The sequence below is a fragment of the Triturus cristatus genome, chromosome 2_1 (genome assembly GCF_964204655.1).
Source record: "Triturus cristatus chromosome 2_1, aTriCri1.1, whole genome shotgun sequence".
In the NCBI taxonomy this organism is placed as follows: domain Eukaryota; kingdom Metazoa; phylum Chordata; class Amphibia; order Caudata; family Salamandridae; genus Triturus; species Triturus cristatus.
In genome coordinates, this window is record NC_140581.1 from 816,718,034 (window position 1) to 816,790,122 (window position 72,089).

Consider the following 72,089-nt stretch of genomic DNA (forward strand, 5'->3'; position numbering starts at 1 on the left):
TGCAGAAAATTCACTCTATTTTTTTTTGCACTACAAAAAAATATATATTTTATTTTTTTAGTTTATTTTTCCTTCTTGTTGTTATTACTTTACACAATATTTGTTAAAGGATTGCCTGTAAGCAATGTCAATGCAGGCACATGGATAAAAAACGGGTGATACATCCTCACCCAAGATGGCCAATACATTCAACACACAGTTGATGGACAGGATGCAGAACAATGTCAGACATTCACCCCAGTACAGAGATATGGGCCTAAATCCATCTTTTTTTGCTCAACATGCCATTCCAGTTTGAACCCAGCCATATGCAAATCAGTCTTGACTCTGTGAATCTTGGGAACAGTCCAGCCCAAACAGCAAAGCCAGGTCCTCCATGGACTGGAAACAAGCATCCTAGAACTGGTTTCAGGGTTTCACCCCTCATCAGCCAGGATAGCTTGACTCCAGTGGAATGGAGAGCACAGGACCCACGTCTGGGCATACCCCGTCCATCTTGGGGTGACAAATGCAAAAAGAAAAGTTGGTGGACAAAATGCAGAACAATGTCATACATTCACCCCAGTACAGAGATCTGGGTCTAAATCCATCATTTTGTTGCTCACCATGCCATTCCAGTTTGAACCCAGCCATATGCAAATCAGTCTTGACCCTGTGCCTCATGGGAGCAGTCCAGTCCGAACTTCCAAGCCAGGTCTTCCCTGGACCGGAAACAAGCATCCTGGGACCGGTTTCAGGGCATTACCCTTCATCAGCCAGGGTAGGTTGAATCCAGTGGTGTAGTGAGCACAGACCCACGTCTGGGCAAACCCTTCCCACTTAGGGTGACATATGCAAAAGAAACAGTTGATGGATGGAATGCTGGACAATGCAAACATTCACCCCCAGTCACAAGGATCTGGATTACATCCATCATTCTCTTGCTCACCACACCACCCCAGTTTGGACCCAGCCATATGCAAATCAGTCTTGGCCCTGTGCCTCATGGGAACAGTCCAGCCCGAACTGCCAAGCCAGGTACTCCTGGACTGGAAACAAGCATCCTAGAACGGGTTTCGGGGTTTCACCCCTCATCAGCCAGGATAGCTTGACTCCAGTGGCATGGAGTGTTATGCCCAGACGTAGGACCCTTGCTCACTTTGTCACTGGATTCAAGCTAGCTTGGCTGAAGAGGGGTGATACCCTGAAACAGGTCCCAGGATGCTTGTTTCTGGTCCAGTTAAGACATGGCTTGGCAGTTTGGGCTGGACTGTTCCCATGAGGCACAGGGCCAAGACTGATTTGCATATAGCTGTGTCTGAACTGGGGTGGCGAAGTGAGCTAAAGAATGATGAGGGATTCAACCCAGATCTGTGTCTGGTGGTGAGTGTCTGAAAAGTTTCAGCGCTCCGTCCATCATCTCCTTGTTTTTGAGTTCTGCATCCAGTAAACAGCACAATGTCCAGGACAGCTGCATATGGACTATGTACCCAAAAATGTATGTAGTGTGGTATCTGTGGCCACACCAAATCCAGGGCCCCAGCCCAAAACAGACAGCAACAACAGACCCAGTGCTCCACAGCAACATGGACTCACCTGAACGAGTGATGGTCCAGATGGGAACACCGGCAGCCAGCCAATGCTCAACAGGGTAGTGACACCGCAGGACACCGAAAGGAAGTCCAGAGGTGGTGAGTGCTTGAACTCTACTTCATTCCACCCCATCTTGCAGCAACTGTCACCCTCTCAAATCACCGCTCCCTGCACCATTCGAAGTTCCAAGCAGAGAACTCACATTCAACATTCCATTCTAACACATTCATATCTCAAAAGGATTGAGTGGAGGATGTAACTATGGGCTACATCCTTTGGCTAGATGAATCTCTTCACACAAACCCTGATATTTTTATTGATCTGTGCTTGACAGCAGAAATGTACATTGACAGAGGATTGTCTAATACGTCTGTCAAACTCTAAATCCAACCCTTAGTTTCCCCAAAAAGTATTTTCTTGGTAAACATTTTGAAATCATTCTATATGATTGGAATCTGTTAAAAATAATTTTTTATTAATTTCAACTAAATTAATATTTTTTGGCATGCCAGTTGTATTCGTTTTGTATTCACTCTATGTTCCTGTTTTGTTGTTTTGTGCATGCTAATGCATCAAAAGGCAGGTTAATTTGACCTAGAGCTCTTAAATCCTCAAAAATGTTTATCAATTTTTTTTATATCGTGCCTATATATAGAGGATGCACAATGGGTAACAGTGTAATAATGTCCAATATTGCCTTTAATGGGTTCTGGTACTATCATAAACCATGAGGTCGAAGGCCATGATTTTGTGAATATAACCATAACAACAAGATAGCTATAAAGGTCCATGTTACACATTATCAGCTTCATATTTTTAAGATTATATTATATTAAATGTTTGTTTTATGGGACTTGGCTAGAAAAACTATTTACTCCGAACTGCACCTAGGACTGACCACTGATTGTATTTACAATGTTTAGTTTTTGTTGACCTTTCTTGAATAAATACTGGATAGAAAAACAAAATTGACAATGGTGAGGGACAGTGGATTAATGCAATTCTGTGATTGCAATGATTACCATGCAAAGTTGGATTTACATACAGTCACATAATTTGCATATGTCACCCCCCCAAAAAATTGTAGCTAAAATAAATAAAAGTCATACTGACAGAGATTGTGCAAAGTAATTTGCATTTTTTTGCACCATAATTTAAAAAGCCAAATTGTGTAATTTGGTCCTTAATGCTGCATAATCCCAACAATAGGAAAGCTCTGCAGAGAGGTTTGAGAGCTGTCATTACGATGACGAAATCCATATTTTACAGGCAACCGTGAGATATGTCACATTTTTCATGGTTCACTATAAAATATGGGGTTTCATACAACTGCATTATATGCAATTAAAGCATGTGTGTGTGTTTGTGTCTATGTGTAAGACACTGGACTATTAAGTTGTTGGGGTTGTAACCCACTTCAAAGAATAATCACAACTTCTAAAGTTACTAGTCAAACTTGTGTTTACCCTCCGATAGCTTGGTACCAAGCAGTCACACTTAATTTAGAGGCAATGTGTAAAGTATTTATGCAGCACTCACACAGTAATATTGTGAAAACAGAACACAAGATCAACCCCAAACAAATTTAGAAAAATAGATCCTATTTACATAAATATAATGACCGCACAATGACAATACTCCAATAATTAGAAGAATGTATTGTAGTTCCTATTTCCCTAATAGGCTCTGCACATTGGAATAATATACCCTATAGATTTAGCATAGGACTGAAGTCAGTATGCCCCTATCGAGTACATTAAACTTAATTAATTTGTACCAGCAAACTCAGAGGCCACTAGAAACTACTTGTGAACAAGAAGAGTAGTTTCTGGCAACTGCATAAACATGACAACTTTGTTTCCCTTTAGAATCGGAACAGTCTCAGAATCGTGGAAACAACAGATAACAGTTTCACTCAGCTAATCGTGCATGCTTAGTTTCTTCAGAGTTACACAGAAAGAATAGATGGGCGATTCAATAAAAGGATTTATTGAACAGTCTTGTTTCTCGTGTAAGAGATATGAGCTGGTACAATTGTAAGACAGTATGCAATTATATTATGTACAGCATAAGCAGTAGAAAGAAATAAAACTGCACTAGCATTATCTCTTAGTTATGACACATATATTCATATACATAAATAACATAAGCTAAAAATGTGAGTACTCATGAGATGCTTCTCAAACTAGTTCTACCCCAGTGTACCTAACGTAAGTGCAGTACAATGTAAGAAGTAGGGGCTCTATTCTATAGTATGGTATTCTATAGTATGGTATGACAAAGTCCCTCTAGGTCCTAGTCAGTTCCATACCTGGAGAATGAGAGAGGTGGGAATCTCTTTCCGGGTCTCGAACTCTAACACCCCGCAAAAGGGAGTCAGAACACTGGAAGCTGGATTCTCTGTGAGCAGGAATGACAACGTCTCTTGTCAGTGCATCAGGCTGGGACACGGGCTCCTCTAAAGTCGAGGTCTCCTCCCACTTGCTTGGGCAAGGGAAGGTATATTTATACCCGGTAGGTGCCTTGGAATGTTAGCATTGACGTAAAGTCGGGCAGAGGAAGACGTCAGGAATGAACCCTTAAGGAATAGCGGTTCATGCATAATAAATGAGTTCTTGGAGAAATCAATAATCCTGTGCTAGGGGAACTCCCAAGAGCTTATGGGTCTGGTTTCTAAGAACTTGTTGTGACGTTGGGGTGGACGGATGTAGGTGACTATGCCTGTATTTGGATAGCATGGTTAATGCCTAAATAAGGACTGGGATCTTCTGCCTATATAAGGGCAAAGCGAATTGTGCCTATATAAGGACATGTATCAGGAAAACCTATATATGGACACATAAAGCGGAATACAGCACCCACTCCACTTTCGAATGAACGATAATACTAAATGCTAAACATAAAATGCTAAACATTAAACTGAGTACCACATGTTGCTAAAATCATTTGTAAAAGCATACTAAAAGAAGTTTTAAAAAACTGTTGCTAAACATGTAATGCAAAGATACTGTATATTTTAAAGCAGTATTTCATTCTGAGCATATATCGGAAATAAATCCAATAGGAATGAACAGAAAAATATACATATGACGAAATGGTCGACAAGTATTCAAAACCATTTCATAACATGGTACTAAATGAAATTGTGGTAAATAAGGTGCCAATGTGTCCCTGAAAGTATTCAAAGAAGTCCGTTCTATTTGAATAGGTCTACTGTAAGCAGATTGATTTCCCATGTATTTTCAAATTTAGAAAAAAAGTAAATTTTAGGAAGAGTTCCAAGTTCTGTTCTGTTATGAAAATACGGAGGCCAAATTCATTGCTTTCCTGGTACACTGTGAGCCGAATCAAAGTCAGTGTATGGGTCTGGAGAAAACATGAAATCATCAACTCTAATAGACAAAAGATCGTCTACCGATGTCGGTGACAATTGGAACACATCTTTTAGAAGGTTAACTGCACAGAGATGTGAAGCATTGCCTTCAGCATGGGATGCCGCAGCAATTTTCGCGTCCGTTTTATCTGTGTGCCTGCTGATCCATCTCATACCTCAGCAGCAGGAGGAAGCGTCTGTGAGACCTCAACGAATGCCGTCATCAGGATTGGTAGCCTCTGGGGACAACACAGAGCATGGGCCGTTATCGGGTCCATCAGAGTATCGATATCCGTTGGCATGACTGATGGGAGTGTTAGATAGAAGTTTAGCACGCATTCTTCACCGCAAAGCAAGCAGCGTAGAACAGGTAATATACAATCTTGCCAGATTGGTCTAAATGACAGAAACCATGTTGTATTAAGTTCCTGTAGATGAGGTATGCCCAAAAGTTGCACTATGCGCTCACGGCACTTCCGTTCTCGGAGAGCTTTCTCCAAATTGCTGGGAGAGACGCCGGTGGAGAGGCTCGCCATAGCGTAGTAGTAGGAATAGTAACAGGATTCCTGCAACGAGTGCTAGAATTAATGGCAGACCACCAAACACCGAATACACAAAGTTTGGAATGATTCCGAGGACCGCCTGAAAAGGTGTTAACAGTCCTGAACATACGGTCTTAAATATATGTACAACCCTGCTCTTATCAGACATGTTTAAGATACGTCCCAACATTTCTACGAAATGTATAGGGCAGTTTATACGAATAAGACCCTGCATCTCAGCCGAAGTCCTTGCAATTTGTAGATCATAGGTTTCTTTGGCCGAGGTCAAAGGCACTGTTTGTTGCAAAAGCATGGCTTTCATTCTGCTTAAAGTATCAAAACGTATAAAAGAAACATTCAATGAAGGCCATAGAGGCGACTCCCTGACTGTGTCTATTTGGGGGAACAATACTTGCATACAACAAGTAACCCTGGAGCTAACCGTTACCAGATATGGGATTCCTGGCAACATGCCACATCAACTTTGATCATTCAACATTAGGTAACTCCTGTTAGAAAGTTGGCCAAACGCTGGATTAATCACAGCAGCTGGTGTACCCTGCAGGTGGCAGGACAAGTTTGCCACAGAACTATTACAAGCCCCGTGTAAAGAAATGTCCTGACATATGAGAGATCCGCTCAGTGCATTTTCACAGTGTGTACCTTAGAAACACTTCACGACCCCCACTCCAACATCTGTATTCATAAGGTAAAACCCAGGATGTCTTAATGTATTCTTTACCCAACCTTTCATATTTGCCTGCTTGCATTTGTTTGAGGCAACACTGAAAATTAAAAGTAGTGACAGGCAGAGTTATTTTGCCATGGATAAGCCATTCTGTAGCTGCTTTTTCTGCTACCGTAAATGGTAATTTTTCCAGTTTTCCAATGCTCAGCACTGTTTACTTTGCTGCCCTTTGTGCCAGTTCGATCTGTCTGTCAGTAAGATTGTATTCTGAAAACAGAGATGACGTTTTGATAAAACGCCAAGGCACATAGCCTGCACGCAAGGATTGCAGCGTCCAGCCTAATAACATAATAGAACATAACTGAGTTTGGCCTTGTTGTAACATGGCTAAATCTTGTTCCAGTATGTCAATAGCAGAGGATACAATGTTGTCCAGTGAATATATTCTGGATGATAAAGTTGTTAACCCATTGTCGACCACAGTGAGAGATTTCTCTAAGTTAATACGATCAAGCTCACGTATTCTTTCTGCGGCCTCTGCCTGTGAAACCTTCCATATTTCATTATAAGCAGCATAAATGCCGGCATATATGAAATGTTTTTGATGCGGTTTTCTTGGTCCTAATCAAGAAATCCCTAAGGTCTGCGTCTTCTTTAAGTAAAGATAAGTGTTGTTTCACATCCTCAAGTGTAGATTTTTGTAGCTAGTCGAGGCACAATTTTCCCACACTGTATGTTGTTACTACCCCCGGATGCTGTTGTTGAACATAACATGGGTCCCTCTAGGTTCTAGTCAGCTCCATACCTTGAGAATAAGAGAGGTGAGAATCTCTTTCCGGGTCTCGAACTCTAACACCCCGCGAAGGGAGTCAGAACACTGGAAGCTGGATTCTCTGCGAGCAGGGATGACAGCGTCTCTTGTCAGTGTGTCAGGCCGGGACATGGGCTCCTCTAAAGTCGACGTGTCCTTCCACTGCCTTGGGCAAGGGAAGGTATATTTATACCCGGTAGGTGCCTTGGAATGTTAGCATTGACGTAAAGTCGGGCAGAGGAAGACGTCAGAAATGAACCCTTAAGGAATAGTGGTTTATGCATGATAAATGAGTTCTTGGAGAAATCAATGATCCTGTGCTAAGGGTCTGGTTTCTAGGAACTCGTTGTGACATTGGGGTGGACGGATGTAGGTGACCATGTCTGTATTTGTATAGCATGGCTAATGCCTAAATAAGGACTTGGATCTTATGCCTATATAAGTGCAGAATACAACAAGAGGAGATATGAATGTTTGAAGTTTGAATTATAAATAGTGCCTAAAAAGCACAAAGTGCCCCCTGCGGTTATCTGGCCGTGCTAGACCAGATCAAAGTCAAATGTTAAGGCCCACCACAACGGAGTGTGAGTTGGCTACAGGGACCAGGTTTGTCCATTGGAAAGTTTACCTGCGGACCTTGAAATTTTTCTGGAGAAAAACAGGTTGTCAAAGACTCATCAACATGCAAGGCACAAGTTGAATTTTATGCAGGGCTCGACAACGTTGAGTTGCTGAAGAGCAGGGTTCTGGTATGGTCATCAAAAGAGGAAAATCCCCGAGCAGGCGAAGTACAGAGTCTGTGCCGAGGAAGTCCCTCAACGGGTTGCTGCTTAGTGTTGGCCCTGCTAAAGCTCTCTATTTTCAGACATAAACTTCAGATAAAGTCAGATCTCCTTCAGCAGGACAAAAAAGCAAGTTAAATCTGATCAGCGATTCGATGTCAATGGCCTCGACTCCATTGTAGTCCAGGTCTCCTGCCAGTTCTTGGGAGAAAACATTTGCAAAAACTTTTAAGTCCCATCTTTTACAGTTTCGACATGAGAAGTACACTCTAACACCAGTCAAGGGGCTATGACCTGGGTGGCACCATTAGGGTTTAGGATTCACTCCAAAGGAGACCAGCAGCAGGTTCCAGGGCAGGTCCAGTTGAAACTGGTTAGGTGAAAAGTTGCAGGAAAAGGCATCCAGAACCTTGTTTGACCCTGTAACTCAAACAGGAAGGCAGCTTGGAGTCACTTTTGGCATCCTGGATTTAAGGCAAGCAGGTCCAGTATTCCTTTCAAAAGGAAGAGTATTTTTGTTATCCTGATTATTTTGGTGTACTTTGATGAATCTTTATGAAGTTTTCCCAAAAAAAGTTCCACCCACCTCAGCTTCTTCCTAAAGTAATCCGTCAAGCAAGATTCAAAGAAAAGGAGGGTCCCTAAAGGCAATTTCCTTTGGGAATCTTAGAAAAGTGCTACAACCAAAATGGGTGAACCGAATCACACCAAATTTGGTAAAAGCGAGTACCACGAAAACATGTTTATTTTTATTTATTGTATTTTTTTTCTCTAGCTTTTGAGAAAATAAGGATAACATTCTATGATGTATTGACAGTTCGGCTTTAATTTAACACAAGCATTCTGATTCGGTGGGTAGGCCTGGGCGGTAAATTCCGTTCCGCTTGTGGAATTTGGGTAATTTTGCGTTCCGCGGAAAACGCGGAATTGCCAAAAATTCCGCGATTCGCTGCTTCACGGAATTGTTTGCTTGTTCGCGCTTTCAAAATGCGTGTTCGCAAGATATTTCTCCCCGAGCATGCAAATAGCGTTCGCGAACAGGAAGAAAAGCATTGTGAATGGGCAGAACAAGCAATTCCGCGTGTTCGTGGAATTTTTGCGTGCTTGCGGAGATGTTTTACCGTTTTGTGGAGCTTTGCGTAGCGCGACTACGCAAATTCCTCCCACCCCTAGCAGTGAGTAGCTTTTTTGGTTAGCTACAACAGGAACAGAAAGGTTGCCGCAGCCATCACAGAACAGAGTGACTTGATCCCTTGTCCTGAAACTATTAAAAGAAAAGACGTAAAAGGGGAGACTAAAATACCCTGACCCTTGTGTGGAAGTGTCCCACAAAGACCCCCCAGACTCAAAATGAAAAAGCAAAATAACTTAGATGGATGCCGCAAACCCACGGGACTCTCGCAGGAGTTCTGCAGGTGTCCTGAAGCTGTTCTGAGGGAGTTGTGTGGGAGTCCCAAGGAACCAAAAAAATGACTTAGGAAACAAAATGTGGGGTGGATGTCCATGGGGGTTTTCCACCCACAGGGAATTGACTGTCGGGCCAGGCCACAGAGCAGGCTCTGTGTCCAACCCCACACCACACCTGGGCATAGGCTGTGCACAGCAGTGGTTGGTTGCCTGTGGGAGAGTGGCCACTTGTCCTGACCGCAAGCCAGTCCGAGTACCCAAGCTCCCACCGTGCATGGCAAAGGCTGTACACAGCTGGGAGAGGGCCACCAGTGGGGTGGAGGGTGCAAGGCCCTGCACCCAACTCCATGCCATACACACATGCAGGACAGTTGCTGTGGGAGGATGCTGCCTGAAGGGGCTTAGGTATGATAATAACATCTTACTTTATGTTAAAATAAATCCTAGAAAGTCATTGAAAAACTAAGGTAAAAGTGACATTATAGTTAGGTAAAATTGTCATTTAAAATGTGACATTTTAAACAAAAAATCACTGATGTTCACCAGTTATACTTTACTGAGCTAGGTAGAACTTGTGTTCCTACCATTCCTGACCCCTAAAAACTCCTACACTACCCCTATATATAGCCATCACACACCTTACTACCCTTATACACTACAAATCACTAAAGCTTACAAACATATTGCAAATCTTTTTTATATTGAATAAAATGAAAACCATGAATCAATTGTTATTTACATATTTACAACACAAATTACATAATTATTCACATTATATAATTTCAAATTAATTAATTTACACAATTACTCAAATGTAAATATATTAATCTATTAATTAATAAGTACTTCTTTATTTGTTTTTACATTCAATAACATAATACTAAATTAGTTTTGCTTAACAATTTAATTTAAATTATATTAAAATTCAGAGTGCTACTTTAAGTGCCCTAACCTTTAACAATATATTGTCCTAATTCACAAAGGTAAATGTTTGTGTGAGTGTACACTTGCTGTAGTAACTTTACTACTTTTTAGTATTCACAAACTTACTTACTTAATTTACTAATAGAAGAATTACTAGTAGAAACATTACACTCAGTTTGTAAATACTAAAACAGTAGTATACCTATTACAAAGTATAAATGTGCCTTTGTGGATCAAGTCCTGTGGGTCTGATTCATATGGACTGATTCACAGAGGTAAACTTAGAATTCCTTGTTCGTTTACACTTGCTGTAGTAACTTTACTACTGTTTTAGTATTCACAAACAACAAGTTTATTCTTAGTACTAGTAATTTTACTAGTAGCAAAATTACACTTGTAATTTATGAATGCCAAAATGTAGTTTCTACAACAAGTGAAAAATTACACAAAAGTGCAAGTTTACTTTTGTGAATCAGGCCCACATGTGTTTGAGTTAAAGTCATTTTAGTGCAGACACAAGTATGAATACAGGTATTTAGCCCATTTTGACATGAGCATTATTAATATTTAATTGAAAATACAATAGCTTTTGTTACACTGAAGAAAAACAAAATTAAGATGTTCAATTACTAAAATGCAGTAATATTAAGTATCATGTTGTGTGGCACTCATAAATGTTAACAAATATGCTAATAATTGATGTACTTAAAATGATGCCTAAAGTTAATGAACAATGGTTTTGTTTGAGGAACATAAGAGAAACACCCCATTCAAAGATGGCTCCCAATGTTGCGCAGAGAAATGGCTTACGTCAATAAAATGGAATCATCCACGGAGGACAGACTTATAAATTCTTACTGTGAACAAGGCCATCATGGCCAAAATTTGCTGCCATATTGCAAGAGGTCATCATTACTGCAATCCTTGAAGTGTGCATTTCTATACTGCCTACGCAATGTGCTGTAAATACTGAATATTTGAAGTGTACTTTGCTATCATGAATGATGCGAGGAGATTTGCAAAAAATGACCCTGTGGCCAACCTCGGAACTACTGTACTCCCAGTGAGTGTCTGTGGTACCAGTACTGGCACCACAGTACTGAAAAGCAATTTCATAAAATTTAGAAGGGTCTGGATATAGCACAGATTATACGTCCAACTACTACTGTGCATGCTGTAGGAATCCATAGTAGGGATGGGCTGCCTTCAGTTGTTGGGCACCAGGTGAAACCAACGTTGTTCGTGGCTACAGGCCATGAGTAGCGAGGGGCTAGGTGCTTGCAGTGGCTTGGGTGCAGGCCATGCAGCCAACCTCCCACTGCACAAGGTCACAGGAGTTGGGTGCCTGGGTGTAGTTGGGTGCAGGCCATGCAACAAACTCCCTACTGTGCATAAGAGGGGCAGATGTTGTACGAGCGGGTTAGGCAAAGGGTCATCTTTGAATGTGACAAAATTAAAATACAGAAATTCACAAAAAAAACTATGATTAAAGTGCCATTATAATTAGATATGGTAATAAGATATTAGTTCACTTTATTAGCTCAGAAATTCACATAAAAACAAGAGTTAAAGTGATGTTATAGTCAGGTGTTGAAATGAGATAAGAATTAACATTTAAGCACTGACAAACCACTGAAAGTTGTCAGTTACACTTTACTGAACTAAGCATTGCCTACATCCCCATCTTTCACTGATTTTGACTGCTTGTGACCTCACATAGTACATCACTGATAACATGTAAATGATATGATTGATCTCAAATTCCGTCACTGATGACATCTCAAATTACGTCATTCTTAATAGTGGCATTCATTTTACTCCATAAACCTTCACAACATTTTAAAAAGGAATGCTGAAAGTAAAGGACTTATAGCCATCTACACCCTAGAGTTACTTTCTGCACATGTATGGGTGCATAGGATGAAAATAGTATAAGCCCCAGAGGCAAATTTGGTTGTGCATGTTTACAGTAATGTGGTGCACCGAATACAAATCAGTATCGTTTGGGGTGCAAGCAGTACTCCTTGTTAAACAAAGCTGAGTGCACCTGATGTGCCCAAGTTTCAATAGACAATAAATTATGCACTAGTGGATGTCTCAGCACATGCTCGTTTTATAGAATTGTAATACAGTGCTATGGACACATTCTGAGCCACAAGGACATTTATAAGGTGTGCATGTTTATTTCCAGAATTTTGCGGAAGTTCTTGAGGCATTGCTGATTGTTCATGGAAGGAGGTGAATTATTATTAGGTGTGTTGTTAGTTCAACACAAGTAATAAAGTAATAAAGTCACAAACCTGTTAGGTCTAGTGAAAGACTGCAGACTTAAAAGAGTTTATTTCTTAATTATTTAAAATCATTTCTTTAAAATTAATCCCCTTAATAGGCAGGTCCCAGGGAAGACTACTCGATATGTTCAGCTGGGTGTATGACCGCAGTTTATTTTTTACTGTAATACCGGCAGAATCACAACTCTGTGCCCCTCTTTTTAGCAGGGCCTAACTTTATGCGAGTGCCAAAGTGCAATCTCAGTTTAGACTCAGGGGTACTGGTGCCCTGTCCATTCGAGAAAGTGTTTGTAATGGTAATCCCGAGTCTGCAGTCATTAAACCTTCAAGTCGCAGGTCTTGCTGTGGCTGGGCAATGCCTTTTAATTGGTTACATTTCTAATAGCATTTGTACAGGAGGGGTGCTGCGGGTCAAACTTTAGTCCTCTCCTTGCTATAAAGTTATTTGTGCTACTGGACTGTCGTCCTTTTTATTCCGAGTCCATTGATGCTCGTAAAAACTTATTGGAACTTCAGACTAATTTCTCTTGGCTTTTTACTGGCAGGACGGGCTATATTGCTGCTGGTATCCTGCCATGCCTTTAGGGTTGCCGTGAGACTTTTCCTCTGCATCTTGCAGCATGTGCCTCGCTATCCTGAAAAATATCAAGACAGCGAGGTAATTGTGTGGAATCACCTTTCAAGCAGCAGATACATTGCGTCGTGGCATGTGCGGACATTTAGTACTCGCAGAGGGGGACGAAGCCAAAATCTCCTGTATGTCAGTAAGCGTTTGCAAATGCAGATTAGTATTAGTGTCTCTGCTTCCTCCTTGCACATTCCTGCTTTCCCTCTTCCTGTCTTCCATGTCAGCTACTTTAAATTGGATCAGGCCGAATCTTAATTTCATTAAACTTAATTTCATGACCTTGACTAAAGTTTGGTACAAATATATAGGAAGGGATCCCGGGTCATATAGTTTGATGGCCCAGCTACCATGGGCCCTTTCTTTCAATGCGTTCATTTCTTGTTTTAGGGATATTAGACTTGCTTGCTGTAGCAGGATTTTTGCTGCATGTTTTGCAGGCAGATAGATCTGCGGCCCATATTTCATCTGCTTCTAGATCTGTCAGCGAATTCAGCATATTCTGCCCCATTTATCATTGCCTATAAGATATGTTTTAATGAGCCAGAGAGGGCCTGCTTCGCTTTTATTCAGTATATTAGAAATCTTGCATTTAATTGTAGCCATTGGGACGTTAGATTAAATTCTAAGTGTACATGAGAATGGGTTGAGAAGTTTGGCACAGCAGTTTGTAAAGCGCATAGCTGTTCCAGTGAAGAGACGTCCCAGCGCTGAAGAGACGAGAAAGAAAAAAGCGAGATGAATAGGTTACTGGAACAGCCATGTATTTACTGCCTATCTAAACATCAAAAGATTAGAAGTCCTCCTTATAGCCGGAGGTACTGAGTTCCATAAGGTAGGAGCCAGCACTTTGAAGGAACGGCCACCAGTCTGCCTCTACAGAAACGCGACACATGCATCAAATTAAGGTCAGCAGAGCGCAGTGCACGGGAAGAAACATAGTGGTAACCCAAACTTTTAAGGGTAACCGGGCCAAAACCCGTCAGAACTTTATGAATAACACAAAGTGCTTTGAACCTGACTCTTTGCTCCACGGAAAGCCAGTGGAGTTGACACAGTACCCCTGACACCGGACTGTACTTAGGTAAAGCAAATAGAATGCGCGCTGCCGCATTCATAGTACGTTGAAGCCTATTTATCACAGACTTATTAGCCCCTAACAAGAGGTTGTTGCAATAGTCTAACCTAGACAGGATTGTGGCTTGAACAACTAGCTGGCGCATACGGGAGTCAAACAGACACAAAATAGATTTGAGTAAGCGCAGAATATCAAAACAGGTCCCTGGCACAGACTTAGCATGTTCCTCAAACGAGAGGGCAGTATCCAGCCTTACGCCGAGATTTTTCACAACGGTTTCGGGGAAGGGAGGATTGCCCATTGTAGGCGGCCACCAGTTGTTGCCCCACTGTTGTGCATCTCTGCCAAGTAGGAGAATCTCCGTTTTGGATGAATTTAGTTGGTGGCAAATATCCTCCATCCACCCAGCTATAGCTGCCAGATCCTCCTGAAATTTGGTCATGTCCTGATTGGAGTCTTTGGTACAGGAAAAAATTAGTTGCATATGGTCCGCATAGGATACCAACTGTATGTTACGTGTGTTGGCCAACAAGGCCAGCGGACGAACATAAATGTTAAATAAGGTTGGGCTCAAGGCTGACCCCTGTGGGACTCCATAACGCGCAGGGTGCATCAGAGAATGAAATGGAGGAGCGATAACCTGAAATTAGCTGTCACACAAAAAGGAAGAGAGCCAATCAAGGGCACTGCCTCCGATACCAATCTCATGCAGCCGAAGAAGCAAGATACTGTGTGATTCCGTATCAAAGGCAGCGCTGAGATCAAGCAGGATGACTGCAGTCAAGTTGCCCTCATCCATAGAGGCTCTTAGTTCTTCCGTTACAGCTAATAAAGCAGATTACATGCTATGTTTGGGACGGAACCCATTCTGGGAGGAATCTAGAGTAGAATTAGACTCCAAATACTGCATCAGTATAGTGTTCACATAAGATTCTGTAATTTTGGAGAAAAATGGCAGGAACGAAATTGGACGGTAGGTCTCTGGCCTGGAAGCATCAAGTGAGGGCTTCTTCAAGAGAGGGATAACCTTCGCATGCTTCCAGGTTTTAGGAACCTTGGCATTGGAGAGGCAGAGATTAATAAGATCCAGGCAGTCAGGAAGCAGGCAGTTCAGATGTTTTACTACAAGATCAGGCTTAATAGGGTCAGTGGGAGACCCGGATTTAATCTTTGTGATCAGAACCTTGAGATCATCTTAAGCAATGGAAGGGAGGGTATACAGAGAGTTAGCCCTCATACCTATGGACTTTGCTTCTGCTATCGCAGAGGCTTCACAGTTTCCGCGGAAAATATCATAGATGCCTGCTACTTTAGCAATAAAGTAGGTAGCCAGCTCCTCACACTGGTCATTAGAAGTGATGGAACTATCATTCGAAACTGGAGTTTTCACCATATCCTTTAGTAAGGAAAAGATAGTTTTCAAGGTGTTGTTGCTGGAATTGATGTTATCAGCAAAAAAAGCGCCCCGGGTTTTCCAGATCAATTTATGGTAAGCTTTCCTCGTGGCAATGTGTTCAGATTTGGCAATGGGGCAATAGGAACGTCTCCAGTGACATTCAAGCTTTTTGCAGGTCTTACTGGCCTTGGCAAGAGACCCATCAAACCACTCCTGAGAATGGCCTTTCTTAGGATGAGTCCATTTGGCTGGGATGCACCTATCTAATGCCTGATTAATCAAGTTTTCAAAGCCAGCATAGGCCGTATCGACATCCGAAGAGCGAATAGGCTGAGTCATGACCAGCATTTTATGGAAGGAGGGGTGGTCCAGTTTCTGCCATTTATATATGGCTCTAGGCTGATTCTGATTTTTAGAGCCAATATAGTGCAGTGAGAAGCCTATAAGGTGGTGGTCAGTCCAGACCATCAGACCCACCGTAGGAGTCTCAGCAAGGTGAATTTTGGTGAACACAGGCTCAAGTAAGTATCCTGCCCTGTGCGTAGGTCCACAGGCCAATTGATTTAATTGGCAGGCAGCCAAATAATTCAAAAAATTATAAATGTCAGGGTCCGTATTAGATTCTAGATGTAGGTTCAAGTCACCTACAATAGTAAAGATGGCAGACTGAGAGCCAGGCTATTCACTACTCTAATGAGCCCCTCTCTAAAGTTTTTGGGGGACCCTGGAGGGCGGTAGATCAATAGACCAGAGAATATAAAATTACTTGAGAGAGCAATTTTGAAAATGACATTTTCACAATCTTGGATGGGCGCAGGAGTCAGAGTGCAGGTATAGCAGTCTTTGTAAATTACAGAAATGCCCCCACCGTAGCCCACCTCTCTGTCTACATTCTTCATCAAAAAGCCCGGGGGCAAAGTCAGAGCAGTGATAGCAACAGAGTCTTTGGAGAGCCATGTTTCTGTAAGAAATATAAAATCCAGAGAGCTTTCCGATAGTAAATTGAAAATTTCTGCGTGGTATTTCACCAGCGACTGGCAGTTAATGCTGCTGACGTTGGCTTTAGTATTGGAAGTATTTGACTGGGTGTTAAACCTACGCTGGGGCTGAAAATTACATCGACAGCCCGGCCAAGGATCCTCAAAAGGAGACCAACAGTGAAGTTTGCACATAGGTTTTGCCCTGCACAGCACAAATAACTCCTCACGTGAGTAAGTTGTCCTATGGTGTGGCAAGTGAGCAAGGGTCCTGGCACCTGGCAGCATCCCGGTGCAGACGGGCACAGACGGGCTTGCCTTTGGCGTGACTTTGGCGCACCGGCGGTGTGCCCGCTACGCGCGTCCGCTGCACCTCATCGCTGAGGGGTGCATGAAGTACCTGGGTGCATGACAGGCTCTTCTCAGGTCCACCTCTGATTGGCTAAGCTGAACCAATCAGAGCGCGGCTCCACAGAACAAAAGTTCCCCCTTCCCGTGTTCAAATTAAAAAGTTAGCGCCCACAGAACGTGTTTGCCGGTAAAGACACAGCAATTTTACGTATTTAAAAGATAGCAGCAATTCAAGTGTTTAAAAAAATAGGGACAATTCAAGTGTTCAAAAGTGGGCAGCAATTCAAGTTATAAAAGCAGTAAAGTAACTCTCTCTTCCCCCCAGCCAGAACGGGTTGTGAAGTTTGGCAGGGCAGAGAGTTTCCTACAGCAGATTACTTGAATTGTGACAAGCCATTTGGCCAGTTTGCTTTGGAATATAATCGCCCAAAAAGTGATGGTGGGTAACAGTTTTCTAGCCAGTACCTTTAGGAGCACTTGTACGTATGGGCTCTGGACAGACTTTTATAATTCACGAAAAGCCCAGATTAAGGAGCTGGCGGCTGTCTGCTGAGTAATTATGTCTGCTGTGTGTCACTTCCGACTGGCCAGCTACACACCTTCATATTTGTAGGGGGACACCTTGTCGATTCTGTTTCTTTGACAGACCCATGCTCCACTCCTTGTTATCTTATGCTTGGTGATCACCACTTTGGTTTTTGTCATGTTGATCTACAGTTTGCTGTCTTCACAATATTTAGTCAGGGATTGCAAATAGTCTCTGGAGCCCAATGTGTGTCTGATCTAATAGCACAGTGTCTTCTGCATGCTACAGCAGCTGTATTTTATGTGTGGATATTTTGGGGGGGAATGCTTTTATTTCTTCTACATTGTCTTGCAGGTCAGATTAATACAAATTGACCAGCAGAGAAGCCAGTGGGCATCCTTGATTTAAGCCATTGTTGGTTTCCAGGTGGTCTAAGCAACACCGTCAACAGTCACTTTCACTTTTGCCCATGTATATAGGGATGTTATGGCATTAAGTAGGGGAGATGGAATGACCCGTTTATTCAGTTTGGCCCAGAGCTTGGAACACTTACAAAACAAGTAACAAAGGCAATTAATCAGAGAAATAAAGATGTGTTTTCTACCGGGATAGCTATCAAATGGGAAATACAGAGCAGGTTGTCCTTTCTTTGGCTGCTTTTCTGATACCATTTTGGCAAGGAGGGATCAGGTTTTTATCTGCAGTCCATTTTTCAAATTACCTGGTTAAGATTTTGTAAAGCATTTTCCTCTATATTTTAAGAGCAATCAGCCTGTAGCTCAGGGTTTGTACAATCTCCTTTTTGTGACTTGGATCTAAAAGTGAGCCTCTCTAGTTCTCCTGGATTTTTGCACCGAAAATAAAAGATTGAAAATAGGAGCTATTACCTCTCCCCATTTTTTGCGGTCACATTTGAATATTGCTGCTGGAAAACCGTTAGGGCCAGGTGCTCTGTTTGCGTGCATGGAGCCAATTACCTTTTCTACTTGATTTCTAGTTATTACTGTTTGCCCACTTTCCTCCTGTTAGAAATTTGATTTCTGGTTGGCAGAGGTATGCACCCTGTCCGAGCAGGAACCACAATCCTAATCATGGTAAGTCAGATACACACTATAAATTAACCTTTGCTCAGCCTCTGGCAGGTTGGCATAGAGCAGGCAGGCTTAACCTGAGAGGCAATGTGTGAAGTATTTGTGCAACACTTCAAACAGTAAACACGGAAAACACCACAAAAATATTCCATACCAGTTTAGAAAAATAGAGTATGATTTTATGAATAAAACAAGACAAAAATGACAAAAATCCAAAATGTACAAGTCGAGATATGAATTTGCAAAGGTTAAATGTATAAATACTGCTTAGAAGCATTAAGCGCCCATGCAGGATATCTGGTCATTCTGGACTGGGGCAAAGTCAAGAGTTGAGGATGACCTCGATGGCGCGTGGGCCAGATACAGGAGCTATGTAAGGCCCGATGACAAATTTACCTTGATTCTGGTTGCAACAGCAAGATGCAGAATGCAGCTGAGCAAGGCTTCCATGTCGATCCCGCAGTCGAGGTGATGTGTCGATTTTCTGCATGCCTAGGTGGCGATGCACTGAAGACAATGTACTGAGCCAAGAGGCATTGGTTCCATAGGTGAAGTGCCGGGTTTCTCCATGCAGTCGGAGGAATGCTTTGATTGTCCCACCCTGCAGTGTTGGCAATGCAATGGTTCTGATGCATCGGTTCTATATTGCAATACACTGGTTCTGAATGCATTGCACTGATCCTGTTCCCATTACAGCAACGATGCGTCGGTTTTGCCACATGCAGACAGAAGTGTCGGTTTGACTGGAGGAGGCATCTGGATCCACTTCCAGTGTATCAGGCACAGGAGCAGGTGGTGATACTTTAATACCCCTGAGTCTCAAAAACAGGAGGCAAGCCAACAAACCCTTGGAGATCTCTCTGGCTTCAAGCAGAGTCCAGTTCTTCCTTAGCTGAATCAGAGGGAAGCAGGACAGCATAGCAGAAAATCAGTTCTTTTAGAGCAGAAGTCCAGCAGAGTGACTGTTGTTGTAGCAGCACAGCAGTCCTTCTTCCTGGCAGAGTTTCTTTATAGGTCCAGAAGTGTCAGATCTGGTGGGGTCAGAGACCCTGTGCTTATACCCAAGTGGAGGTGACTTTAAAGGGGGGATTTGGAGTGCACAGATGTCCTCCCTACACAGCCCTGGATCCAGACTCATTACAGGGGGGTAATCAACCCTTTGTGTGGGAACAGGACATTGCCCGTTCAGATGTGTCAAGTCCTCCCTCCCATCCTACCCAGGATGTGCCATAATGATGCAGATGGGCACTTAATCACACCTACCTTTAGTTTGTGGCTGTCTAGAGAGAATGCACAAAATCCATCTGTCATCCACCCCAGACGTGTATTGGAGACCGGCTGGAGGCACACAGAGCTTTAAGAGCAGTGAATTGCCATCTCTCCAAAAGTGGCATTTTTAAAACAGTAATGCTAAATCCAACTTTTCCAGCAAAGAGGATTTAGCATTACCATTCCAATTATATTAAACATTACAGAGCCACACCTTCTCAATCAGGAATTATAGCTTAAAAGTGGGATAAGGAATTCCCAATGTTAAACCAAGAGAGGAGTGGGTCTCACAGTAGTAAAAATGAATTTAGGTGTTTTTCACTACCACAACTTCCAAAACTCAATAGTACATGTCCTACCTTTTATTTAGACAGTACCCTGCCCTATGGGCTACCTAGGACCTACCTTAGGGGTGACATATGTAATATAGGAGTTTAAGGCTTGGCACGGGGTTTCAAATCCAAGTCAACATGGATGTGTAAAATGCACACGCATGGAATTTACAGGCCCTGGACTCCAGTTGTGCACTCTGCTATGGTCTTATAGGAAAATTAAATATGCCTTGTGGGTATGAGCCAATGTTACCATTCTTAGAGGAGCGAGCACTTTCACTTTAGCACTAGTTAGCAGTGGTAAAGTGCTCAGAGTCCTAAAGCTAATAAAAATGGGATCAGAAAAAGAGGAGGAAGGCAAAAGGTTTAGGGTGACCCTTCAAAGAGGGATATTTTCCAACACCTCTTTACTAGCAATTGCAATCTGGAAGGTGGTTGGAGCTGGATCATAAAGAAGTTCTTTATAGGAGTTTCACATTGAGATGGTGAGATGTTTGCAACTTCTGCTTGAAGTGTGGTTCGTTCCATGCTATTTATCGATGCCCAGAACTTCCTCTGATTTTTGAGCTGATGATCTCATGTGCTTGTTCCCATTTAATTGGTTCTTCCTCCTGCACTTTTCCATGTAGTTGTATCCTCAGCTGTCTCTTCTTATCCCGTTGACTTTTTTTTAAAAGTGTTTGTTTTCCTCGTTGATCTGACATTGTTCTCTAAGGGCTTTCTTTGGAAGGACTTTATTTTGCCTATTTCCTTACTGAACTTCATTAGTTGAGCATTATTTTCCCTCACCTTCCTGTCACATTCTCTTTCTTGTGTAATGCAGCTTGCTTCAGCCTTTTTCAGGAGTGTGGCCCATACACTCCGTGGATCTTTGTAGTTTAATTCCCCTGCTTCATTTCTTTGGTGGTCCTCTAAACGTTTTTCCATTGGCTGTCTTAGCCCTTACTGGACCTTGGTGATCCATTCTGATCTCTTGCTTGATTCAAGCCCCTCCAGGCAGCCTATATGATGCTGCTTGATGTGGCGTGCACTCCACAGCTTCATCTCACATTTCAGCTTCTCGTGATCATTAGTTATTGAGGGGTTCACTTCAAAAGTGGTAGCATACTGGAAGTGGGCTATTGAAATACACATATAATTCAATGTTGCTAGCCTACTAGCCTACTAAGCGAAGAGTGTGTGGGAGCCACCGGCGAGTCTGTATTAGATTTACCATTTAGTAGACATAATCCTGGGTTGTTGAATGCCATCTTAAGTACTTTCTGCTGTATGTCTTCTCTTTTAAATTGAGCCTTGACCTCAGAGATAGTCCACCAAGTGAGAGGAACGACGATGGGCTCCAGGTTTGCTCCCTCTTACGCCAACCTGTTCATGGACTGGTTTGAGAGGGAGCATGCCTGGGGCAGGGGGGCCTCAAGATGGACAGATCTCGTCCTATTTTGGGCCCGGTTCATTGATGATATTTTAATGATTTGTAGAGGAACACAGTCAGAGTTAATGGAGTATTTTAAGTACTTGAATCATAATGATTTTAATGTAACATTCACCATCAATAACAATATTGACAGAATAGAACTCCTGGATGTGGAATTATTTGTGGATGGTGATGTTATCAGTAGTAAGCTGTTCAGAAAAAACACAGCCACTAATTCCATATTACGAGCTGATAGTTTTCATCCCTCAGCAGTAACAACAGGAATCCCTTAAGGGGAAATGATTCAAGTACGAAGAAATTGTAGCTTGGATAGTGATTTTAGAACTGAATTGGACAAGCTTCAAAACAGATTAAGAAATAGGGGGTACAGGACTAGGAATTTGGAAAAAACTAAAGAAAGGGTGCTCAAAGTAGACAGGGTATCGACATTGGTACAAATTGAGAAAATGGAATCTAAAAAACGGGTAACATTTGTTACGACTTACTGTCTACAGAAGGATAGGATCATAAAAGCATTAGGAAAAAATTGGGATCTGTTGAAGGGTGTGCCTGGCCTGTTGGACTTAATAGGAGATAGTCCAGTGGTAACTTATAAAAGAAGTTCGACCATTAAAGAAATGGTTTCTATGAATTATGTTCGACCACCAAGTCGGGTCAACTCCAATTGGTTTCCATCACCACCGAAGGGTTTTTATGTCTGTGGATCCTGTAACGTGTGTGTTTTGGGGATGAAAAAAACAAAAGAGTTTATGTATAACAATCAAAATCGGTACTATATCAATGAATTTATCAATTGCAATAGTACAGGTGTAACTTATGCCATTATTTGTGCCTGTAATAGAGTGCATATTGGCAGTACTAAGAGAAACTTGAAAACGAGGATCCAGGAGCACAGACAGGCAATCATTAATCAGGATATCAGATCACCACTGTATGCACACATTGAGGCACAACACATTACACAGAAAGAATTCAGATCTCATGGTATACAGAAGGTGGTTCCCGATATTAGAGTAGGTGATTGGGATCTGAGGATTAGACAGGCAGAAGCCAAATGGATCAGCAAATGTAGAGTGGTCTCTCAAGGCTTGAACACTGATACAGAATTACATTATTTTCTTTGATGGTCCAGGGGTTCAGTGATATATATGGATTAGGTGATGTAGAATATTGATGCAAGTGAGGTATTGAGTATCGTGGGACTTTATTTAGAACTGTCTTTCTTGGAATGTGTTAAATGAAATGTTCACCATTGTAAGGGTGTAATTATAATAATCACGAAAACTTTGAGGTTCAGAATATTTTTACAATGACTTAGAACTGAGATTTCTCAAGTTGGAAAATAAAAGTTGGATACCCTGGAATAGTGGGGCTGTATTGAGCAGCTGATTGCCTTGAACATTTCGATACTACACAGGGGACTATTGACCTTATGGAGAGCTGATGACATGATTATGGTACGGAGAATGAAGTATTGATTTTAGCCCCCAGATCATTTTCTAGAATGTGTATTTCATAGATTGACTTGTGATGTATTAAACCTGCCGGGCAGGAAGTTGGCTGATTAAGAGGATCGCTGTATATTGGTCTATTCATGAATAGATTGGGTATCAGATAGTCATCACACTATCGGGTGGGCGATGACTTTTTCTAACGTGCATGTTTCACGATGGCAGATCCCAGCAAAATCATGCATGGAAAGATTGGTAGTAGAATTTAGATGTTGCATTTCTGGTTCGCGGTATTTGATTGATTGGAGATTAGCTATGAGATGCGGTCTCAAGATTGAGCGGTGCAAGAAACATAGGACAGTCAGAGGGATTCTAATTGGAAATATTGGAGCAATGAGAGATTCTAGTGGTTTAGGAAATCCGAGGGAATAGGCCTGGATAAGTTGGGAGATGATTGCGGATTGGTGCAAAAATGGGTGTTGAAGTATTTCCGGTGACGGGGCATGATAATAGTTTGAGGAGGTTCGCACTGCCCTATAATAACCAACCGCGATAAAATCATAGCGAGAATGGTGTTTTCAATACACTTAATTAGGAAGGTAAATTTACTCTGCTTAGTTAATAATATTGAAAGGAAAAGGTTGAATTAAACTCGCACATCGACGGGATTGGATACGCATCCGTTTTAAAACACGGGCGGACCATAGTGAGAACTGTTAACAGTTTGGAGCTACGTTCTGTGGTAGGTGGAGGAAAGTTAAATGATAATACACGCGTGTCTGCAGGCTATTGATTGGTAGTGTAATCAATACGTCAGCAGCGGAAAGAGAAGAAAGTTTTAGATGAATGAGGTGAATCTCAGGAATTGAAGGATTGCGTATGAAGTCTTAGAATGCAGGGTTCTGATTGGTTACTTGGGAAGTTAAAAAACTAGCTTGGCGGGTTTTTGTGACCACTCCGGATTTATCAGGCTGGAGGTCAGACGCTTGCGGAGACGCGGGCTGCAATCACACAAGGTACGACTAATGTAGGGAATGAGTAGTTACTAAAACTTATGGGAGTTATAGCTCTTGCTAATATATGTTTTTATGGTTGGCGTAGGAATAGTGGAATTTTGAGAATCAGGATACACTGTGGGTCGGGAGGAATTACCAATTACGAGTTCCATTGAACAGGAGGAAGGAAGTTATTGGATATTCTGGAGTTGATTTAAAATAGGTATGGCCATGGAAGGGCAAATGAACTATTAGAAATATTGGAAATCGCTATGTTTGATAAGAATTTGTGTCTTTCTTGGTTGGTTCAGATACACAGAATCACAGAAAATCTGGGTGCTTTGAAGTAAATACAATAATAAGTTGGAGGGGTAGTGCTGAATACAGCTCTTTCAAGAGGTGAGCACAGGGGTACTCGGGTATTTTTGTTTTATATTTGTAAGGGATATAGGTATCAATCAAATTGATATTGTGATTTTTGGTATGATCATTGATACAGATACATTTTGAAGATGGAAAATCAGTAACCATCTGGACATGTTCCTATTTTCGGGATGAGATTAAGAAATTAGTAAAAAGGTGAGCATAAGGGGAGTTTAGCATGGATGCTGATAGTTGTGATGAGTAAAGGAGTAATACAATTGAGTGGGGCGTTATCAAGGTGACATTGATTTTTTGACAGAATTTTGGATCATTTGGTTGGTTTAGAACACCAGAAATTTGGTGAGGTGATCATATAAGGACCAAGCCGATTTATATTGACATAAGGTGTGATTTCTAACCTCCGTATCTTAGTCACACAAATTGGAAGGGGGGTGGGTACCACATCCTTCTGCTTAGAATGAATGTGATAGGCCTATCTGAACTATAAGAACCCAAGGGAAATCTTCTAAGCTGGATATATGATATTTTTGGCAATTGGCGATATCAGGTTATCAAATCTGTTCAAATAATAGATAAATGGAAGTTTTTCTGAATTTGATAAATATGAGAGTTTATTAGTAGTATTAAATAATGCAATTTTATTTTGTTATTTGTTCATATGTATAAATATGATTTTACAGTGTGACTTATAGCTGTGATATGTTCCACAAATGCTATATAGGCAGAGCAGGAGTATAAATCATCTGAATGACACCATCCGCACCAGCCCAATTAAATGTAATTAGTAAATGTATATTGTTTTGGATGCCAAAATTTGGACTTTGATTTCTGTACTGTTTACATTACAGCCCTGATGATGTCCCGGAAGGGGACGAAATGCGTTGGCTGTGAAAAGTATTAACTGTTTTTCAAGTTGGCTGACATTGATGATGTGACTGGATTCAAAATAAAGAAAAAAATTTGTCAACTGACACTTTGAGGATCATCTTTTTGGACTTTTATATACTGAATTGTGAAACACGTTTTGTAATTAGCAACGCTCCTTCTAGATTAGAGTGTCCTCAGAGATAGTCCATGTTTGATTGCTGAGATTCTGCCAAATGTTAGTGGGTTCTGGACATTAAGTAGGTGTTAAAGTCTCCTATTAACAGCCAAAGTCAGTGTGGGAGGATTTCAGATTTTTCAGCACTGAAAGTAGTGAATCTAATGTTTTCTCACATTTGGGCTTTTCTGAATGTTGATAAATGCTTCCTATGATCCAAGACAGGCCTCTATGTGGTATGGTACTGGTGGTCTTGGTTGCGCAGATGATGATGTAGTTACCCTTCCACTTTGTGGAAATGGATACTAGCGCCTCCAGCTCAATCTTCAGATAAATATAGATGCCCCCTGACCAGCTGTGACTGCTGCAGGTAAGAGTGGTGGGGTCAGGTGGGGGAGAATTTGAAGAGACGACCACAAGGGAAAATGAATTATTTATTTAATTTCCCCTCGTGGTTGTCGCTCGAAATCCCCCCCACCCAGCCCCACCGCTCTTACCTGCAGTGGCCGTGGCTGCCCCTGACACATGTCCATCATATGTGGATGTGTTTGCCATTAATTTGAATGACATAATATCCTGCCAGGGGGTGGAATCGAGAGGCCCCTTTTCTTGCACTGAAACTATATCCACAGAGCTTACAAATGTAAATGCCTCCTTCCTACTGTTTGATTGAGAAAGTCAACTTACATTCCACAAGCAGACCGTAAGTGTGGAAGGATGCTTACTTCTTCGTTCCTGAGGTGGTTGCTGCTAAGACACGTGGGAGTTATATTCAATCTGCAGTTCTCATTTCGTGAGGTATGCATGTTCTCTCATTAATTGAAGCTCCGGGAGTGATTGGCATTTTGCCCCTGCTCACCAGGGCAAGTTTAGTCACACTTTTTGTTATGAGCAAGATTGATTCATGAGTTTTCTGATCAATACTTGTAGCTCCAGGCTCATTCTTGCTTGGTCCCTTTCCCTGCAAGATGTATTTCATGAACATTGCTGGGTATCTGGTCTTCATGGGGTTTCTGATATGTATTGCGTGATTTTCTAACAGGACCTGCACTGGTTTAATGCAGGTAAAGGTAACTTCAAAGCAACCCTCTGTCTGCCTACATGCTGGTGGAAGAAGGCAACAGATTCAATATCCTTTGATTTAATTGCTTTCAGGCCAGGGAGGGTTTAGCATAGTTTTAAAAATTGGGTCTGTTTAAGATGTCTAATTTGCCTCTCGAGGTGTATTCAGGGTATAGTATGATCTTGTTGCTTTCTCTTGGAGCCAAGCTATATTTACTGATTGAATTTACCATAGGCAGCATGTCCAAACCATTTGGCTTGTCTACAATGAGATTATTGTTTGAGGGCAGACCTTGTGCTGGGGTGTCATTTATTAATGATGTTGGTCGATCTCCTGTCAGCAGGAGGATCACATTGGGTTTTCCATGCTTTGGCTGCCTTTCTGCTAATTGCCTCCTGGTGTGCAGACTATAAGCAGCATTGGATCAATATGGTCTTCCCCTACTTCCACAATAGGCTTCCCTTCTGCTAGTTGCATCTTCTTTCACAGGCTAAGGGGTGGCAGCCCTTCCCCGTGGTCTTTGTGGTAGCGGATTGTACACTGTCTTGGAGATTATCATGGAAAGTACTGCGGAGCTGGACTACATTTTAAACACCCATTTTAAACACACCACTGTTACCAACTGTCCCTTGTCCTCGACACCTCTTCTTATAAGTCTTCGAAGAGAATACCCGTAATATCAGACTTAGAGGCAAATATCTTTATCAAGGGGCTGCATGGGCACCATGGTCACTCCTCCTCAATGTTGCCAATCCTTGGGCTCTTAACATTAGTTGGTTTTATTGGTCAAGTTTTCAATTAATCATCATTATAATCAAGACTATTGTTTGCAGGATCTTTACCTGAACATCCAGTTTGTCCACATAGAGCGAAGCCGCCTTGGCCATAACTGCCATTGCGTTACTAATTTTGCCGATTATTTGGCTTTCTGTTTGTTACTGCACATCTTCTGAAGCTGGGGGTTGCCTATATTGGTTAGAGACCTGCGGTACTGATGATAGGTACACTGGTGCCAAGGCTTCTTTGTGCTCGTTGATCTTACTCCAATGGGAGGATACATAGCTGCCATCAGTATACCCATTCTGGGAGCTTTCATTGTCAATGCCTATGTTAGTCCTTTTAACAGTAGCTGCTGGTCGAGATTGGTGCATCCCAGATTCTGTTGGTGATCTCTTAGCCATCAGGATATTCTCTGGTTTGACAATTTTCACTGTTAAACTTAGTGGAGGTGAGGGTTTGCGCCTAGGCTGATGGTAGAGCAGTTGCAGGGTTTGATGAGAAACCAGATTGCTTGGGTTTTTACTGCTACAGTTATCATGGTTTTTAGCTTTGCCACACATTGCCTTTGCACAGGATGTATGTGAGGAATGCTAATCTAAACCTTCCAAACACAACCAATGCTCTATCAGCTTGCTGCCCATAAGATATTGATCTGTATCACTGTTGAGCATGGAATGCCATCAGGTGGATATCGCCATTGTCCCACCTGCCCTAGACCTATGGTTTTTACTCAAGGAGCGACTATTAGCAGAGCTCGTCACCTTTCTTGCCTGCTGCAGGGTCGTTAGAGGACGTCCCTTGCCTAGAAAAGTAGCCTGTAATGTCGCTCCCTGAGTAGGTGGGGCTGGAGGGATGTGTGTCCGATCTCATCAATTTGACTCCCTCCATAGTTCCAGCATGCATGCCTGATACGTTGTTTTGTTTTTCAGGCGTGGTGCTATCCTGAGGTTGCTGTCTTCCCTTTCTGGTTTACTAATGAAGGCCTTATTGCGCTTTTGTCTTTTTGCTGTTTTGTTAGGATGATTTTACGCATGAGCGTAAAGTAGCAGCGAGCTGTGTGTCCTCATATGGATTTCCTGTTATCTCCCACAAGGCTCTCAGAGAGGGGCCCCAGAGTGGGAACTCAAGGGCAAGGTTGATTACTTTGTCCACCCAAGGATGTGTCAGAAATATCAGGGGAATATGGTTCTCACCAGTTGCCGATGGTCGCATACAGACTCTGCTCTATGAGGACTAGTTGCAGATTCTGGTTGATTTAGTACTGGGTTCAAATTAGTTAAGTAGGTTCAAGTGTTCATATCTTCATTTGTCACCAGATTAATGACTGACTGTAACCCAGTTATAGTATAATGTAAAATGTAACTTAATATAAACATTAAAAAAGCATTAACTCGCTGTACATTTATTTTTGTGTCTGGGTACTGCTATTGGTTTGCTGTGCTCCAGTGGACCTGTATTATGTCTTGCGAAGTGTAGTAAATTTACAACCTGCCTTATCGCAGGTTAGGTGCGACGTTCCTGGTCCTGGTAATGTTCCTGGTTCTTGATTTGACCATCACCACTTCGTCGATAGGTGTCTAAGGTGCCTGCAGATGATAGGGGGGGGAGGCAGTCAACAGGTCGAATCTTCTCTTGGTGCACAAGCCGCATCGGCTTAACGCCAACTGCCTCTGTGCACTGAGAGCCTTCTATGTTGGCTTCCCACTACTCCCCCTGTGCTGCCCCATCGATTGTACTTTACTGTGGTGAGCCTGATATCCTGGTCTCCATTTCTCTCCCAGTATCATGCTGTGCGGCAAGAGGTGGCCACAGCCTAGTACTGGCCCAACTTGGTTCACTCTTCTCACTGCGGCCCACTGCCCTTTGGATTCCTCTGAGTCTGAGTCAAGTTTGGGTTGCAACAGAGAGGAGGTAGCCAAGGGTTGCTCTGATGCAACTGTCATCCAGCCCGTATGCCCTGCCCCCCCGCCCAGAGCTTCCAAAGATACTGGGGCAGCAAGGCAGATTGCAGCAGGATGACAGTCCTTAACCCCAGGGGGCCCAATGGCCACAATAGTCTCCCCTACAGCAATATCCTAGGCAATGTCCTCTTCACCCTGAGGGGAGGGCCAACAGTGCACCAGAGACAGAGCCGGGTGTGGTGCCAAAAGGCTAAGCAGTAGTAAGCGGTGCCAGCAAGCACCGAGCAGCACCCGTGAGGGTCACACTCCGTCACTTCTGGGAAATTACTAACTACCAATCACCAGTCTAGGTAAAGGTTTCAGTTGTTTTAACCTGAGCACAACCCTTGGTAACTGTGGTACAGCGTAGAGAGGCTTAACTTAGAGAGAATGCATAAAACATGTATAAGTACCAAAGCAGTTTAAAAGTCAAAGACACAACATAATAACCATCTGACCCCAAAGTCACAAAATTAACCTGAGCTCAAGTTACCGGTAGCTATGGCACACAGTAGACAGGCTTAACTTAATGAAGTATTTATGCAGTACTAAAACAATGATAAAGTCAAAACATCAAACCCAAAAGTTTCAAACTGTGTTAGATAGATAAAAGACAACTGTAATAAGCAAAGTGACCCCTAAATGGCAAATATCCAATAAGAGTAAGAGGAGATATGGATTTGTAAAGTTTTAAGTAGAAATAGCATGAAAAAACACAAAGCGCAAAAGATAGGTTATGGGAAGCAGCAAACCTGGACATGGGCCTGATTTGAGGCTGAAAGCAATGGAGCGGAAACAGATACATCAAGTAAAATACTCCTAGCAAAAGCCTGGAAGTCATAAAGTTTGAAAATGTTTCTAAGTCCCATTTCAGTAGGGGACTTTGTCATTTTTTGGGGAAAAAAAGTTTACATTTCTTTAAAGTTCTGATGCAAAAAGGGACTTTGACACTTTTTGGAGAAAAAAAATCCTCACTAAGCAGACTGCTACGGAAATTGTAGCTACTGCCAAGGAAACGAAGGCCAGATACCTTAAGCAAGTGGATCCAGTTAGAGCTCTGGAGCTGCGGAGATTTCGCACTGAAAATGCTCTAAGTTCCAACAAAGGATGGGACTTGGCTGTTTTTCCAGAGGTGTGAGTATCCTTGAGCAGGATGAAGCTGAAATTCAATCAAATACTGTGGATCTGCTAGTAGCATCTTTTTTTCTGCAGTGTCCTACTGAAGCTCTGGAGTTCTAGAGGAAAAGATTTTTACAGGTTTCCAAACTTTCTTTCGATGTTCAAACAAACACAGGTGTTCACTTCTAATGTCCCTAGACCTCAGGGGAAGCACCTAGAGACTCTCAGGGTGTCAGGCAGAGCAAAACTGTCCAGTCAAGGTCCAATTACTACCTGTCAACAAGGCACTTTAGGAAAAAGGTCTCTTGCAGCCTTTTGTGTCTCTGTAGCTACATAGTATGTCAGCTGACTGACCCTTGGAGTTCTAGTGATTGCCCTGTGTATATGAAGGAGCAGATCAAGCCCTTCAGGACTCTGTTCAGGTGAAAGCCAGCAGGCCCAGTCCTCTTTTGACATTTTGCAGGTCTAGCAAGTGTCTAAGAATGGTGCAGGGGATGACATATTTCTGCTTGGCATCAGCTCCTGGGTGTGAGAGACTCCTGGGCCATCCCTAATCAAAGGGATAAAGATTGCTGAGGGTACCCCACCCATGTTTTCAGCAGACTTATGAAAAGAATAGTAATGTAAGTCACAGAAACATATTGAAACACTTCTACTCATTGGATGATTCATCAGTGATATCAGTTGAGGTGCCATCAGTGATCTCACTGACCATGTCATGATGATGTAATATGTGAGGTCATAAGCAGTGCATTGCAGGGGTGTAAGTTATAGTTAGCTCAGGCAACTATAACTGCTGAATTTTAATTGATTTGTATGAGTGAATTCTGAGCCTAACTATAAAGTCCCTGTAACCTTTCGGTTGTTCAGGAAATTTCTATATTTTTGTTAATTCTATTTCATAAAAATAATGTCCCTGTAACCTTTGGTTTTGTCAGTGAATTTCTATGGTTTTCTAATGTCACTTCCTAACTACAATGTACTGGTAATGTTTGATTTTTTTGTGAATCTCAAGTGTATTTTAACTTTATTTCCTAACTGAAACTTGTAACCTTCAAAAGTGGGTGTGTGAGTGACTTTATAAGTCAATGAGGGTGTGTGAAAGTGACTTTTTGGGTCTGCAAGTTGGTGTATGAGTGATGTGTGGGAATTTAAGTGGGTGTGTGAGTGGCAGTGTGGGCCAGTGAGTGGGTATGTGAGTGTCTGTGTGGGTCTGAAAGTAGTATGATAGTGTCTGTGTAGGTCTCTGAGTAGGTATGTGAGTATCTGAAGGGGTGTAGAAGATGGCATGTAAGTGAACCTGTGAGTGGGTATATGTGTGCCTGTATGTGTATATGAAAGGGTGGGAGTATCTGAGTGGGTCTGTGAGTGGGTGTGTGAGTATCATTGTGGGTCTGTGAGTGGGTGTATGAGTATGTGAGTTATTCTATCAGTGAGTGTGTGAGTATCTGAGTGGGTATATGAATGTTTGTGTAGGTTTGTGAGCAGGTATATGAATATTTGAGTAAGTCTGAGAATGGATGAGTGAGTGTGTGAATAGGTCTGCGAATGAGTGTGTGAGTGTCTTAGTGAGTCTGTAAGTGGGTGTGTGAATGATTGTATTGGTTGGTGAATGGATGTGTGAGTGGCTGTGTGGTCTGAGATTGGGTGTATGAGGGATTATGTGGGTTGTGTAAGTAGCTGTGTGAGTAGCAGTATGGGCCAGTGACTGGGTATGTGAGCAGTTGAATGGCTAAGTCAGTGGGTAGGTGAGTGGCTGAATGGGTCTATGAATGGGTATATGAGTGAATCCCTGAGTGTGTGTGTGAGTGTCTGAGTGGGTCTGTGAGTGGGTGCATGAGTATCGGTGTGGGTGTCGGAGTGGGTATTAGTGTCTGTGTGGGTCTGTGAGTAGGCATGTGAGTACATCTGTGAGTGGCTATATGAGTGCCTGTATGGGTCTACAAGTGGGTGTATGAGTGTCTGAGTAGGTCTGTGAGTATATGTGTGAGTGTCTTTGTGGGTCTGTGAGTGGGTGTATGAGTATGTGAGTGAGTTTCTGAGTGGTTGCAGGGGTGTCTGAGTAGAACTGTGACTGGGTATGTGAGTGTCTGCAAGGGTGTGTGAGTGAGCCTAGAAGTGGTGTGTGACTAAGTGTGCAAGTGGATGAGTTAGTGTTTGAGTGAGTCTGTGAGTGGGTGTGTAAGTATCAGAGAGACTCTGTGAGGGGGTGTGTGAGTGTCTGTGAGTAGGTCTCTGAGTGTCTCTGTGTGGGTCTGTGAGCAGGAGTTTGAGGGTCTGTGTATGTCTGTGAGTGGATGTGTGAATGTCTGAGTATGTCTTTGAGTTGGTGTGAATATCTTTTGAGGCCTGTGAGTAGATGTATAAGTATGTGAGTGAGTCTTTGAGTGGGTGTGTGAATGCCTGAGTGAGTCTGTGAGTGGGTCTGTGAGTGCCTGTACATGTCTGTGAGGGTGTGAGTATATGTGTGGTTCTGTGAGTGTTTGTGTGTGTTTGGGAGTGGGTGCATGAGTATGTGAGTGAGACTGAATGGGTGAATGGGCATCTGTGTATATTAGGGAAGAGGTTTGTGAGTGATACTGAGAGTGCATGTGAGTGTTACACTGAGTCTGTGAGTGGGTGTGTCAATTGGGTGAATGGGTCTGTCAATGGGTATGTGAGTGGGTTTGTGAGTGTGTGAGTGAGTTTCTGAGTGGGTCTGTGAGTAGTTGCATATGTGTGTTAGTGTTTCTCTGAGTGGATTTCGCAGTGTGTGAGTGACTTTGAGCATCTGTGTGTGTGTCTGTGTGGGCCTGTGAGTGGATGCATAAGTGTCTGAGTGGATTTGTGAGTGGGAGTGGCTATGTCTGAGTGAGTGTGTGTGTGTGAGTGTCAGTGTATGAGTGGGTCTGTGAGTGGATGCATGAGTGTCTGAGTGGGTCTGTGAGTGGGTTCATGAGGCTCTGAGTTAATCAGTGAGCATAAAAGAGAGTGATTGGGTCTGTGAGTGGTTCCATGAGTATCTGAGTGAGTCTCTGAGTGAGTGCATACATGAGATATGTAGGTACATGAGTCTCTGAGTGAGTTAGTGCATGGATGCATAACTGTTTGTATGGCTCTGTGAGTGGGTGGGTGAATCTGTGTGGATCTGTGAGTGGGTATGTTAATGTCTGTGTGAGTCCTTTAAGTGGGTATTAGAGTGTCTGTATGGGTTTATGAGTGAGTGTGTTAGTGTGTCTGAGTGGGTGTTTGAATGTCTGTGTGGGTCTGTGATTGGGTGTATGAATGATCCTGTCAGTGGGTGTGTGAGTGTCTGTAAGTGGGTGTGTTAATGTGCTGTGAGTAGATAAGTGTTTGAGTGAGTGTGAGTGGATGTGTGAGTATGAGTGGATCTTTGAGTGGGTGTGTGAGTGTCTGTGAGGGCCTGTGAGTGGATGTGTGAGTTTCTGAGGGGATATGTGAGTAGGTGTGTGAGTACTTGAGTGGGCCTATGAGTAGGTGCATGAGTGTCTGAGTAGGTGAGTATGTGAGTGGATATGCAATGGTCAATGTTTATCTGTGAGTCATTGTATGAGTGTCTGAGTGGATTTATGATTATGTATGTGAGTGACTGAATGGGTCTGTCAGTGAATGAATGATTCTCTGAATGGGTCTGTGAGTGGGTGCATGAGTGTCTGGGTAGGTCTGTGAGTGGGTGCATGAGTCTTTGAGTGGGTCTGTGAGTGAGTGTAAGAGGGTGTTAGTGGGTTTGTGAGTGGGTTCATTAATCTCTGAGTAGGTGCATGAGTGTCTGACTGGGTCTGTGAGTAAGTACATGTGTCAGTGGGCAAGGGGTGGGTGCATGAGTCGGAGTGGGTCTGTCAGTAGATGCAGAAACATCTTTGTGGATCTGTGAGCTGGTGGATGAGTCTTTGAGTGGGTGTGTGAGTGTCTGAGTGGCTCTCTGAGTATGCACATGAGTGCCTGAGTGGGTCTGTTAACTGGTGCATGAGTGTCTAAGTGGGTCTGGGAGTGGTTATGTGAGTGTCTGAGTGGGTCGATCAGTGGGTGTATAAGTCTGTGAGGGTCTGAGTATATGTGCGGGTCTGTGAGTGTTTGTGTGTGTTTGGGAGTGGGTGCATGAGTGTCTGAGTGAGACTGAATGGGTGAATGGGCATCTGTGTATATCTGTGAGGAGGTTTGTGAGTGATTCTGAGAGTGCATGTGAGTGTTACACTGAGTCTGTGAGTGGGTGTGTCAATTGGGTGAATGGGTCTGTCAATGGGTATATGAGTGGGTTTGTGAGTGTATGAGTGAGTTTCTGAGTGGGCGTATGAGTGGGTCTGTGAGTAGTTGCATAAGTGTGTTAGTGTTTCTCTGAGTGGATGTCGGAGTGTGTGAGTGACTTTGAGCACCTGTGTGTGTCTGTGTGTGTCTGTGAGTGGATACATAAGTGTCTGAGTAGATTTATGAGTGGGAGTGGCTGTGTCTTAGTGGGTGCATCAGTATCTGCATGAGAATCTGAGTGGGTGAGTGAGTGTGTGTGTGTGTGAGTGTCAGTGTCTGAGTGGGTCTGTGAGTGGATGCATGAGTGTCTGAGTGAGTCTGTGAGTGGGTTCATGAGGCTCTGAGTTAGTCAGTGAGTGTAAAAGAGAGTGATTTGGTCTGTGAGTGGTTCCATGAGTATCTGAGTGAATCTGTGAGTGAGTGCATACATGAGATATGTGGATACATGAATGGGTGCATGAGTCTCTGAGTGAGTGAGCATGGATGCATAACTGTTTGTATGGCTCTGTGAGTGGGTGAGTAAATCTGTATGGATCAGTGAGTGGGTATGTTAAGTCTGTGTGGATCCTTTAAGTGGGCATGTGAGTGTCTGTATGGATTTATGAGTGAGTGCATGAGTGTGTTAGTGTGTCTGAGTGGGTGTTTGAATGTCTGTGTGGATCTGTGAGTGTAGGTGAGTAAGTGAGTGGATATGCAATGGTCAATGTTTCTCTGTGAGTCATTGCGTGAGTGTCTTAGTGGATTTATGATTAAGTATGTGAATGTCTGGGTGGGTCTGTCAGTGAGTGAATGATTCTCTGAATGGATCTGTGACTGGGTGCATGAGTGTCTGTGTAGGTCTTTGAGTGGGTGCATGAGTATTTGAGTGGGTCTGTGAGTGAGTGTAAAAGAGAGTTAGTGGGTTTGTGAGTGGGTTCATTAATCTCTGAGTAGGTGCATGAGTGTCTGACTGGGTCTGTGAGTAAGTACATGTGTTAGTGGGCAAGGGGTAGGTGTATGAGTCAGAGCGGGTCTGTAAGTAGATGCAGAAACATCTTTGTGGCTCTGTGAGCTGGTGGATAAGTCTGTGAGTGGGTCTGTGAGTGGTTATATGAGTGTCTGAGCGGGTCTATGAGTGGGTGTAAGAGTGTAAGTACATCTGAGTGAGTACATTAGTATCTGAGTGAACATGTGAGTGTATGTTTAGAAATGTATCAGCGATATTCGCAAATCTGCCTCGATATTACATGTAGGCCATACTGAGCGTTGCGGCAGATTGGCAAATAACGCATGTGAGAAAAAACATTTTTGGACAGTTTGTTTACATAGGGGTCCCTCAAAGAACCCTATATTCTACTCTTGGAATCAGAGTACCTCTAACCTGGTCCCCTCTATAACTTTTAAAATTGATTTGGAGCACCCCAGGACCATGTCTTGTTATGTAAAATGGCAGCTGCATCTTTCCACACAGGTTGCAGACAGCCAATAATGACATTGCTGTTGGTGCGTGGATTCACAAGACGTCGTGAAGCATTTTATACCTCTAGATATACAAATGTGTTTTCCCATTAATATCCAAAAACTACTTAACCAATTTACACAAAATAACGAAAAGGGCTTTTTCTAGAACAAGAGCCACCTTTCTGCCAGATTTGTTATAACTCCGTCCAGTGGTTCGGGCTATAGTCATGTTTAAAATCCCTATAGGAAATTGCATTGGGAAAACACTTTCTGGACCCCCTTTTTCTCGGCCCCTGCTTGACGGATCACCCCAAAACTTTCAACACAGCAGCTGAACTGAGCATCATAATAATTTTGAATATTTCATGAAGATTTTTCAACAGGTGTCAAAGTTATTGGCAAAACAAGATCTCTTTCCAATGGAAACTGGGTTTAACTATTATTGACTATTGGCAGCTGCCAGTAGGATATATGTGCGTGTGTGTGTGTAGAATTCACTGAAAAAACCAAAGGCTACAGAGACGTTATAGTTAGGCTAAGTCATGTTGTTATAGTTAGGCAAGGTCATGTCATGAGTGATGTAATATATGAGGTCATAAGCAGTGCATCGCAGGGGCGTAAGTTATAGTTAGCTCAGGTAACTATAACTTCTGAATTTCACTGGTTTCCCACCAAGCCATATCAAAATATGCTCGGCTTTGAGCAAACAAGAGCATTTTGCTCTCACTTGCCTAAAGCGCAGCACAATAGCTTTCATACAAAGGGAGCTGCGTGTTAGCAGCTCTCTATGTTTCAAAGGAATGCTGGCTACCCCGTGGTCCCTAACAGTAAAAAGTGGGTGCCCTGGGTGGGACAAGGGCACCCACAACAGAAGCTGAAATGGCCAGAAAGGGGAGGAAACACAGCAACCACCCTTAAAATATAGTTAAAAAAAGAAAAAACCCTCACTCGTTAAATGATAAAAAATGAAAAGAAAAGACTAGACCCTGGGGGTTGGGGTCCCGGTGCCAAAATTGGCCCAGGAAAGAGGGGACCACACAGGCCCCCACCCTTAAAGAATATTGAAAAAAGCAAAAAACTAACTCTGGGAAGTCGGCAGAGGCCACACCCGCTTTACCACCACTCTGCAAACGCAGCTCCTGGTGCACTGCAGTTTGAGGGACTAAGTCCCTTAGATATAGAGGGTCTTTGGGGGCCAACAAGCCCTCCTGTTACCTCCAGTAAGTTTCACACAATGGGTTTGCTGAGAGGTCTTCGGAGGCCACGCACCCTTTGTCTACCACTCTGCAAACATGCCTCCTGGTTCTTTACTAGTTGGGGGATGAAGTCCCCTTGGCTGCTGAGAGTCTTGGGGGTGAACAACACCTCCTGTTACCTCCAGTAATTTCCACACAGCAGGATTGCTAAGAGGTCCATGCCTTCTTTCTCCACCACTCAGCAAACGTGTCTCCTGGTGCACTACTGTTTGGAGAGTGAAGTCCTCTTGGATGCTGAGGGAACATGGGACTCAAGAAGCCATCATGGTTCTTTCTATAAGTCCTAAACAGCAGGATTCCTGGGAGATTATCAGAGGCTCGCCCCCTTTCTCCATCACTCTGCAAATGCCATTACTACTTAAAAAACCATAGAAAGTCACTGAAAAAAAAACTTACAGTGACATTATTGTTAGGAATTAGCATTTCAAAAACCTTAGCAATTCAGAGAAAAAACCAAAGGTTCCAGTGATCTTATAGCTAGGCTCAGGTTTCACTCGAACAAAAACAAGTGAAATTCAGCAGTTATAGTTAGAGGAGCTAGCTATAATTTGTGCCCCTGTAATGCAATGCTTATGACCTCACATATTACATCAATCATGACATGGCCAGTGACACCACTGATGATATCACTGATGATATCTCAACTGACATCCCTGATGACATCAGTCATGACATCATCCACAGAATTTCTCACACATTCACTCACACCCCAATATAACCTATTATTCACCCACTCGAACTTCCACACTACCATTCTCAAATCCATTGACACAACCATAACAATACGTCCACACCCACTCACTGATTCATAGGTCTACACCATAGGTGCCCCCAACCGGAGAAAGCAGAGGCATTGGGCCCCAAAAGTTGCTTTCCGACAGGCCTTTCATGTCAGAAAGCCTGACATGAAAAGCCTGTGGTAAACTGACATCATAATCCCGACGGCAGAAATGCTGTCTGTAGGGAATTATGTGCGGCCTCCAACTAGCCGACCGGCTCCTTGAGCCCTCCGGAAGCCAGTCAGTCCGACCAGCCAGTTTAACTCCAAGCGCCTACGTTGTAATTAGGCGATTTTACTTTAAACAATGGATGTCTGTTGCAAGGCCGCCGACCTGCGGTCGGAGGATTTCCAACCAACATCCTAGTCAGCCCCAAAGTGTCCCTTGACATCACCTCTGCTTTGCTTTTGTCTTGATTTAGAACTTGGGGGCGAGACACTCTTTCAGAACATCTATTCTGACGTTCTGTCTGAGCTTCCCTTAGAGTAGTTGCTATATTGCAGTTACTCTTCATCCGAAAATATTCTGCATAAGGGATGCTGTGTTTTAGTTTGCATGGATGAAAACTCTTGAATGCAGAAGAGTTTCCTGCTATGGGGTTTCTATGTGTTTTCATGAGTAATCTATTGTTTTTTACAAAAACAAACAAATCTAGAAAGCAAGCTTCTGTGGTGCTAATGTTTGAGGTGAAATTCAAATTTAAGTTGTTTTTGTTCAATTCTTGTGAAAAAGCCTGTGCAGACTCAGGGGTGCCATTCCAAAGAATAAATAAATCACCAATCAACCTTGTCCAGAGGACTGCATTCTCTGACCACTCTCTTGCATACTTCGTCATGAGCACCTGCTCCTACCACCACCCCATGTGGAGATTGGCACACATTGGGGTGAAGCAGGTACCCATGGTGGTACCCCTCACCCGCCTTTAGGTGTCTTTCTCAAACATAAAGAAGTTGTTCTCGAGACACCATTTCAACATTTTTAAGAGCAATGACTGTGTGCTGATGGAGATGTATTGACCTAGAGCATAACAAGTGTGACACAGCCCTGAGTCTGTCTCGATGGGAGATACTGTTGTACAGGGAGGTAATATCTGACGTCAGCAGGATGTACAAGTTCTCCCAAGTGATGTCATAAATCCTTTTAAGTAAATCTCCTGTGTCTTGGATATAAGAAGGCAGATGACATACATGCTCTTGCAGAAATTAATCTATGAATCCGGAGGTAGTCTCGAATAGACTCCCTATGGCAGAAATTATTGGTCTTCCTGGAGGGTTCTGATAATTCTTATGAATCTTTGGGATTAGGTAGAATATGAGAGTTATCGGTGCATTCACTTTCAGATAGTGATGCTCTTCCTGAGTAATCAAGCCTTATCTCTCTACTTTGATAATACAACAAAATATTTTACTTTAATTTCAACCATATTTGATTGTGACACCTTACAGTAGCAGATGGCATCTCTCAGTTGGTGCTTTGTCTCTGCCACATATTTATCTAGGGGCCATAACACAACATTTCCCCTTATATCCAACTGTCGTACTACAATATCTTTCCTGTTTTTACTTTGTTGCTTACTTGTTGTTATCAGGCCCCCTGTGCCCCTTTGGCAGACAAGAAGTCCTCTCTCGATGTCACTGATAATGTTTTTAAATCACTAATCACCAATTCTGAAAATATATCCAATAGGTCCCTAGGCAGAATGAAACGGAAAACCAATTTTGGATTAAATATCAATTCCCAGGGCATCTCCCATTTCCCTGGCAGAGGATAATAGATTTCTTCCTTTATTCTCCCTTTCGAGCGGTTCTAAATCAAACAACAGTTCCATATCAGTGACTGCTAAGGTTGTTTCTGGTGCTTCTCCCCTACTACTAGGATTGCTGTTTCTTCTGTCCTTGTTGCTGCCATATATATGCTTTTTATACTAGTAAATAAGAAAAATTACCCCAAAAATGTATTGTAATGTAAAATATGTATTTTTAATAATGGAGTTACATTATATATATGTATATATAAACATACACACACATATATGTGTGTGTTTTAATATAATTATATATTTATAGATAGTATTAAATATTTACAGGAATTTAATTTTACATTACACTAAGGTTATATATTAAAATATTTAAGAATTACTATTTTAGACTAAATATATATATATATATATATATATATATATATATATATATATATATATATATATATATATATATATATTTAACAAAACACCTCTCATTCATGGCAGACATAGAGCACACACACGAAGTTGCAGGATAAAAGCTTCTTTTAATTCTTCAGGCCTTCCTCAGCCCAAGAAGCAAAGAGAGACGCGCGTTTCGGCTGTCACATTTGCCTTTGTCAATCCACTTAGGCGCCATTTTAAAATTAACTTATATAGTGACATAATCGTAAACATAGAAAAAATATGTGAATCATCGACATGAAAAGCATATATCTCATAGTGAGTAGCAGCATATGTAGCATATACTGAACGAGCAGATGGAATACATTTTCTAATGTTTGTTATTGTAAATCATAGCAATAATAATAATAATGGGCTCACTGTAATCTCACACTAAGAGTGTGTTTGCGTGCTCATGCACTAAATAATAAGTATTATACTTAAAAGCTAGCCTAAATAAAAATATAAAATTATTGCGCATTGAAATGTAAACCATAACACTGAAGTGTATGAAACAAATAATGTCACAGTTAAAAAAGAAAAGCTGGGGGCGTGGCTTGGAGCCCGTCAGGAATGGAGGTGTTGGGGTGAGGCTCCCGGACCGAGGCAGATAAATCGCGCCTAGAGCATTCTACCTGCGATGCGCTTGGGGAAAACGAACGAGTGAACTGGAGCGTGAAACGATGCTGCCCTTCCGCTCATAGCTCAGGTAACTTTAAAGCTCTTATTCGAGGAAAGATGCACATCTGAGAAGACGCGCTCCGACGGACGCCATTTTGAAGTTTTTATCATGGCGCGCTTGTGCTTTTCTTTTCATAAGGGGCAATCCTACTGGCTTTTAATGCTCATGTTAGACTTCCTCATGTTTGGGAAATGCTATTCCAATACTCAGCAGAGATCTACAGCGGCGCGTTAGCCCAGTTTCACCTCACCTTTTTATAAGTGTGAGGTGATGTGGGTACGGCCTCCATTTTGTGTTTACTCTTTACCATAATTGCGATTAATCCTCATTATCAATAAAAGGCGCATTGACTTCCTCCATACTGCACCACAAAGTCCTCCTTGGGAACATTTTCTTGTGGGCAATGCCTCCTTGACTCAAATCCTTTGCGGAATTATCTAAAGCGATTGAACTCTTCATTTTTGAGGTGCTGATCAAGTAAACTTCTGGCATTCAAAGGCTTTTATTATTTTATTTTGGACTGCTATATCTTATTACCCGTTCTGAGGACGTGGTCCTGCTCAGCTTCACATTCATTCTGAAGGCTCGCTCCCACTTTGCTTTATAATATTCCAACCAGATCTCTCTCCTTTTTGCTTGCTCCTCATTTACAGGATCTGTATCTGTTTCCAAGTCTCTTAATTCCACAGTCTGATGGGCAGAACCAAAGGTTCCTTTTCCACTGTTTCGAAAACAAAGCACATTTTTGTCAAAAATGCAACAGTTTTTTCTAAATTCTCTCAACTGGAATCCTTGGGGATCCTTGACATAGATCACTGTAGCACAAGTATGGAACCCACGCAAACTGCGACAGGAAAATCTAACGTGAAACGTTTAAAGAAAGATCCTCCTTCACCACCTAAAACGACTTCCCCAGTCTCAATGGATCTATTACTTCAAGAAATAAGAGCTCTTAGACCTTTTGTGGAGGAAACAAACACCAAACTACAAATACTTTCAGATAATTGGTCGCAGTTTGAGGTTAGACTTACAACAGTGGAGCAAAATGTTTCCTCTTTCCAAGACCCCACCAAATGCGTTACCTCCTTACAATCTCAAGTTTCTTCACTATAAAAACAGGTCGAGGACCTTGAAAATCGAAATAGGAGGAATAACTTCCGTATTTATAATTTAGCAGAAGGTGTTGAGGGGACGGATCCCATTGCTTTTTTTGTATCTTTCCTTCCCAAGATTCTTGAGCTGCCAGAAGGAACCTCATTGAATACCCAACGCATACAAAGACTGGGCCGCATTACCACCAATTCTTCATCTTCTCAGAGGCCGAGAGGTGTCATTTTGTACTTTCTTGAATATACAGATCTGTTAAACGTTCTGGCAGTTGCCAGGGCTATTCAAAAAATTTCTTGGTCTGGCGCTACTTTATTTTTTGCGCAGGATTATTCAAGAGATACCGCATCAAGACGCAAAGCCTTCCTCGACCAGCTCTTCGTTCTTTGGGTGCCAGATATGGCCTTTTCCATCCATGCTTGTTTAAAGTTACTTATAACAACAAAACCACTTCATACTAGGACCCAGTGCGATTGCAAAGCTTCTTAAATGCACATGTGACTGATTTTATGGACTCTTCAAGACCATCCTCCTCGCATGTCACTTGATTTGCATAAGGTGCTTCTTCAAGTTACCATTTTTTCATTGAATGCAGGTTTTATGCTGTTATATATTCACACTTGTTTTGCATTTTAGTGTTATCTTTGATATTGCCAATTAATGTTATATGTATCTTCTTTTTTCAGGTTTATCTTTAGCATATATGCTAGAATTAATTTGTTTACTCCATTTCTTCTGTTTTCTAGCTTCCACAGTTACATCTTTGTTTTGCCGTGATCCCCTCCCGGTTCGGTTTAGTCCTCGCTGGACGTCTCGTCTGCTCCATGTGGTTCCACCTATCCCTCCTTTTATGTTCCCTTCGTGTAGGTATGTTGTTCATTTGGTCCTATGTTCTTTGTTGTGTCTCACAATTTAACTTTTTTCTTCAATGTGGTGTCAGTCACAGTTCTTCCTCATTTCGTCCTCTCATGCATTTCATCTCATCCTTTCTTTCTAACTCCTTACTTCTTCTTTATTTATTCATTATTTCTTCCTTCTCTATTTAACTAACTTCTCCCTTCGCCTAAGGTTTCTGATGTCCAACTCTCATTCTCTTTTTTATTTGAATTCCTATTATTCTTCCTACTTTCCCTATTCTCGTTCATTGGTATACGGTATTGTTATAACAAACTGGTTTTTACCTCACAGTTTTGAATGACTCCATCTTTGATTATTTATGTCACTAAAAATCATTTCATGGAACGTTAGGGGTCTGAACTCTCCCATCAAAAGACAGCGGATACTCACTCATCTAGCTAAATTGAGTGCTGATATAGTTTTTCTACAATTAACCCACCTTACAGAAGTTGAATCATTAAAATTAAAAAGTGGTTGGGTGGGGGAAGGTTTCTCTTCTCCAGGCAATGGAAAACGTAATTGAGTACTGATACTTTGTCGTATGTCATTTCCAATCTCATTCGTTTCACAACATTCTGACACTGATGGCAGATGGCTAAATGTTAAACTATTGCTAAAGGATGTTCCAGTTTCCCTTTTTAATGTTTATGCCCCTACATGTGGTGAACCCTCTTTTTAGTCCACATTGGCTAAACAAATCTCACACTTTATGGAAGATAATTTTGTTTTAGCTGGTGACTGTAATAAGGTCTTTGACCCTTTTTTTTTTTTTTTTTTTTGTCCTCATCTCACCAAAAACTTCCACAGATTTGACAAGCCAGGTTTTGTTCGTGATTCCTGAGGGCCTCTTTGGCTCACTGTTTCTGTCTAGGCCCCATGGCCTTCCTCCCGTGTTGGAGGACTGGTGTAATCATAGGACCATGGGAAATGAAACGTTTTTGGGGATATTGCCTTAATCCATCAGATCAAATACCTTTGTTGTGCCCAACGTATCAATGGTTGCCAAGTACTGGGTTGGTTGTCTACTCCGGTATCTTGGTCTAATCGTGCCGATTTAAAGGCGGCTCTGATCTTTGACCCTTTTGTTGATAGAAATTCAAAATTTTCCTTCGTTCCTAATAAACCACATAAATCCTTTGTTCACAATATCACTCAACACAGACTTCTAGATGCTTGGCACTTATGTAATCCGACCACTAGAGAATACACTCACTATTCCCCCACCCATCATACCCAGTCAAGGATTGATTATCTTTTTGTTTCCCACAACATCTCTTAAACACTTTCATTTGCGGAAATAGGCCCTATTTTACTTTCAGATCATGCTCCTGTTTCAATTGGCATAGACATTTTACCTAATTCCTCATTCCCTAGAAGATGTCGTTTTAATAATGCTCTTCTCTTAAACCCAGAGTTCACAGTTTCCTTCACTAATTTTTTTAATTACTTTTTTTAAATTAACCACAATGAGCATATGCAATTTTCCACTATATGGGACACATTTAAAGCTTCAGCACAGGACTTCATCATTGCTTTTGTAGCCAAGAAGCGCAAAACTGCACGCACACACACTCAAAATCTCCTCCATGATATTAAAAAACTGGAATATGCTTACTACACATCCCATTCGCAAGACTGCTTAACAGCCCTTATAAATGCTAAATTGTAATTCAACAAAAAGTCTACTGACAATGCTTCCTTATATTTGTTAAAATCTAGTGCTAAGTTTTATGGTGGTAGAAATAAAGCGGGGAAAATATTAGCCAATTATTTAAAAATTAGGCAAAACAAATCAAAGAATCGATTTATGACACAAATTCAGATTTAAAATTTAGAGATGCCAAAATCTTAAGCGAATGTTCCCTTTTTTACAAATCTTGATATTCATCCGAAACACAGCCCACAGATCAGTCTCTCTCACATTTCTTTTCTAACATACCTAAACCCAACTTTCTTCCCTGGATTTATCCCCTCTGGAGTTAGATATTACACAGCATGAACTCCTAACAGCGCTACAGCATCTTAGAAAAGATAAAGCGCCTGGTCCAGATGGTTTTACCGTTGAATTATATTTCTACTTTTCCAAACTTCTTTTGCCTAAACTACACTCCTTAATGGATTCTTTTACCTCCTTGACTAGATCCTCTGGTTCCTTTTCTGAGGCTCATATCTGCCTCATTCCTAAAGATGGCAAAGATTCCAGATTGTGCAAAAATTATAGGCCTATCTCCCTGGTTAACATTGACTACAAAAATATTTCCAAAGCACTAGCTCTCCGACTAGACTCCTACCTACCGAAATTGCTGGAAAAGGAACAATCAGGCTTTGTTAAAGGTCGATTTATTACAGATAATACACTGCTTCTTTTTGATGTGTTATCCAAGTTCCCTTGCTAAAAACACTCTTTAGCGACAATTGCACTGGACGCAGAGAAAGCGTTCGAGTTGAGTGGACTTACCTGTTCTATACCCTTAGATAGTTTGGCTTTGGCCCTAAATTTACATCCTTATTCTCTCTTCTCTATTCTAATCCTCGTGTTGCAGTTTGTGCGAATGGTCTCATCTCCTCCTTCTTCAATTTAGGCAGAGGAGTGCATCAACGTTTTCCACTATCCCCTTTTTTATTTAATTTGGCACTTGAATCCTTTCTCTCTAAACTACGCCAAAACCTGGAATTACATGGTTTCCAATTGTCAAATTGCCATATTAAACTTGCAACGTATGCTGCCGATATCTTGCTTTTTCTTCCTAATCCCAGTTAATCAATCCCTGCCTTTCTAGCGGAGGTTCAGGCATACTCCCTTATTTCCGGCTATACGCTAAATAATGACAAATGCAAAATGTTGCCCTTAACTAACTACACGTTTAAATCGGAATTTAGCTCCTCCAATTTCACCTGGAGCCCTCCCCATATTAAGTATTTAGGACTACACATCACACCCCATATTGCTGACACAGTAACATTGTGCATGAATAAATGTATCCAAAAGATCTCCTATCTAACTGCTAAGTGGCATCCCCTCTACTTATCTTGGTGGGGATGCTTGAATACCATTAAGATGATGCTGTCGCCCATAGTTTTATATACTATCTCTAATATACCAGTCCCAATTCCTATTAAATCATTCAAGAGGATTAATTCTATTCTCTCTTCCTTTTTATGGAATAATAAGAAATCCAGAATGTCTCTGATGAGGCTAATTCGCCCCAGAACTGAAGGTGGAGTCAATTTCCCTGATTTTCAAGCATATCAGAAGGCATTCCTTCTATGTCAGGCCTCTCTATGGCTACTTGAACACACAGACGACTGCCCCCTATGGACTTCAATTGAGCAACATTTTCTATCTCCCTTTTCTTTTCAAGAATATCTTTCTTTTTCACGCAAACCACAATCCCTTTCTACCCCTATAATAAAATTTACTTCTAAACTGCTTCAAACATTTTCTCCTTCTACATATCAAATCACAGATTCCTTCTTTAACTCAACCATCTGGCATATTACATTTTTACTTATTAACAATAGATCCTTCTATTGGAAGGCTTGGAGACAAAAGGGATTAATTTGGGTCCATCAACTATTCTCACACTCAGTCTTCATGACTTTTCCATTGCTTAGACAATTGTTCCACTTACCTGCCTCATTTATTTCTAAGTACAATCTTTCAAAGGAAGTAGTGATGACCACATATACTCAAATACCAGGTGCACCTATCTGTCCCAACAGCCTGACTTCTCTCCCATATTTGCACATTCTCTTAACAAAGCGTCTACCATATGTAGTTTTTTACAAGGCAATGACACGACTAGCCAGAAATCTAAATTAGAAGAGGCTTGGGAGCACGATCTTCAGAGTTCTTGGCCAATTCCTATATGGAAGAATTTATGGATCAAACTGTGAAAATCCTCCAGAGCAGCAAATACAACACAAACTTTATTCTTTATATATAATAGACTTTTATTATCACCACGTGCCTTAAATAAGAAATTTTCAATGGTGCCGGATGTTTGTTGGACATGTTCCTCTCCAAACGCTGATTTATTTCACATGTTACACTCCTGTATATCTGTATGCAATTTTTTGGAAACAAGTTTGGGCTCAGATTAACCACATGTTTGATACTAAGTTTCCTTTCTCTTTTATTAATATTTTCTTGTGGAGTCTTTCACCTGTTTGGGAAAATGTGACGCTCAATGTCAAAATTATTGACCTGTTGTTAGCAGTAGCATTTCAACAAATTACTATAAATTGGAAGTACTTTACAAAAATTTCTCATAGAGCCTGGTGGGACGCCGTTTGCCACAATCATAGGTTAGAAACAGCTTTTGTTTACCCCATAACATTGGCAACGAAACGTTTGGGTTTGTGGTCACTTGTTACAAAATTTCTTCATATATGTGCCAAGAACTACTCTCAGTTACGACCATCACAACAAGAAGTTCTTAAACCCCCCTGATTCCCTAGACGTTCAAAATATTCTTCATATTTTATTTATAATGAGATTTTCTTTGCATTATTTGTAATCCTGTATGTTGTTACTCATGAGTCTGATCCGTATACTCTCCATATGGCATATTTTGAATGTATTATTCTGAGGTAATTATTTTGTATTTTTCACAGACACCTTTATACTTATCAATACATTTTCTTGAACTTAAAAAAAAGAACAGCTGATGCCATCCTATAATGCTCACGCTTTGAACAGTGCCGTGTATCTTTAAACTGGAAAGTGAACTGTTTTAGGAGAAAACAAGCATTGGCTGCTCAGCATATCTCAAAATGGAATGCAAAATGCACTTTCTAAACTGCGTCTTTAGTCCAACTCCATCATCGGGATACAGCAACAATATACAGATATTAGTCATGCAAAGTATAATCAGCAAAGCCAACTGAAGACAATAAATAACATCGCAGTGGAACAATTACCACACTCGAAACTTCAAGAGGAATGTCTCTTATGCACATAAATGTCTTCTGAAAATGTTGCAATGAAAATAAACTCGCACATGGATTCAATGTTAATATCAACCACGGGGCAGTATCACATACATGCAGAGCACATCCTCACGTCGTGTGAAACAATCAGCAACAGATCCAGTTCCCGGCACTGATAAGATACAAATTTGGGCGGTGGGGAAGGCCATACGAAGACAAACAAGCATTGGCATAGCCAATAGGTCGCCTTTGGGACCTCATAAGTGTTTAGCCATGCAACAGTTAATGTTGTTGCACCAAGGATATTGTGCTGCATAGCTAAATACTTATAAGGACCCAAGGGCCTCACTCCCCTCAACCCTCCCACTTTTAGCGCGAGACGCGCACGCTTGTTTGACACTTGTTTTTGTTTAACGTGTGACTTAAAATCCTTTTTTTCAGTTTCCTTATGATTTTTATTCTGTGCACCATTGTTTAGGTTTTTAACAAAATCTTACCATTTGTTTTACGCATGTCATTACGAGATGTAAGATCATGTTATGTCATGTTTATATTCATGTGAAATATGTAATCTTTTCCTTGATGTGATTATAGTATGTCAATTTTTTTCTAATATATGTCGTATTTTTGCCCCATTTTCCTTTCAGCTATTTCTAGTACTTTGTTTATTTTCTTGTGAGTTAACCTACTAATCAAAGCAATGATAACTGTGCTGGGGTTCAAACTTGTATCCTACAGGTTCTAAATAACCCCTGCAGAAGACATGTACCCTGCATACACACCCATGTCATTATAATTAAGTCAAATGACCTGATGTTACTTTACCAAATTTTCAGTAAGCATTGCTTTGTTCATTTTTGTTTAACTTCTTTTCCATCTCACATCACAAGTGAGGAATGGCCTCACAGCAGGAAAATAATATACTCTGCTAAGAAATGTGCTCCTATTGTGCCTTTACATGAATTATTTCCTATTTATTTCTCCAGTTTTACTCTCGTTTCCTTCTGATTACCATTGGTGGTCACTGCATTATGTCTTTTGCTGTAATGAGAGTCTCACCAGGACCCCTGCTGTTCATTTCTGGAAGGGAAGGGCTGTGACAGCACCGCTTTCCCTACATGCTGACATCACACCTACCCTCATAGGCAATGGCTGTAGCCCAAGTTATTGCTCGCAGTCACGCAAAGGAAACTATTGTGCAGGGAGGATAGGTCTCAGAAGCACACCCGAAACAATTTAAAATAAAGCAGATGCTTTTCCGCTTGCGGATGGGTCTTAGGAGGGCCTGGGGGCTCCATTGGGTGGTGGGGCTCGGCCACCCCTTCAGATCCGGGCCTGATGGGCAGCAGTAACTACTGATGTATAAACCCCATTGGACGAAATGGAGAACCATATGCCAGGAAAAAAACACTAGTTTCAAATACTGTTACAGACATAATTCTCATCACTTTGCTAGTTCATAGCGTTCTTAAAATTATCAATGAACAAAAATAACTTTGGAACATTTGCCATTATATGTCTGGATTCTGTGCCATATGCTTCCGAAAATATTTTAAAATAAGCCTCACATCGGACTAAATCCTGCCCTCTTTAAGACAGTTTGTAAAAAGGGGTAGGAGGAGTCCACCTTCCATGAAAAATGGACAAAATGATTAACTTTACAGCTGTGTGTTCCAAATATTTTGGTTATAAAACCATAGACCCCCCCCCCAAAAAAAAATGACACTAATCTGTGAGATCAGCCACTCTGCCACTGCCAGATTGCCTAATAGGCCAGTCTGACCCTCAGTGTTAACATGTAAAAATAATTTAATAAAATCAGGTAATACTATCACAAAATGCGTTGCATTACGCCACAAAATGGGATGTATGATATTACAACGTGGGTTTTTACCACGCGTGCAGTTACATCGCATGCGTTACAACGCATGCGATGTTACAACGCTATGCCATTAGAACGCAAGTCTTTACATCGAATTGCGCTAGATGGCGTGCTGACATTAAAAAAGAGTAATTTACTATTCCAACTCCAGTCCACTTAACAGTAGGGAAGGTGTTGGGATAGTAATCTACTCTATTTGTAATGTTAGCACGCCATCTAGCGCAAGTCAATGTACAGACTTGCGTTCTAATGGCATAGCGTTGTAACATCGCATGCGTTGTAACGCATGCGATGTAACTGCACAGCGTGGTAATAACCGCGTTGTAATGGCTGTTCCCCCACAAAATGTGCCTTTTCTTGCTGCACAATATAGTCAAACCTGGATCAGGATTTGGTCTTCCCTTGCCGCATAATTGCAGTGGCTCCACTCATGGTCAGCCAGGGGAAAGAATAGTCAACTTTTTGGAGACAGTGGCTGGTGACAGCTAGGATGCTAGAGAAAGGAGACTGGGAGTCTGTCGGGTTACTGAGGAGGGGAGGGGCTACTGGCTTTCTTTTGGGTGCTGGAGGCCGGGCTCTGGAAGATCGCAGGCAGCAAGTTTCTGGAGACCAGGGATGCTCGTGTCAGGATATTACATACAGGGGGGTTGACAGAAAGCTATAGATGAGCACCCCGGGGCGTAACTCAATAATAATTCAGGAGTTTATGGATCTGCGTCAGCGAGGATGCTAGTGACATGTGGAGCTGACAGTCCACCAGGGTGGTCTGCCAGTCAGGATCTCAGATACAGGGAGGTTGACAGTCATGTTATGAGAGATGCGAAGCTAGGAGTCGTGATACTAGCGACATGGAGGTTTGAAGTCCCAGTGCTAGAGCCAGGGTCTTTGACAATCCTGCATGTCGTGGTACCGCAGACATGAAAGTTGGCAGCTACCACACGACTGAAGAAGTTGTATCCAACACTCTTACAGGCTGAGAGAGACGGGTGTCTGTCTGCTGGCAGTCTCCATCAGAGGCAGCGAGGCTGGCAACGAATGATGGCCAGAGATAGGGGCAAGCACGGTGCAATGTTAGAAACAGAGGCTGCCCATCAGTCATGAAACAGGGTAGCTGCCATAATAGTAAAAACATTGAGGCTATCAGAGGCTGCGAATCACGATACTAGAAACAAGGAGGCTGGCAGTCATGATACCTGGAGCTGGCAGTCACGATGCTATAGGCGGTGAAGCTAGAGGTCATGATACCAGTGGGTGTCACTCAGTCATGATGCTGGAGACAGTGAAGCTAGCAGTCGTGATAACACTGGCTGTCAGTCGTGATACTACAGACAACAGGCTGGCAGACATGATACCAGAGGCTGGTAGTAATGGTGACATGGAAGCTGGAAGTCGTGACACTAGAGGTATGAAGGCAGGCAGTCGTGATACCAGAAGCTGCCATTCGTGAAAGTAGAGGCACAGAGGTAAGCAGTCGTGATACTAAAGACACAGAGACTCACAGCCACGATAATAGAGGCAAGGAGACTGGGCAGTCATGACACTTGAGTCTGGCAGTCACAATACTAGAACCAGGGAGGGAGTCCGTCACAATACTAGAAGCATGGGGACTGGCAATCATAATACTATAATCATTGGGGCTGTCAGTCACGATACTAGAAACAAGGAGTATGGCAATCACAACACAAGAAACTTGGGGACAATTCTATAAGCATGGAGGCAGGCGATCATGGTAGGAGCGACACGAGGCTGGCAGTGATGATACCAGAAGCTTACAGTCGTGATAGTGGGAACACTGAGGGTGGCAGTCACGATTCTAGAGACAGGGAGGCAGACACGATCATACAGACAGAGAGGATCCTTCACTCTGGGATGTTTCCATAGAAAAGGCAATAGTGAAGTACTGCTACAGAGGGGCTGACTGTCTTCACACCGGAGGATGTGTGAGCTGGCAGTCAACAATGTAGAGTGGACCCCATAAAGGTGGGCAACTGGCAGTGAGGCGGGGTCGTGCACACCAGAGGAACACGCAGTCGGATTCCCGAGACAACGGAAGCGGGTACTCGGGAGCCCAGAGATAAGGGAGATGTTGGCAATCAGGGTCCCAGAGACCTCTGAACCTGATGGTCAGTTTCCACGGGTGCTCCATGAACAGAGTTGTTTTTTCCTCGAATCAATCACCGTTAATCTCCTGGCTCGGAACATCGTTCTGGTTAAAGCCCTTGGAAGTGTAGGCTCTGCACACCTCCGATCAGCTCCTGGACTTCAGGTCCCCCAGCGCAGAGGCGATCAGAGCCGCTAAAGTGCAAAGCAGGCGCAGGCAGACCATGGCGGTGGCGCTGGGACTGGCAGCCCAACACAAAACAACAAAGGAAAAAAAGTTTTGACAAGTAAAAAGAAAAAAGGCCTCCTTGTGCAGCAGTGCGATCTGTGGGTTTCGCACACAGTCCGCGTCAAATCGCTCTCACAGATAAAACTGACCGGGCGGGGAGTCCTAGTGTCTGCAGAGAGGTGCTCCTGCTGCCTGGCCCGGTGCCTCCCGATCCTGTGCTACCTCACTGCTTGCTGCCCTGCGCACTCTGTACTCATTCCCAGCAGCGGCTCCTCTGCAGCCAGCGGCACATGGGCGGGAGGTGAAGCAAAGAGAAACAGTTCGAGAAAGCCCGGACATGGAGCGCCCTCGGCTGAGCCGGAACGAGGCACAGATTACTGCTGGAGTTCCAAATCCCAAGTAAGGAGTTCCAGATCCTGGCATGTAGATTCACACAGGATGCGTGAAATCGCGTATTCAGATTCATCACGTTACCTCCAAATTTCATGGACCCAGATTAAATCAGCAGTGATAGACAAAGCTAAAATGAAGATAAGCAAGCAAGCGCGCCTCGCGCTCACAAGTGGGGGGAGTGCGGCCGAGAGCAGGGATGTGCAGCATTTCCCTTGCTGGAGCGAGCGCGATAAATGCTACCAGATGGCACTGCTCGCTCCCGCAAGGGAATCGCCAAACGTGCACACGTTGCCATTGAAAGCAATGCAATGCGTGCATGTGTTTAGGGCAAAAACTGAATCGATTCCAAGTGGTCTCCTCCTATGGAGCGCATGTGCGCTGCGTAGGCGAGACCTAAAAATGGTTCTAGCTTTGCAAACCTCACCATTAGGCATCAGCTTTCATGGTGCCCAGTCACCAGAACTCAGTCAGTAATCCCAGACAGAATGCAAGATGGGAAGGAAGGATCCATCTCCATGCTGAAAATCACTGAGATTTCCTCACGCCGAGCGAACACCACCCTCACTGCCTGCTATTCCAATTCCCCTTTCCGAACATGTGGTCTGGGGGCCGCCAATGATGCATTCCCATGCTACCTCCTAATTCATTTGCGGTCAAATTGGTGGCTCCAAAAATGACTGGTGGTGTGTGAAAGACGTCAACCGCTGACGTGAAACAAATGATAAAACACCTCCCATTCCCGGCGGACAGAGAGCACACACACGAAGTTGCAGGATAAAAGCTTCTTTTAATTCATCAGGCTTTCCTCAGCCCAAGAAGCAAAGAGAGACACGCGTTTCGGCTGTCGCATCAGCCTTTGTCAATCCAATTTGGCGCCATGTTAAAACTAACTTATATAGTGAAAAAATCATAAACATGGAAAAAATATGTGTTTCATAGACATGAAAAGCATATATATCATAGTGAGCAGCAGCATACGTAGCATATACTGAACGAGCAGATGGAATACATTTTCTAATGTTTTTTATTGTAAATCATAGCAATAATAATAATAATGGGCTCACTGTAATCTCACACTAAGAGTGTATATATATATATATATATAAATATATAAAATAAAAACCAATATTTTTTATGCTTTTGACTATATTAGTGTGACATTATATTTTTTACATATCTTTGTACTTACAATTATAAGTATACAGACATGATATCTTTGTAATCAAAATTTTTGACACAATATTGTTGTATCACAATATTGTTCCTTTTTCGATATTCTGTCAGTTATCTGTCATATATGCCAATCAGCATCCTAGTATCCTTCAATCTGAACTATAAACACTACAAAAAGTTTATAGATTGATTCACATAAGTGCCACAGTTTTATGTAAGTTTACAATTTTATTGATATTCATGAACTGCAAGTTTATTTTTACCAATAGTAATTTTATGACGACAGAGATTCCTTACGTAAAAAGAAAGGAGAGACCTATCTTTTTATGTGCTGAATCTTTGCAGTCACAAATTTACTATTAATAACAATAAACTTGCAGTTCTAAATACCCCAAAAATTGTGAAATTACACAAAAGTTTAAATTTACCTTTGTGAATCAGGACCCTTACATTTTTATAGTAAGTTCTGCAATACATTTGGTAAATCACTGGTACTGCACCACTCTCCAATAGAAAATTATAAAGGTAGAGGCATTTATGATAAAACCCCTCAGGAAATAATGTTAAATTAAATTACTTAATATATTTCAGAAATAAAAAATGCAAATTAATGTTTAAACTAAAAATATGTACAAATAAATTGTACCTATACGGATTATTTAGTTATAAAATACTTAAACATTTTTTAACTATAAACATAATGGAACAATAAATGTTGATAAAATAATATTGTTTCTTTTGTTTCTTATTACATTTGTAAATACAAAATGGGTTATTACATATTTTATAAAGTATTAAAAATATGTGATAGTTTTATATATATTTTAGCATATTTTGTTTTATATATATTTTTAACTATTTTAAATAATTGAATTTGAAATTTTTTCCTGCGGGGTTTAATTTTAAATCCCTACCATCATTATTTTCTATTGAAGAGTGTTGCCATAACAGCGGTTGGCCATGTGAGGTGCAACAAAACTACACTACAAAAGTGTAAGTTACTACAATAAAATAAAGACCCGATTTATTTTCTGGCGGACAAAGTGCTCTCCCTTGGTTTGGCAGAAACTTTACGTCCGCCAGGCCGAGACTGCTCTGCCTGCCAAATTTATAAATGACTGCCTTGATGGTGGTCATTTATTAAGGCATTGGCAGGAGCCACTGTCATGGTGGTTCCAGCAAATGCTTTTTACTGTTTGCTAAGGGGCTGGCACATGGCCCTGTAGCCAACATTATTCTTTTCTTCTTTTCAAAAATAATATCCAGAAACTGTATTTTATTTTTCAAAACAAAAAAAGTAATGCTTCCAGCGCTATAGGAATCTTCTCCCATGGGGGCATATAAAGAAATTGCTACATGTCCATCCATCTAAATTGGGAGGGCGGACATGTAGCCATTTCTCCGATGGCCCTTACTCACCAGGGCCATCGGAAAGGATTAAATATGACAGAAACAGAGAGGTCTCGGCTGTAATTAATGCTAAGGTTCGCCTGCATGTAAATGTGACGGGTGGACCACTATTTTGGCAGGGGGGAGTTTCCTCTCCGCCAATATATAAATCAGCTCTCAGTCCCTACAAAAGGGCAGTTTGTGATTGTGAATGCCGAAAAATAGCAAAATTACTCAGAAGTGCAGTTTGTGAATCAGGCCCATAATCTGCAGAGTGTAGGCCCATTTTAACAGATCAGCCACTGTGGCCCTAGCAGGTACCTCCACTCAGCCAGACTCTTGATCATGGCTGTCCCCTATCAGAAGAGCTGGAGCATGTGGCCATTTATTGTCATATCTGGCTCAAAGACTGGAATGAACTCCACCTCCATATGAGGGATGCCAGATTAGTCATTGAAATCCGGAAAAACTATAAATGTGGCTCTTGACATAGGACCCATCTGGAGCAGGATACTTGGCCTTCTCACTCAGCACCAGGATACACCCGCATGAGAAGCACTCTTTAAAGGTACACACAGCACTTCATAGAACACGTCACAAAACACTTTATAAAACACACCATGAAACATATCACAATTCCCTTCATAAAACACATTACAAAACACATCATACAAAACAACAAAAAACAACAGAATACACAACCCAACATAAAAATCTCAGATCTCGGATAAGATGGTGATTAAATTTCTCTGGGGCGGCGGCAGGCCCCGGTTGGCCTTAGATCGCTGCAGAGTCCCCTCCTATGACGGAGGCCTGAGCATGACTAACCTATATCTATATTACTTGGCCACCCAGCTACTGGTGATTCATGACTGGTTCTCGAGTGGATGGGACGATCCGGCTTATCGACTCGAGGTGCAATGTCTCGGGTTCTCCTCTATCCAGAACATGCTCTATGGGGCGACGGTCCCCCTGTCGCTCCCCGGTGTCGTGCGGGCCCCTTTTCTGGCGTGGCGCGCAGCTTTGAGGCACACCCGCTGGTCGGGGACGAAAACACCGCTCACACCGCTTTGGCATGGGACATGGCTGCGGGAGGTGGCGGGACTTGCAGGATTTCGGCAGTGGGATCTTCTAGGGATCTCCAGCCTGGGCGATATATGGCGGGGGAGCCACATGTGTTCCTTCCAGGAGCTTCGGACCCGCTTCTCGCTACAGCCTTCCCAATTTTATAGATACCTTCAGCTGCGCCATGCGGTCCAGGCCCACGTCCCTCTAGACTCCAGATTGCCTTCTCATAGCCCGCCTGAGGCTCAGGTGATGTTAGGGTGTCTGGGAAGGGGGGAATATCCCACATTTATAAATCCCTGATTAACAATACCCCGGTAGACTGGAGCGGATTGAAACAGCGATGGGAGGTCTGGGTGGGGCCCCTAGATGACGCGGACTGGAGAGACGCCCTTATGGCACCTCGATCGCTTACCACCTCCGCTAGGCTGCGGCTCATCCAACTCTATTACCTCCACACCGCTTATCTGACTCCGGACCGCCTATGTCGTGCCTGCCTCCGCGTGGCCGCCTCTTGTGCTCGCTGTGGGGTGGCTCCGGCGGATTTCTTCCATATGGTGTGGTCTTGTTCCCGCCTGGAGGGCTACTGGGCAGCGATTGAAGCTGATCTAGCGGAGGTCCTGGGATGGGAGGTCCCCCATGAGCCTAAAATGGCTCTGCTGGGCATCACGGACGGGCTGGATGGGTCCCGTAACGACAAGTACTTTCTCACTACTGCCCTAATGGTAGCCAAGAGGGATATAGCGGCCGTGTGGTCGCAGCCAGATCCGCCCAGAAGGGCTACCTGGAGTAGAGGGGTGGATTGGTGCGCGGCTCAGGAGTGGTCGTTGTACGCTGCCCGGGGCTGCCCCAAAAAATTCCGCAAAATATGGGGGAAATGGCTGGGGGGCCTGTTTTGAAGGGTGGGGGCGCAGAGGGCGGGGACGGGGGGTGGGGAGGAGGGGGGGGTTTTACGTTTGTTTGTCAATGCTTCCCTGATTGAAGTTACTGATGCCAAGTTCAACGCACTGTTGTATATCATTCTTAATATTGTCCTTTATGCCGAAAATAAAAAAATTTGGTTATCAAAAAAAAAATCTCAGATCTCATCACTGCTGCCTCCATCCAGCAGACTCTCTTGGGAGCATTCCCCCTTCCGGATTACTCCAGTAGGAAGGCTATGAAGGATTCTTGATATACTCATCAATGATCTGGACATGAATCATCAAATTACTGAACTCCCCACTGCAAAGGAAGTACCTTTGATCTCATCATGTCTACCCCACCTTCACCTTACTGTGACACCCTGGCACCTCAAAACTGGATAGCAACTTTGTAACCTCCCTACTTTATCCTTCCCACTAGACATATACAAAAAGGACAACCAAAAATAGAAAAACTAACATTCTGCTCTTTCAAATATCTCTTTTTGAACACCATCAAAGAAGAACTCATAAACCTTTTAAACTGCCTCTGCTCTAAACAATACACAACACACTACGTTGTATCTATATAAACCTGACAAACTGTATAGAACTCAAAGTAAAACTGATAACATGAGCCTCCAAACTTAACTCAAAACTTCAGTACAATGGCACACCGAAGACTTTTCAAAGAATAAATGTACAACCCAAACAAGAAGAGAAATGGAGACTTTTCTTAACTGAAATACTTCCCTCTGCATGCAGATCCTGCATCATCACAAAAAGCCACCTTTTTCAAGACAGCACCCAATGAAGTAACTAATCAAGGTCATCAAGCACTGCATTTGTCCATTCAAGAAAACATCCAATCCCACAATCAGTTGTCGGTATCAATTTCATCAATCACTTCTTTACTGAGATAAACGATAAAATCAGATTCTACATTGACAAAGCACACATTTATCCTGTCTCCATTGTTCCCTCCCAAAGTAAGCAGCCATTCTCCTCCTCTCACACACCCAACCTATTAACATAAATTCTCTCTAGATTACCTCTTCTGATGACGATATGCTATCATTGTCTATCAATAAACATTTTCAAGGAGATATCCTCACACCTCTACCTTACCATTATTAACTCCCCCCACAATCAATTAGCTTTCCTAACAGCTTCCAGATATGAGTAATTCCTCTCCTGCTGAATAAACCAATTAACTTTCCAACTTTTGTGCAATCTCCCAATTACCTTTCATACAAAAAATCATTGATACATTGGTGAATATTCATCTAAAGTAGCAGATCAACAAGAACAATGTTCTGCATGACTACCAATCCAGCTTCAAGCCTTGATGCAGAGAGAAAGCTATGTTTTTAGTATTCAATGACAACCGGATCATTAATGGCAAAAAAAACCTCGTCTCCTGATCCTGCTCAACTGCTCTATGGCCTTTGACACTGTCAACAACATTGCTCATAGTCACACCTTGGAAAAGCTCATTGGTTTCTCTGACAGAGATCCTAAAAACGAATTATCTCCTGTAGAGTACAGCAGGAATCCATCCTCTCCTCCATTATCTTCATCATTGACAAGTAACCTCTCAGAGCCAATTTCACTAGTATCATCAAGATCCAGCTGTATAATAAAAACATGATAATATAACACCCTACTTTAAAATCTTCACAAGCATCAACAGTCAGTGACTCAAAATCTGCCTCAAACTAATACATAATTGTGTGTCATGCACCCAGTGTAAAGATCAATGCAATAATCTCTGAATTACTCTTATCCTCCAACTGGTCCAAACATTGACAAATGTAAGCCTCATTATCAGATATGAACCTAGATGGCTTAACTCCCTCCCCCTGATGACTTCTAAGGTGAAATCACTTGCATTCACTATAACACAGATCTCACCTTCACAGAATACTTAACCAAAAAAAGCAAGGTACCAACTTTCCCTTCTGAAAAAAAGAAAAAACCCTTGATCCGGGAACATACTAAAGAACAATATTCAAGCTGTGTCCTCTATCAATTGGATTCTGCCTACTGCACTCCCAATATCAGTTTAGCACTCCTGAAAGTCATCCTACATGCCTAGGTATATATGAAAGGCCGATTAAGAATGCGCAAGCAATTGTGCTGATGATAGGAAAGATTCTTGCAGCATGAAAATTGAGACTAGAGTCTAATAAAGTGGAAAGATGCAGGGGTTGGTGGTTTTGAGTTTCTTGGGAAAGAACATGAGGGAATGGGTCCGACAAAGAGAAAAGGGGAAGGAGTTCAAGGCTTTAGAGGTGAAGTGGACAAAATATCTACTGCCCAAACTAGTGTTGTACAGTTCCTACTAATTAAGAAAGACTGAGCTCTTAAACAACATATGTGTCATGATATGGGGACTACGCATGTAATCGGAGTATACTGGCCTATATCCTGGCTAGCTCACAGTGCGCCCTCTGGACACCTAAACCTGACAGCGTGGCCGATTGGTGTCTGCAACCTCAGAACATGACCACTCTAATTTCTCCAAGAAAATCGTGGAGACAGATCTACATTTTCATTTTTACCTTAGGCATGCCAAATGGGAGGCACAAGAAATATACATATTAGCATTTTAAACATTTATTGAAGCAGTTGGATTCTTATGTAGAATAGTAAAATATCTGAGCTGCAATTATTAGTAGAAGGAAAAAAGCATTGTTACCAGCATTACAAGGATGGTGAAAAGATTAATAATTCAACTCTTATAATTATTGCAGTGATTATATGAATATATGAATACATATATACATATGAATATGTATCATAATGATACTTCTACTTAGCACTACAAAGAGTACAGTGTGGATGTATTCTGCTAGATCGCTTGGAGAAGCCTAACTCTCCATTTACCTGTGTGTGATGTATCAGGAAGCCTCTCTGGTGTAGAGAAGGCCACAGTCATTTGCAGAATAGTGATGGGAATCAGCAGGGCTGGCAATCAGTCACGGGTGAACGTCCGGGATAATCCATCGTAGTGCTCCTCTGGCGAGCTAAGCTCAGAAGCAGTTTTTATAATAAATACTGGTTCCATTTGCACTGTGTCTGAGAGCCATTGCTGGTGTTTATTGTTTGTCTTTCCAATTCAGAACTGTCTCCTAACAGACAAGAAAATGCAAGCATACTCAATGTACTTTATCTTTGAACAGCATGTACAGTGTTTTGATGAAATGCTTACAAAGAAAATGTGCTTGCAAACAGAACACTTTCTGAGTACACTATCATATATGTGCAAAGTGTGTAAAAAGTCACTGTCTAAAAAGATTTCAAGTTCAACATGAAATTGTAAAATGGAAGCTCTTGTGCATGGACCTTGTTGAACCCCACAACACCCACTCCTTGGGCAGATGGAGACTAATACTTCAAACTAATATTAAAGACATATTTTAAAATAAAACCTAATATATGTAGAAGCTTAAAATCATAAAAATATATAATAATGCATTTTAATATTGAAGCAAAACGAAAGCTAAATTGCATTAAAACATGCCAATTAAAAAACAAGCAATAAATAAATGCATAAAAGCAATTTAAAAATAAAAGGTGCCCAATTAAAATTCTGGAGACTCCAGGAATGTTTTACATGTTCTGAGAGTCATTTGGAACCATGATGGAACCAGCTTCCTCAAACAATGTTTCCGTTGAGTCCTGCCTGCAAGTTCTAAAGAACAAACATGGTCGTATCCAAGCCAATCAGCAGCCGCTGATGGTGTGCCAGCTGGTGGTGTAGCTACAGAGGAGGAGCCAGGATCCAAGAATCTAGGAGCTGAAGCATTCAAGGATGGATCATAGTATGCATTCTGTGCCAACAGCAAGTGAATAGGACAGCACTGAAAATTAATCCTCAGGGTACATATCAGCAATTTCATATCTGCAGATTGAACCCCTAGGCACAAAGCCATAGCACACTCGACAGAGCACATGAAGCAGTGAAACACAGGGTGCACGCAATGTAACCATACACGTGCAAGAGTCAAAGACTAGTTGTCATTTAGTTCTTGAAGCAAAGATGAGCCAAAATACTGCATCATACATTCAGGAGACAGCAGCGTTGGTGGTAGTTCGGTCCATCACTATTTGGCTGCAAATTGGAACATCCATTGAGGAGTAGCAAAAATAGGACCAAAATCCCAACAATCAGGAAAAGTGCCAGTAGTACGCCTCCAAATACGGTGGAAACCAGGGAGTGTATAAAATATGGAATCACATCCAATGACAGAGACTGAAACGTGTTAACAAAGTCAGACCCAATCACTTGTGTACCACTCATCAGATGCATTAAATATGCGGTTCACAAGTTGATGGTGGAAAATGCATAGTAGCGATTATATTTCAGAGGAAGACATTGCAACTTGGAGATCAAACACCTCTCTAGTAGATGTTAAAAAAACCTTCTTCTGAAACAATAATGTTTTCAGTCTGCTCAACCTACTAAAGTTCACGTAAAACAAATAGCTATTGAGGGCTATACAATCACTTCTCTAAGTGTACGCACAGGCGGAAATAGCATGTTCCTTGGTGGAATTACATTAAACAAACCTGTCTGGATTTGGGACAAGCCAAGTACTTTGACTGTCCTGACACACTACACTGTATTAGTAGGAAGGAACTTAAAAAGGTATGTTTATCTTTGTTTGAGGATCACAGATTGATCACAGAACTAATAAAATCTAGTTTTGTTAATAATCAAATGATGTTGGTCATCTATGACATACAACCTTATCTCAATTTTGTACACAATTGTCATTGCAGGTTCATCTTGACCTGTTTCAGATATTTTTCAACATTTCCTACTATAAATGACTGGTTTGAAGTTTTGATTAAATGTTCTTGTGACAATCTTTCTAACCAAAGTACTATGGACATCTTCTTTTTTGCACATTCTACAAGGTTATGAGGGAGTGTCTAATATTGCCTATTTTAGTAGAATTCAAATATGAATAATGTCACCCTGAATTAGAAAATCTTTGGTCATTTAGAATGATTTGGCTGTGTCGAGTTAAATCTCCACACATTGTGTTATTTTTACTAGATGATATTATACTGTAATTTTAGTGGGTTTTTTAAAAACTTAATTATGTATACTTATTTTTAACTACAATGTGACAAAAAGTTCTTTTTATATGCGTTTATGATTTTTAACATGAAAATTAAATAAAGCTGATTTTATTGATTAATCTAAGATGACTTTGCGCATGTTGTAAGAAAGACATGTCACTTTGTATGATGCCAATTGCTGAGGACACAATGCTTTTCAGAGAATAAATCCTGGTTGATAATATAGTCATACACACAACAAGGAGTTTTAGAGGGAAAGAAAGGACCAGGTTGCCCTCCACTCAATTATCAATATAAATACAAAATAGACCCGGTCTATGAAGGTACCAAACGATATATCTATATAAGCCAATATCTACTATGATGCTGAAGTGACTAGATTATTGGGGATGCGTAACAATTACCATCCACTTAATCACGACACGGTCAATGAATTACAGGAGGTCATTAAAAAGATGGTAGGTATTGCAAAAGAAAACAAGTGGATAACGGCAAAAGAAGCGGAGTTCCTGGTTAACAACAAGCCCAGGACTCCTGCTTTCTATATCCTTCCAAAAATACATAAGCAGCAACGTCCTCCCCCTGGTCGGCCAATTGTGTCAGGGATCCAATCAGTGTTGGAGCCCATGTCACAGTTTGCCGACTTTTTCCTCAGAGAATCAGTAATAAAACAACAATCCTTTGTAAAAGATACCACGGAGATTCTGAATATTTTGGAGGACTTGTACTTTGACCCAGGTTGTGAATTTCTGGTCACATTCGACATAGAGTCAATCTATACTTGTATACCCCAGGATGCCGCGCTGGTCGCAGCGGAGCGGGAACTGGGTGGACAAGAGTCGTTCAATCATGCACCGCAGTCTTTTATACTGCAGTGCATAGAACTTGCTTTGACCCGAAATTATTTCAGTTATAAAGACAAGATGTATCTGCAAATCACAGGAACTTCGATGGGCGCCACTATGGCACCCAGCCTGGCCTGCATCTATGTCGGCCAGTTCGAAGAACACGTCATTTACCATCAGTGTAACCCCTTCCAGAGGAACTTGCGCCTCTGGAAGCGGTATATAGACGACGTGTTCTGTATTTGGTCGGGAGGAGAGAACACTCTATTGGAGTTCTTTGATTGGCTTAATCAGCAAGATGCCAGTTTAAGATTTACATGGACGTTTAGCAGCCAAAAGGCGGTTTATTTGGATTTGGATATCCATGTAGAAGGTAATACACTGTGCACTGGAGTCCATCAGAAACCGACTGATAGGAATTCACTCTTGTTATACCAATCATACCATCCGAGGGCTTTAATTAAAAGATAATTTGCCGGTGGGACAGTTTCTGTGGTACTGGAGGAACTGTTCCTCTTCTGCAACATACCTTGAATAATCAGAGGAGCTATGTGAAAAACTCAGGAAGAGGCACTATCCCTATAAGATAATCAGACAAGCTAAGAAAAGGGCCTTAAACACTCCACGCAGTGTGCTATTAGAGAAGAATGAAAGGGTGAATGATGAATGCGTCCCTGTGGTGATGACGTTTGACCCGTTGGCCACCCGGATCCGACAATCAATACATAAACATTGGTCATTTTTGTCTACGAAGGAATTTACAATCCCCCCCCCCCCCCCCCCGAGATTTGCTTTTAAAATGTCAAGCAACCTAAAGGATAAACTAGTTCATACACGGGTAGGACCACTATAGAAATCAAAAGAGACAACAGTCCCACCTGGGCATTATCCTTGTGGGTCTTGTTCGGTGTGCAGGCTGACTAGGAAGACATTGAGTGTAGTTCTGAATTCAGGCACAACGTGGCATCTGACACGGTTCAGTAACTGCAATACCATGAATGTGGTGTATAGGTTGACATGCCAATGTGGCCTACACTACATAGGACTCACCACCAGAAAGCTCAAAGTCAGAGTGCAGGAACACCTCAGCACCATTAGAACAGGGAAGTTAACCACCAAACTATTAGAGCACTATCATGAGCAGAAACTTACATTCACCTGGGTAGTACTAGAGAGAATAGTAGGGGATCCGCAAAACATCGAGGGTCTTCTGGCTTCAAAAGAGGCACGCTGGATTTTTCAAGAGAAAAGTGATCAAATTGGGCTCAATGACCTTATTGAATGGAATAGGGCCAAATAACAAGTGTAGTGGGATTATATGCTGGGCAGAATGATAAGGCTTTGGTGTCTTTGAGTGTAATATGAGAAATGCCTCTTGATTCCATGTTATCATGTTTGACAATGAGCACGCTCTGTGCGTATGCCCTCAATATTACATGATGTCCCCTGTGAAAACCTTCTTGACAATAACATGAAAAAGTTCTCTTGATTTTATGTCATTAGGTGTGACAACGAGCACATTTTGCGTGTATGTCCTTAGAATTACATGATGTTCCCAGTGATAACCTGCGTGACAACCGTCTGTATTCAGTATTACAGGATGTTCTCTGTAAATACCTGCCTGATAATACCTGCCTGCCTGAGAAAAAGAGAGAGGTTTTTGTTTCTACTTACTCTACTGACTCTCACCTGTTAAAAAAAGCATATTGCAGAGATGGGATTTATTAAAATGTGAGCCAGACCTTCAAGGCCTTTTTACTGATGTTCCACTGTTTGCCTACAAGAGATCTCGGAACCTTAAAGAACTTTTGACCAACATTAAAATCAAACCCAATTTGGTATACAAAGGAATGTCTAAATGCATGAATTGCTCCCATTGCAATAATGTAATGGTAGGCAGAAGTCTACCCCATCCTCGAACAGGTAAAAAAATTGATTTACGTTTTAATGCGAACTGCAAGTCACCATGTAGTTTATATCATCAAATGCCCTTGCGATTTGAGCTATGTAGGCAAAACTGAACGTGCGCTCCGCACTAGGATTACCGAACACAAGAGTCGGATTCGAACTAAAACCATCAGTTCCCCGCTTGCACAACATTGGACAAACTCTAAACACACTCTAGCTCAGCTTAAATTTGGGGTTCTTGAAATCATTGAGGCTATCCCAGGAAGAAATATGTCTAAAATGTTAGCGCAACGGGAGTCTCACTGGATATGGTTTTTACAAACACTGGCCCCGATGGGCCTGAATGACAAATTTGAATTATCGTGCTTCTTATAGTTGTTTAAGCATATTGTTATCCTCGTGCTTAAGTGGTATCTCTCTGTCTGGTACTCTAGTGCTTATTATGTATTTATCATCATTGTTAGTTACTGTTAATTTTCTGAATAATGCTGTTAATTTTCTCAACAATTCTTTTGCTTTGTAATTCATGAACAGTGCTACACAGTGTCGTCAAATGTTATAATGTGTTGCCAATTGTATTGTGTTGTATTGAAATTGATGATATTTCAATCTTTTCACCACAAGATGTTGTCTAGTCACCTCTTTACTTTTCTTTGCACCTTTTAACATGGCCGCGGTAGTCCATTCACGTAGTCCTCTTTCGATTTCACTGATCTTTATTTAGACGCGCATGGTTTTCACAACGTTACACTCCTTCCTCCGGTTAAGGTCGACACTATGGGTGAAGAACTGTTTGTTTCGCGACGAAGGGTAAGCGGGAGACGGCTCTCCTTTTAATGTACTTTTACGGAGCAGTCTTTATGATGTTACACTTATCTATTTACTGACGCACTGGCGCGGTTTTTCGTATTTTTCAGTACATCTGTTCCTATTGAGTAACCGTCGTACTTAGTATCGACTTACATTGGTAAGATGCATTAAAATACTGGGTGTAGGTGTTATGCACACTTTGCGTTTCTGTTCAATTGATTTTAGTTTATTTCACCTCATTCACTGCTCAGGTTCCCCAGCGTTGTCATATGAGGGTCTGACACGCATCGGATATTGTGTTTACGATTACTTCCTGGTACGATACTATTTTTTCGATTGTTTTGTACCAAGCATGCTGTTGGGAGAGGGTGTTTCTCTATTAGAACACTTGCTGCTTTGTTATACGGCACTTGTGGTGTGAGGTATCTTCTGGTTTTCTGAAACTTCATCATCTTCGGGTTTCATCATTGATGTCCCATTTCTTTCATCACCATGCACTGTTCGCAAGTTGCGAGTCCTGTCCATTAATGGGTCTGAATGTAAGCTCTTAAGTGTACGTACATAATGTTGTGACAATTATGTATATTGCTGTCATTTATGTTTCGCAGATTCCCCTGACGAAGGGCTGTGCTTTATCAGCCCGAAATGCATTGGGAAATTCAGAAATTGAGACGATTATTTTGATCATCTGTTTAATGCAGTGGGTTGCTGCACCAGTTATGAACTTTGATCTTCTGTGACAGTAAAGAAAGAACTGTTTCACAATCAACACATGACTTCGTTTGGATTCTGTTCGATTCATTGATACATGTTTTGGTTCATAAGTAGCAATGTGTTTCATGTGATATACGTGATTTAATATTCCTGAGATTCCGAAGATGCACACTGGATAGTGTATTTTCGTAGTGCACTAGGCATCCCCAGACATACCTCTGGGTTTTTTGTTGATAATGAGATAAGGCATGTCTGTCTAATATGAATTAGAACAGTACCAATTGCATTGGAAATGAGTTAATACACGACCGGAGGTGTTGCATTTGATATGCATTTAAGAATTGCACTTTGTTGTGCTAACAGACCCCAGTGAAAGGAGCAGAGAAGAAGGATGAGTTTACCGTGAAATTCGGCCACTAGTTGTATATGATTGTGATAAAGTTTTTGATTTTTTGAAGGCAAAAAAAGAAACATAAAAAAAAAAAAATGATCTACATGCATTTAAAAATCGCTATATGCATGAAGTGGTAGCATATCGAAAACGATATGTACAAATAAGGTTTTTTCCGTGTACATGACTAAATAGTACAATAATTGGATTCGTGGCTGCAAATAACCATGTTCTAAGATGGCGGCGATTGTTGCAGCGGTCCCACGTGACCGGATTATCCCGCGAAAGCTTTAAATATGAGGCGTCTGACCGCGAGAATCAAACGGTCGAGACGAAGTGCTCTGTGAGGCCCCGGGCAGTAAGAGTATGTTATTTGTTTGATGACAGGGTGAATCTTATTTTTTTTTAAAGTGGAGACACGTTGATAAGAAAAAAGTATTGAAGAACAGCGGACCATGCGCGAGTGTGTGTCTAGTGTTTGGAGAGGTTCATGTGATGAGTATGAATTTAGGATGTGTATATTGACACCGATTTTTGTACGTAATTCCGCATTTATGAGGGTCCTATGTGTGAAAGGACAACATCATGAACTATTCAAGTGCACTTGTGATTAATAAAATGTTTGTTACTCTATAGATTGGCATGACAGTTGAGTGCTAATCCACTGAGAGGACTCATAGATGGAGCCTTTTGTGTGACCTACAGAAAAGAGCTGGTACGAGGATTGGTGGCTCATTAAGGGTAATATGAACCCTTCTGTACAGAGTAACTTGTCGCAGACCATTTTAGAAAATTGGATGAGAGTAATGAGTTGTGTGTGTTCTTTTGTTTTTACATTTGGCAGTCTGCAGAAAAAAGCCATTTAAGTGTCCATTACTGGTGCCAGGCGACCCTGTTTGCCCTGAAGAAATTGCCCAAAATTGTCGTGGCAATGAAACATGTTGGCTCAGTATAACGGTATGCATGATAGGCAACCTAATTTTAATTTGAATAAAGTGCACAGGGAATAATAAAGTTGGTATCGAGAAAAGTGCAACTTTCTTCAATTTTAGATTCACATGGTCGCATCGTGGGATGTGATTATTTCACTACTTTTCACAACACTAATTTCTTTTTGTTTGTTTTGGACACTATATATTACATTTTATTTTCGAAAGTAAGATATCTGCCAATGATGATAAAAGTGGGCACAGCTGGTGAGTACCAACCAGTGAGCTCGATTGGTGGTGCGCACGTGAGGTGTCATCTTGCTTTTTCACATTTTTTTGATAGTGATGCTTAATTTTTTTTTTGCACCTTTCACATTATTCCTCCTGTACGTTGGTCAGGGGTGATAAAAAGTGGGGACTACCAATTGTAAAAAACGTTTATGTTTCTTAAAAATTGAAGGTAAAAAAGCTGGAGGTTACTATCTCACAATGGTAAAGAGAGGCTTATATGGAAATACAAAATTGTGAATCCCTACCTCAGCTTATATAGATATATCATTTGGTACCTTCATAGACCGGGTCTATTTTGTATTTATATTGATAATATAGTCATGCCTTATCAACAACAGCTAATACCTTTTTCAAACTAGCCTTGTCAATTTCTCATATGAGCTCAGCAGCTTCCTGCTGGGAAACTTTCCAAAGTTCATTATATATGGCATATAAGAAGCATTTATGTCATGGTGCTATAGGACCTAACACAAAATCCTGTAATCCGTGTCATCAGAAAGGAGAGACAAGTGTTCTTTCCCCTCATCTAAAGTTGAATGTTGTAACTATTGCTGGCACAACTTTACCACACTGTAATTAGTGACAACTCCAAAGTGTTCTGTCTGCAAAAGACGTAGGCCTGGTCTGTTTATTGTGAAACCATCTGCGTTGTTTAAAAAACCTGCATGACAACAATTAGTCACCTATGGCCACACTAGCAGTAGCCACCCATCTGGACCAGAATGTGAAGAATTGTATGTACCATTCTATGTCCTGTTGAGTTGTCCCTCTGTGTAATTTGAAAACTGTTGCCAATTATCAAAACATGCAATGGAGGAAACGTTTGGTGTATTCATGCCCTTAATTTTAGGCAAACCCAAACATGATGTTTGCTGTACTGCTTTTTTCTAGAAAATCATTTGTCTTTGAATCAGACAAGCTCTAAGCAAAGCTTCATTGCCCTGGACTTGCCAATAATGTGTTCCTCAAACTAATTTCAAATCAATATTGTCTTTCCAAAAGTTGTACCCCCATACGGACAACTAGGAAATAAAGAAAGCTAAATAAATCCATTATGTTTAATCAATATATAAGTTTAAAATACTAAGACACTGGGTCTAGAGGGTTGTTGCCAGAAAAATATGCAAACTGCAGGTTTGATTTTCAGCTACCCACTGGTGATGTTGGGCAATGCTTCCTTTGTCTGTAACTAAAAATTTCACGTGGAGTGCTAGATCTGTGTAAATAGTGGTGTGCAACATAATAATAACAGAACATTTTACCATAATTAGTTGTTCTGATAGACATAGCTTCTCTCTAAAGTACAGTATAAAAGTTTAGCTCAGAAAGCATAGAAATGACATCATTTATACCCCAATCATCAGATAAGCTCCAGGAGTTATTAAACCACTTAATGAAATTTTAAAAAACATAAGGAATCTGTAAAGTCTCTGTAGGACCAAACATATCAAATGGGACCTTATCCCAAACAATGCAATCCAGAACAGGAAATGCAGAATTGTTCACAAGGGACAGGTCTCTTTATACTTTATGTGATGAAGATTGAGGCTTCAATACCTCTGTTCCACAGCAGAGAGTTCAGTGAGATAATGTTCATTAAGGAGCAAAAAGAAAACTGTCACATATCCAATCTGAACTAAAAGGAAAAGTTCTGAAAACTCTGCAAATTGACACGGAGTGGAATTTTTTCTTTCGAGAGGCTCATCAACGTTCAGTTGTCGAGCACTCGCGAGAGAAAATTGTTTGGTAGAACTCCTTCCAGTGAGATTTCTCACAGCAGGTCGCGACCGCTTGCATTGAGAAAACTGCCACTCAGGTTGAGGAAGTTGGCGCTCGAGCAGAATGTCTTCTCAAGCAGAAGAAAGCAGCAGCGCCCTCTGGCTCGACGCATAGTGCCATTTGTGCTGATTTTATAGTGTGGGACAAACTCCCGCCACAAAAAATCAGTGCGAGCAGTGCAACTTAACAGACTCCGCCGCTGGCAGAAATCCGTGGAGCGTGGTGGATTTTTTCCAGTAAAATCTGCGCACTTCACCCAGGCCTAAATAAATCCAAGGCAGAACAAGGTAAGTCTGTTTACCCAAAAATAAATGCACAAATTCCATTAAATAGTGTGTCTGACGAAAAGTCATCAGCGTCAGAAAAATACCCAGAGGCAGTCAGTGTAAAAACAGGGACCTCACAGGGCACTATAGAACTGGTAGATACCTCCAAAGGTGGATCATAATAAGCAACTTTGTTGTTAGGATTAGCAGTCAAAGTCAGTTAATTCACATACAGTGTCATATGGTGTTGGTAGTTGTGACTGGAAGTAGCAATACTTCAGTGCCTGCTATCCCCCTCTGGAGAGAAAAAAACCTCTGTATTATGTAATGCTTGTAAAGGGATTTCCTATATGGAAGTGAGAGGACACATGTAACTATCCAGGAGCCCTCAAGGCCTTCTGTGTCGGACTGGCCACATGGTGTGGTTTGATGAGATCTTTGGACGCAAATCTCCTGTGTTTACTCTTAGCAAGTGATGACAAAAGTACTGTTCTGGCACATTCAACGGCCAGGACTGGCACTGGTGATCTGTAGGATGGGTCCAATTCTTTCTTTACCACTATCGTGTCCGGAACTAGATCCCCAATCTTTGGAATCCAGACAGAAGTTGCTGTTTGCACCTTCACTCCTTCAGAGGAAGAACATTTTATGTGTTTGTTGAACGGTCATCTCGGACAAGTCTTTGAGTTCCTGTAAGACAGCCAAAGATTTATTGATGTCGAAAGGTTTATCCGCCACCACTGTACCAGGATTATTGAGGTCTGGAACCTACATCTGGACGCCAGATCACTGTGGCCATACCCATAAGAATTTAGAAGACAAATCTCCGGCTAATAGGATGTATTTAAAGGAGCCGTCAGAGTTTAATGGCCCACAGTGGTCGAGATATGCAAAAGCCAAGGGCTTGCTGTGGTGGAAGCTTCAATTTGTTGACAGATGTCACAGCTAAGGACATATTGCTTGATCTGTTTGTAGAGACTTTGACACCAATAGTGCTGCCAAGGTAGTAAAAGTGTAGCTGGCAACCTGTATGGGCAGAAGCTAACCCCTCATGAGCAACCATGATGAATTCTGGCCTGCGGTCTGAATTTGGAATCACTCAATCCACCACTCCAGGAATACGTGCAACAGGTATTTTTTTCACAATCAGTAGGTAGGAGTATTTTGTTTGATATTGTTTAGGTAATAGAGTGACACAGCATGAAGCTGTAACAACTACTATGATGTCTCCATCCACTCTGGTACGGGAACGGGTAATTGCAACTCCAACAGCAGTCTGAATTGCTGCCTTGGCTGCTTCATCAGCCAATGAATTCCCTGCAACATTTTTTCCACCACGTTGGTGACTCAATGTATGAATTACATGAGCCCATGGCACACATGCTTCAAGATGTGTTATCTTTTCCCCAAGCAACCTGTGCTTGATACTTGATAGTATTCCCTCTAGAGTCTTTGAATCCATTCTGGGATCAATAGTGTAAGTGGTCATTAAAAGACTGGACACAATTAATGAATTGTACACTATGGCTGTGAAGAATTCAGGATTGGTATTTTCTAGTGCTATAATTAGAGCTTAAATTCAGCCTGATGTGCAGTACAATCACTTAGTGATTGTGTAAAGGGTTTTTAGACTGGAAGACTCCATCCCTCATTTTTCCCCTTATAGCTGTGCAAGTGGCAGGGTATTGTTGTCTAGTTCCAACTGCGGACTGGGCAGATCCATCCGTATAGACAATAACGTTGTACTGGTCAAGAGGCATAACGTCATTTGGAACAGGGTACTCTTGTTCATATTGTAGGTATTCTTGTGTTTGTAGTGTAGGGTCAAAGACATTGACTACGTCAGTAGCTGTAAGGAAGTGGCCCATCTAGGATGCAAGGTTTTTGCATTTGGAGCGTTGGCCTTTGTCACAGCCTCCTAGGTTGGGATGGGAGTCACAACAACTATGCGTTCCCCTGTCCCAATGATCTTGCCATTACAACAGCCATCTGAAATTCAGTCACTATCTTTTTCATTGGAATATAAATGTGATTTATATGCAACTAGTACAGTATAACCTTCATTGAAAGTGACATATGTGTACCCTGCGGCCCCCACAATTACGCAGCCCACCAAATTTGTGGTGTTAGCACGTGTGTGTTAGTGTTTAGAAGCAAGCATA